Source organism: Miscanthus floridulus, chromosome 10, assembly GCF_019320115.1.
Source record: "Miscanthus floridulus cultivar M001 chromosome 10, ASM1932011v1, whole genome shotgun sequence".
Lineage (NCBI taxonomy): Eukaryota > Viridiplantae > Streptophyta > Magnoliopsida > Poales > Poaceae > Miscanthus > Miscanthus floridulus.
The window spans coordinates 1,558,426-1,628,313 of NC_089589.1; the positions used below are offsets into that span (position 1 = coordinate 1,558,426).

Consider the following 69,888-nt stretch of genomic DNA (forward strand, 5'->3'; position numbering starts at 1 on the left):
TCAGATTTCGCGAAATACAGTAGCAAATTTGTAGTTGCTTGTATTGTGACTCTATCCTTTAAAACTTCATTCGTGTCAAGATATCAGCTATTCTATTTTTTAGTACCAAGTAGAATGAATATGAAAACTATATCCAGAAAAGGTATGCATACACAAAGATAAGTATTGAATTTGATTTAATTCAAAACATCGCTTTAGATAGTGGTTTTTGTTTTATAAAAGTACATATTTCATTTTTTTACTGGAGTGTCCAGACGTCTGCTGCCGTTAGTGTTCGTAGGAAAGGTAATATGTAATGTTTGCAACTGTAACCTCGGGCAGGATGCATCGAATGTGGCCCTGGACGAGGAGGCTGACGCAGTATGAACCTGGAAGGAGGTCAAGCCTGCAAGCAAGGCCGTTGACATCTCCAATCATGGAAGAGCAAGGATGCCCTTGCTAGGACCCAATCTATGAGCTCAAAACGGTTACTGTGAGTGAAACTGAAACCTACCTCTCAAGGTACTTCTAATTTTGGTAGTAATTTTAAGAAATTAACTACAGTATGGATTGACTATTTATGATGCATTGTTTTGGTGGAGGTGAAATTTTATGATGTATTGAGCATTTAGTTTCTGAATCCACAATTTTTTCATTTAAACTCTGTATTTTATTTGTGCCATTTGAAGAAAACAATCATTGCGATTAGTATTTCGTATATGAGTTCCCAAATATTTTTTTGGTTGCTGCTAAGTGTGAAGATCATCTTTACTAACACACTAATTTTTTTTAACTGTAACTCTTGCTTCATAAATACGTATCTACATTTACTTTATGTAGATATAGTATTGGCATTTACTTTATGTAGAAATAGTATTGGCAATCTGCATTTTTTCCAAGACAAGACCTGAAGAATCAGCAAGAGCAGTTCCTCTTTGATGAAATGCTGACATGAACACCTGCAGGGTCGTGGTGTTCCTGGAGGGTGATGGAAACATGCATGATATCATCCTTGATGGCTCCTTCATGCTTCTGGTGACACAATAGAGTGAGCTTTTAGCCATCTTCGTTGATCCATAAAGGCATGGTTATGAAAAATTAGGAGCACCATCCCCAGTTTTATTTGTTATATACATCAGTTAAAACGGAAATTTGGATCATTGATAAATGGATGTAGCTTAGTGTTTTGACACAGCTAAATAATGATTATAGAGAGCCTTTAAGTTTCATTGGAATGGATGTGATGGTATCAGTGTTTTCCTTGCTAAATTGGATGGTTTGGTTGTGCAAAATATGGTTATGCAGAGATCTATATATATTTGATTCGGCTGGAGAGGGTGTATATTAATTTTCTCACTATTAAATTGAAGCTTCTTAACATACTGAGGGTAATACAAATGTGCTAACCATCATATTCACTAATATGTATCTAACTTTCTTTTCATTAGCTTTTATTTGTTTCATTAATTTTTTACTGTCATGTCCTTGTTTTTACTTGTGCAGCTGCTGCTACTGCTGCTGCTACTACTACTACTACTACTACTATTATTATTATTATTCCCTTTCTAAAACTAAGGTCGCTGAGCAAACTTGTCAAAATGGCAGATTATGACCAGCTATGCGGACACACTGGTGGTGTCGTCCCAATAGACAGTGACTGCTGAGATGGTAATTTTTTTGTTCAAGCACAGCATTATGAACAACTGTGGCTAGAGTTCCCCGTGAACCCGAGCACCGTGTCCAGTCCTAGGTGTTCAGAAGGATTGCAATCGTAATCATGAATCACATGTTTTTAATTTGCTTCAAGGCAATGCATGTTATTTCAAGATTTACACTAACCTGCAAATTCCACGGTGATGTATGTGGTTATGGCATTCAAATTCCAACTATGATTTGGTTTACAAGATTGATTTATTAACTAGCAGTGCTTCTGGGGTATTTTGGATTAAATTTATTTTTGATTAATTCATGTATATGAAGATTAACTAATGTGCTGCTAAGGTACTAGGCTGCTGGGAAATTTGGGTTTAAATTTATTCTTATTTAATTCATGTATATGAAGATTAACTGATGTGCCGCTAAGGTATGAGGCTAAGAGAAAGAGAAGATCAGTAAACTAGCAAACTCCATTAATGAAACATGCGGCAATGACTTTACTTGTCAAATTAAAATGATACTATGAAACCACTTATATTTTGACAGAAAGACAATTTTGGAAGAGAAATAGTAGTGCACCACCTTCACCCTTTACCACGGTTGGCTCTAGGAAATCATCCAATGAGCCACTATACTGTTTTAACCCTGCTCGATATATGTTTGAGTTGAGAATTGGTTTTTTAATGCCTAATTTGGTAATGGAGTTGCTATATAATGGACTTGGATATTGTGTCATGTACCCATTGTAAATGTTTTTGCTTGCTACCCCGTATGGGTATGTTGAAATAAAATCATGCATGGGGCTATTTCTCGTATTGTCATAATGTTAGAAAGGTAACAATATAAGTTTGTAAACTCACAAGAACATATGTGATGTTCCTTCTCTAACGCATTTTTTGCCTTCATATTAAGTAGGTCCAGATTGCAATCCTGCAATGGCAAGGCAGCGGCAACACTAAGACACGAGTACATGAGCGTGGTGAGGGTGGAGCTCTGTTAGAGATGCAAACATGTGGATCTAGGGTTAAGAAGAGCGGTGTTGGTATGCAATTTGTCTTATATGAGAACAAATTAAAATCTCAGTGTATCACTTTATTATGAGGGAATTTAGACATTTGGTATCATCTACCTGGGAGCTTTTTTGTGAGAATGACATACACGTTCAAACTTGAATCATCATTGTATTATTTTGTTGGACAACATTATCGTGCGAAAAAATCCCTCGGGTCGTCTGCCGAATCCTATGACCCCTTCCCTCCAAATGCCACTCCCTGCCGACCCCACCTCAGTGATTCTTAGAAAATGACATCTGACAATTGGCGTCCAATCACGCTCCCTCCCCGTCCCCACGATCCCTCTCCCTCGCGCCTCCGCGCTCGCCCACGCCACCGCTTGCTCTCCCTCCCTGCCGCGAAGCCGCGCCGCCGCCGCAAGCCCATGCCGAGAAGCAGAAGGCCCTCGCTCGACGTCGTCGTTCACACCCGCGTCGTCATCCTTGCCCTACCCCAATCAGCCGAATATCCCAAAGCCACACATATTTATACGGTGAGTATAACATACTTTGTTATTAGGTTTTGTGATAGATTTTTCAAGACACGCAATATTACTCATGTGACAGGCTTTAATATTTACATATATACTCGAACCTGTGTACATGCAGCCTGTTCGGCTGGCTGGGCTGGATTGTGGATTATTTACTGTTGGCTGGTTTGGTGTGAGAGAAAAATACTGTTCTAGCTTATAATCCACGATCGTATACGATTGTTTACGACCTGCCGAACATGCTGATGATGGTATGGAGATGCGACAGAACTTATTCGTGGATTTATTGGCGCACGAAAGAAATGGATATCGGAGATTTCTTCCTACCGATATAAAACATTATCTTAGCCGCATCATGGAAAGGTCTATACATTAGAGTTGGTGAGCCTGCGATGCCGCGCTCTCCGTGACTGTGTTTATTTTACGAACTTTGCTATTTGGATTAAATGTCACTTTAACGCCAGTATTTAATTTCACAATATTGTTATCTTATCGTGTGATCCATGTGTTTTTAGTACAAAAGTTTTGTTGTCCCGTAGCAACACACGGGCACACTACCTAGTTAAAATAAAAGATGAGTATTTCATGATAGCCACTTGGGCTAAGCATGGAAACTACTTTGGGACGATTTTTGTATATACAACTAAATTTGTTGCAAGCAGTTTAGTCACCTTGGTGACTTGTCATGCGAACAGTAGGATTTCACATTTCGCTAAGATCAAGCGAAAGGTGGTGTATGATCACAAAAAGAATAGCTACTTGACGAAAATGATCAGGCATCAAGTAATAAAGTACTCACAAATAGGTAAGAACTTGTGAATATGATATTACCCATGACACAATTGCGAATGGTGTGCCTTCACATGACGCCAAATGCTAACTGGCCCCGTTTGGATAGAGAAACGTTCCTGTTTCTCATGCGAATCAGAAGAACCGGCACCAAAAGATACTTCCAGCCGGTGATTCGAAACAGAAATGTTTCAGCGTTTATACGTGAAATGGCCAGAGGTTGGTTTCGCATAGATTCTCCTCCGGTGCTTCCTACTTCTATTTGATATTTTTTAGTTAATTGTTTCCTAATGCAATAAATTAAAATGATTGTATTTAGTTGTTCTTTGTCCACAAAAAGTTCATATTTTTTGAAGCATATTTTTATTTCTACATTTTTTTTGAAAAGAATATTATTCGTATGAATCAAAATCTGGTCTACAAGCCAAACGATTTACTAAAGCGATTCTGATTCATCATCTAAAACATTTTTTGAGAGAATCTAGATCTAAAACATTTCTTTAAGAATCCAAATCCCTACCAAACGCACCCTAAAGTAGATCAATTGACCGCTTACGCCTTCAGATGACGTCAGATGCTATAAGTCGATAAGTTGACCGCGTAACACACAAAAACATATTTGTTGGTATAATACCAAAGAGCGGATGGATTCTTCCATGCATCTTTTTTTTTTTTTTACTTTTTCACAAAAGACCTTGCATCTCTTCTTGTCTCGTATCAACTCGTTTTCACTATCCATGCTCAAATAAGTTAGGACTGCGGGCGTTTGTACATCAAGTAACGGTATAAAATTCAGTTCCAATCATATCCTCTTAAAAAACTAAACCTCACTAGAGATTTCTCTCAATATACAAGCTATCCACATCAACGATCCACTAGAACTTGTAATTATAGCCAACTAACATATGTAATTATGACAGTTATCTCTTCATCCACTAACATGCATTTAGTTGTCCACATTGATGTGTCAAACCATTCACCAAAATTAATTTAAGATAGTTTCATTCATATAACTGTAAATATAAATAGTCTATTTAAAAAAATATATCTAGAATCCCCGCAGCAATGCTCGGGGTATTCTTCTAGTATATATTGAAAAAGATTACGTGACTGTTATATAAATCTCCAAGCTACAAGTCATGCAGTTGATCTTGCAACAAGATGTACATTCTCTTGCAACACACAAACACAAATATGAGCCTCTTTGGCATGGCTTTAGCTTCTCAAAAAATAGTGAAGCTAGAAAAAATCAATATTTTCGTGGCTTCGGCTTTTAGACCAAAACAACTTCGGCTTCATCATTTTTTACTTGGTTTTGGCTTAAGTCTTTTTTAAATGTGAGTGTTTAACAAAGCTTTCTAAAAGGAACATAAGGCATAGATGCCACATGCAATAACCTAATAACAAGAACAAATAAGAAAGCACTTCCAAATATTTGAATTCTTCCTTCGAATGACGCACGTGATGTACAATGCTAACTGTTACACAATTCCATTTCTCTTCTCTTTTTTTTTCAGCATGAGCAACAGAAACATTCATCAGTCAGCTCCAAACCTATCTCATCGTCAAACAACACATTCAGCTCACGCACTAGTCTCCTCTGCATCTACAATCGAGCGTTTCATTGCAATTTCTAGTCATCATTATTCATCCTCTTCCGCTTCTACTTCTTCCTTCTCATACTCGGAGTCAGAACCTTCTTCGTCTCCAAAAGGATCCTCATCATTGCTACCATCATCCTCGTCCTCGGACAATTCATCAGGATAATCAAAAAGTGGATTGTCTTCGGCTGCATATTCAATATGGAAAGAGTTTCAGATAATTAAGTAACTAAGGATCTCACTAATTAGTTAAGGGAGTATAATGATGGTACGGTTACCATTTGAATCATCTGTGTCATACGGATAGTCATCATCATAGCATTCATCTTCTCCATCGTCCACTTGTAACCTTATGTAACAAGACCACTCGTTAAGAAGACACTCTCACAGGAACCCAATGGAATAAAACCATGCGATATATATTTAGTTATTTACCTTGGATATGAAGCTGCTGATGTGGCCTCCATGTTTGTATCATCCACCTCCTTGACAGTATAGATATCATAAACTTCAGAATCTGCTAAACAGCAAATTTAGACTCGTCAAAACTAGTGTGGGGCTAAACTGGTCACCGTTACTACTTGGGCACTAGTACTACTACAACTACAAGAGTTTGAAATCACTTTCTATTACAGTTAATAAAGAAAGCACCAAGAACCTTTCCAGTACTGTTGAGAGCATCTCAAGGCGAGGAGCTTCAATACCTTCTGATTGTGCCAATGAAATTATATCTGACTCAATTTCCTCTGCAGCTGATGGCAAGTACTCCCTTATAAGCGGAAGAGAGTTGCATAGAACAGCGCCCTCTTTCAAAGAGGTAATCCTGCAGGGAATATTGTAAGGAAACATGCAACTATACAACTCACATTGCAAATTACTAGATAAATTATCAGAAATCAAGACTTACCGTGGTTCTGCTGGATGCTTCTCATCATCGGGATCTACTTGGACAGCATCATAAAGATGACATATTTCTCTCAATGAGTCATCAGCATCATTATTTTCTCCTTTTCGACTCTTCCATATTTGTGCAAAGCGAGCATTTCTACCCATATCCTAGGGTCAATGAACAAAACCATGCATAAGAGTGCATGAAAAAGAACACTATGGCATTTATAAATAATTAAAACTAAATACTATCACAATTTTCTAGTCTCAGGATAATTAGGGAGTAGCACTTCCCTCATGAAATCCTAATACACAATCTAACACTACAAGGCCCATGCTATAGCAATTCCTAGGGACTAGCCATGTTCCGTAATGGACCAAACCTGCTCACTTGCAACAATCAAGTATGCTACTCCTAAAGAACCTGACGACAACACGATTTAAAATACTAACACAAGTAGTGTCCAGCGCCATCCATCAATATACACAAGTGCACCCAGGCCTCCAGGTTTGGTAGTGTGGACCATAGAATAGTTAATTTAGCTTTTAATCCTTTTACTAGCTAAATATGCATATCTAGTTTCCATGTGCTTGTGGCAAGGGAATGTTCCCAGAGTCGAATTCTCAACCAATTCCCAACCAATGACCTTATTTGGGAATTGGGATGCAACACTGTTAGCATATATAGATTGGTTAACATGGTCAATCCCACAGCATTACATTGCAATCAGGCTCAACATGGATAAATCTCAGTGATGTGGAGCTAAAACAAATTCACATATACTTGTAGGTGAGGTCAAACTAGAATGCAGAAGTACCAATGATGTAAGCACTTAAAAATCCATACTAAATCATTATTGTGGGAGCACTCCTGTACTAGTCAATTAAATTATGTACCAATCAGAGTATGGGAAACAAACTTCACACTAGACTATGCGGAACAAAAAAATTATATAATAGAAAACACAATTTTACCCTGATGAAATAGAATAGGCCAACAGGGAAATGTTCTGCAAGTTAAAATGGTTATTGGTAAATGATGTACTTAAAAGTCTGCATAGCAAATTACATGAACCCCTTTTCCTCCTATAGATAACCTTATGCTTGGTTTACACTTTACAGCCATTTCATCATATACACCAAACATCAAATTCATTTTCTCCTTAGTACTTGCAGAAACTTGAGAAGAAGAAATTAACTGCAGTCAGAAACTCAGAATAATATGACGTGTACCTCATGCCTCTGTCTGGCTGCTGATCGTAGCTCCTCTGGTTTCTGTTCGCACAAAGAGTGTCCACTTTAGTATTTAACCAACTAAATTCATTTCAACAGCTATAAATATGAAAAACACTATTTTGCTAATAGTCAAGGTTAGTGCCAACAATGTTCCAGGAGCAAATTAAAAATAGTCCTTGTGGGAACCAGTGAACACAAAAATAATGCAGTAGACACTACCAGTTTTGCTTACTTTGTCTTGCTTGATTCTGTGATTCCACTCCTTTGTCTTGCTCTTTATCTCCTTGGAATTTGAGTCAGCAAGCTGCAGAAACAAATGGAGTTGTTTACGTATAAGCCTTGTGCATCTGATATAGAGAACAAGTAATGCCCATCCATTGTGTAACCATGTTTGAGTGCATAACAGAAACAGACTGCTGTTTTCCTTTCAAACAAATATAAATACTTAAGGTGCAAATGGCAACATTTTTTTTTTCTATTTCAAAGAAGCTGTTCAGTTGCAGTATTTTAACTCCAGAAATGCATAAAAGATGCTGTGATAAAGATTAATTGTGATTTATATAGTCCACAGAGAAGAAAAATAACAAAGAAGTCATATAACGCAGTAGTACCACTGGATACATATGAGAAATGAAATATCAACTGGGTTTAGACACAGACTTAGAAACAGCTATGCCATGCTAAATGCCAAATCTGAGTGCTAAGCCAGTATAACAAGAAGGAACCAAGGAAACGGACAAATGAAAAGGAAAGAAGTATTACCAAAAGAGAGTGCAAAACATCTTCAACAGCCTCAGAATGGTGTACTGTCTCGATGTGCTGGACAAGAAGTTTCTTAACTCGTGGTTCCTCTGAAGCTGTGGGCATGGCAAACAAGTAAATCATTTTGCAGATGAAGGAGGCACTACTATCTTTTTTTTTTCTGATGTATAATTGTTCGTCTGGATGAGCAGAATATGGTATATTATATCATGTACAGTATCGAATTGATGCAAGGTGGCAAATCCGCATTGGCAAATTTCAAGTTTTGCATCATCAGCATTCAGCAGACAGGGCAATCACGCATTCTCGCGGGGTAATTTGCATAAACAAGTTACTGACAATGTAAGAACCATCAGTACCAGTGACAAGTTAAATCATTTTCATGGGGGCTCGTGTACCTTTAGCACTGGCGGAGGAGGAAGAGGGTAGGTCGGAGATGGAGAGGCTGGAGAAATCGAGCATGGCCTTCTTCGCCGGCCTCTCATTGATCTCTAGCCCTGACAATACAGCAGGAAAAAAAAAATGTCAAAACTCTCCTTGTATCGAATGGAAATTCAGGGGGACGAAAGGGAGGGAGAAGGGGAGCTCACAGAAAGCGTCCGGACGGGTCTGCGAGGGCTTGCGCTTGACCCGTACGACGATGGGCTTCCCCCTCTCCGCGGGCTCCGAGGTGGAGGCCTCGCCGGCGGCCGCCGCAGACGCCATGGCCGGCGGTCGGGCAGGGTTAACAAGGACGAGGGCGGCTGGACACCCACCGACCCACAATGAGAAGGGAGGGACAGTGCCTCTTCCAACTCTGCCCGTGCTTTAGGATTCGTGCCCGCCGCATCCGACGGACGTGTCCAACAGGCGGAGGGAGACGGGACGGGGCCCACCTCTTGCCATCCTCTCCCCATTCGTCTCGTCGGTCGCCCTCGCCGCCGCCACCGCCACCGCCACCGATGGAGTCCAGTTCCAGTCCGTCTACAGCACCTCCTTCCCTTGTGGTTGGACTCATTCCCTCGTCAACACTTCCTTGTTGGATTAGATTGGATCCAAACACTTCATTTTTTTTTAAGAGGAAGCTTTGATTTCTCCTCGTCGACGAAGCTATGACGTCTATGGAGCGGCGGCAAGCCCAAGCCACTGGTGAGCCGCCGCCGCCTCCTCCTCCTCCTTGTCTTCCTCCCTGTGGCTTCCGCAGCCGCCATGTGTGAATTTTCTGTTGATAAAAACTAGAAGAAGATTGTTTGGGTGGGACTGGGAGAAGACTTCAATCCAGGGCTATATCGATCTAAGTGGCCGATGGCCGATAACCGTCTTGCTGCTTCTGGCTTCATCAATCAACTAGATTAAAATGCTTGGTGTAGACTGGAATGCGCTTGCAAAATTGTATGTTCAATTGAATTATTGAACTGTACCCCTCAAACTTACGACTTGGTCTTTCTTCGTTGAAAAAACATTAATTTAAGAAAACGAACCTCTAGCCTCGAGCGGAGGGAGGCTGCTATGCTCTGCATTAAAAAAAAATACTTGCATCCTCAATTTTGAAGTTGTTGGTGGTGTTGCACTAAAAGTTGGACAAGGGAACAAATGTTCTCCGTGTGCGTTGGTGTGCCTGTTAGTAGCTGCTTTGTGCCTAAAATTCTGAATTATTCATAACAATGTGTGCTGTGCTCCAGATGGATTGGTTGCTTCACAGGCCAAAACAAACGCCTTGCCCTGTCAGCGAGATGATGATTCTCCTGGTGGTGAACGTGACATACAGATACCATACCTTCCAGAGGTACGCTATGACATTTTCCTTATTGTAGGCTTATTGCAACTTGCAAGTAAAATGCAAGTGAACCATGTGTCACGATGGCTCCTCAACTTTGGGGGCGTCTGACGCAGGTATCCACGGCGGACTACATGGGCCGCACCGTAAGGGACGGTCCAACCCACAAGATGATAGCTTGCGGCTCACGGCACAGCTCGACGCATGCCGCAAGGCACCTCGGCGACATCATGAAGATCGCGTAGAATCTGTTAGGATATGCCAAATGTATAGTGACATGTAAAGATTATCTCTTACCCGATCGGACTCTGACCTGATCGGCATGTAACCCTACCCCCGGGCTATATAAGGCGGGTAGGGGACCCCCCTCAAAACACACGCAATCATATACGATAGCCAATACAAACCGACGGGACATAGGATTAGGGTCGGTCTAAACCTGTCTAAATCTTATGTCTTGTCGCCACCTCGCTCCTGATCTCGCTCACCTCTATGACAAATCTACCATCGTGGGTATACCCCTCAGTGGACTGTTGAGCACATTTAGTCGACACTTGGCGCACCAGGTAAGGGTGTGCACTTGATCCCATGGCGGGCCAGATAATACGTTTTCCAAGCTCTCCGTTCGCTCCCAGGGCCAGCCAAACCTTCACGGTTGGTTCCATCACCTAGGTCGTCAACGCCAACGGCGACGGGGAGGTCGTCCAGCCGGTGTAGGACAACCCCGCACCGGCAGCTCTGTCATCTGCGTCAGTAGATCCGATCTCGGGATCTCTCCCGGGTTCGTCTTTTTCTCCGGCAGCTCGCCCTTCGGCGCCACGCCGGCCGAGGAAGCCCGTCCAGCAGGATGACCTGATCGCGTCTATAGATCGGGTTGACGAGAAGCTCGCCGAATGCTTGTCGCTCGTGGAATCGATCCAAGATCGGTCTCTTTACGACGACGAGTACCCTCCGTTCCAGGTGGTTCGCCGTAAGCACTCCGCTCGGTCACGCGTCCGAGGTGGCAGAATGCAGATCTGACCATCATGGCGTCTCCACGAGGGCACACCGTGCAGTGCCGGTCGCTTTCCAGATCCGATCGGCCCAGGGCTGGTCGGCATGCTCCAACGCGGGGTCCCACGACGGCTCACCCTTACGGGCTGGCCAACGCGGCCGCTTCATATCAAGAGGCCCTGTGTGATCTCTACACCGACCAGATCGGCAACATCCACCCGCTCACCGGCTGTCAACATGGTGCAGATTCGTCAGCTCGATGAAGATTCCCTGCTCCCGATCCTAGAGGCAAATCCGAGGGCGGAGTCGGAAGGCTCCACCAAAACCATCACCGACCTCATCGCCAGCTCTCCATCCCCGCCTAGATGCTTTCCTGGGAAAATCTTCATGATCAGCGCTAACAGTGCTGCTCACAATGGGGAGACTGACGCCCAGCGCGCCGTGCGAGAGGAAAGAAACGCCGATCGTGCTCAGCGTCGCGCAGAAGCAAACGCCGCCGCTGCCGCAACAAACGCCAATCCTGGCGTAGCCACCTGTGGCGACGCCGCCCATAATCAGGGAGGGCACCGTGTCACCCGCAACCTCAATGAGGAATTCATCCAAGTTGATGGGCATGAGGTCCTACCGACACCAAGCGCCAACCTCGCCATCGCCATGAACGAGCTAGGCAGGCTCGCGCCATCACCGGAGCTCGCCAAAGCCACTGCCATGCTCAAAGCAGCCGCGGTTCAGGTTAATGAAAATTGCCAGAATCAAGCGCCATGCCACTCCACGTCTTCAAACCGGTCTGCTGGCCCACGCAGGGCCCGATCTCAGCGACCTGGTGGAAGTCGTTTCTAGGCAGGCGGCCCTTATCTCCAAGGGGGATCGAGGGGCAATTACATTGTCAATCCCGGGAATGGCCGCAGTACGCCAACCCCAACGCCAACCAGGAGGTTGAACAACCCGCTGGTGATCTACGACAACATCTCAACAATCGTCATGACGTTCGTCGCCATATCGATAATCGGCGCAACTCGCGCCACGCGGAAGACATCATTCGCCGCCAGCAGTACGATGAAGCATGGGGCATACGACAAATCTACCATCGCGGGTATACCCCTAGGTGGACTGCCGAGCACATTTAGTCGACATCAACCCTCGCTTTTAACCACCTGTGCATAATTAACTTTCAGCAACAGATAGTGTTTGCTCCTAAGTATAAATGTATAATAATGTTGCAACCATCTTGTGTCCTCCAAATAAGCCCCATAAGTTTTGCCATCAACAACGAGCACTTTCCATTGCATCATCTATAAGTTCCTTATAATTTACAATCTAAAAACAAAACGGTTGCTTTCTAGGTAGGTCATAACTCGTGTCTTTGTGGCATCATTAAGTTCCACTCCCTTGAAGTCTTAACAAGTGTGGCATGTTATCTTCTGCCCTAGACCATTACAGGCAATAACATTGTAACTTAGGCCTGTATATAGCCTTGTAGGTGTAGGACGCCATTCTTTTATCTGACCTGCTCAATCAGTTATCCTATGAATTCAGTTATTAAGGTTGATATCACGTTTCTTACAGTAGCGCTGTCAAAATTGATCAATATTGCACAATTACATGGACCTCCTGTTTATATATTATCATTGACTATTGGGACCCTGTCCAGAAGTGCATGCTCTTTTGGAAAGCACACTGTTGTATAGTAAAACATAATCCTATCCATCGTAGTTGGCACAAATGCAAAGAAACAGTAAGTTGGGCACTTGCCTGATTTGGGCATCTAGACATTTTTTTTCAGATTTTGTAGTGTCTATCTAATCAGGTCTGGTGACTGGCAGTGTTTTGTAAGCTTCCATTTGTCTTTATTATAGTTGTGATGCTGAACTTCTCTTCTATGCTTTTGCATGCAGGACATCTGGCGTCATATACATTCGCCGATGCCAATGCGAGATGCTGCCCGAGCTGTGTGTGTCTCTCATGCTTTTCTACGATCCTGGAGATGCCATCCCAACCTCACTTTCTGTGGTACAACATTGGGTATGAATAAAAAGGCTTGTGCAAGTGATGAAACTGCCAGAGATTTTTCAAGCAAAGTTGACCGCATCCTGAAAAAACACTCGGGCATTGGTGTCAAGAAACTTGTGATTAACATGTGTGGATATTATGCTGCCAACGATTCTTGTGATTAACACCAGAAATTGAAGAACTTTTACTTATACTGCCAATGAGGGCAACATACAATTTCCCATGCTCACTTTTGTCTAATGGGAGTGGCGACTCAATTTGGTATCTCAAACTTGGCGGTTGCTCCTTGCGACCCAAAGCTGAACTTCCTTGGTTAAAAAAGCTTGACAAAAGTGCAGCTTAATGCTGTCTCTTTTACTGGGGATGAGTTAGGGTGCCTTCTATGCAATTCTTTTGCTTTGGAGCGGTTGGTAATCAGGTATTGTGGTGAGATAGTTTGCTTGAAGATCCCTTGTATGCTGCGGCAGCTCAGGCACCTAGAGGTTATTTGCTGTGGCAGTCTGCAAGTGATAGACAACAAAGCTCCAAATATATCCAGCTTCTTCTACGCCGGAGATCGGGATCATATTCAACCGTCACATGGAGAAGCATTGAAAGTGGAGTACATACGCTTGATCTTCTCGGGTGCACTTCATTATGCTTGTGTTGCACTTCCATCCATCATGCCAAACCTTAAAATTGCTAGTATACTTTCGACAAGTGAGGTATACTCTTAAAAGATTTAACTGGGCTAGTGATGTGCATATCATGAATCCTAACTCAAGCAGTCTTACCTTGGAGTATGTATAACTAACTTAACTGTGACGACCCGGGTCATTACCACTATAAATAATAACCCTGCCCTATGATTTATCACCCAACAAATACAAGATTTATCGAATAATAAATCATAACAGAGTTTGCAACAGAAAATAGCTAGAGGGTACCAATAATTATTACAATACAATTTTACGCATTTAAGTCTTTAAAGAAGCGCCATATGTTTGCGCATTATTACAAGCCCGACATATAGAGGTTCAAACTAGATTACTAAGTGAGCGACAAAGACATATCGCCTCTGACATACATAACTAAACTAAGAGGATCATTTATTCATCCCATCCACCATAGGAGGTGGCAGCAACCCGACTAGCTTCTTCATAGTCATCCCAATCTGCATAGGCATAGCCATCATCTAGAGACCCTTGTGCACATTCTTGAGGATCTTCTGAAGAGGGAGAGTTAACAAGAGTGAGTACAACGTACTCGACAAGCATATAAATATCAATGCAATGCAGTCTAGTTATCTCAAAATGATCAATAATATATCATCTTGATGTTCAAAATAACATTTGTAGAAAAAGTTAGTTTAGTTTAAAAACACTACTATCACTTGTATCTTAAGAAAGAGCCACCCATAGGTTCACGTAGCCTCTGATCCAAGAGACATGACATGAATTCATGATTTTACTCTGCGCAAGTTTGTATCACTTTAGCCATAATTACCTTGATCAATTTTCCATCGCACTTCCTTCAGTGCGACTCATGGTCAAGATACCGAACTTTCCCCATTTCGTATAATTATATATCCACATTTATCTATGTGTGCTAATATATAAGCCCGGGTGTGCTTCATCGACACCTGATTGGGGATTTCATCACCCAACCCTCTCCTCACTTACCATAGGGATTATACAACAACTCCATGGGTACTAGAATCGGCTCGTCCCAAACGAGTTCATGGTTGACACGAATTTATACGGCCCAATAACACAAGTGAGAGTTGGTTATTAGTCCTACCAATCTTTTCCATCCAAATATACAATAGGGAATTACCTGCTCCATCAGCTACCCCATGTCATCAAATTCAAATGTCATCCATCCATAGTCAATTTTAGAAAATAATATTTAATGCATGTTACTTTTATTTTATCAAACTTTGTATAAAAACTCAAGGAGAGAATGATCAAGGATTCTTGCCTGAGTTGTTAAGATTTAACTCGGGCTCAGTTTGGTTCGCTGGAGGTTCCTGCGCCTGACTTTGCTCGCTTCCTGTAATTAGTATAAATATATATTGGTATGTAGCAAGACAGAAAAAAGAGAGTATGTATACTTAGCACATACGTAGCCATGTGTGCATCCCACAGTCAAGGAATAGCCTCCTGGTGTTTATTATCAATTAAGCTGTGATTTATAAAAGAATATTGTATAGCTGTGCTTAGTAAATCATTGAATTGGTTTAGTACTAGGTAGCGTGTCCGTGCGTTGCTACGGGACAACTAAATCTTTTGTACTAAAAACGCACGGATCGCACGATAAGATAACAATACTGTTAAATTAAATACCGACGTCAAAGTAACATTTAATTCAAAAAGCAAAGTTCGTGAAATTGGCACAGTCACGGAGAGCGTTGCTACGGGACAGCTAAATTAAATCTCCATATAATCTTGTACACATAGGTTCGAGTATATATGTAAATAAGTTCGTGCCCGTGCGTTGCTACGGGACAGCTAAACTTTTATACTAAAAACACACGGATCGCACGATAAGATAACAATACTGTAAAAGTATATGACCGACGTTAAAGTGACATTTAATCAAAAAAGCTAAGTTCGTGAAATTTACACAGTCATAGAGAGCATGGCGTCGCAGGCTAACAAACTCTATTGTGTAGATCTTTCCGTGATGCGGCTAAGATCATTTTTTATACCGGTAGGAAGAGATTTCCGATATCTATTTCTTTCGTGCGCCAACAAATCCACGAATAAGTTTCACCACATCTTCATACCATCCTGTACACGACGCTGGCAAGTGAATTAGCCATAACTTATGTAATTAGTTTTATAATTAGCTCATGTTTAGTCCTCCTAATTGATATCTAAAAATTTAATGTGACAGGGACTAAAGTTTAGTCCTGAGATCTAAACACCCCCTAACTCTCGACTTCTGCTGGCTGCTCACTTGCACCACCATGCATATGTGTCTGCACGTATATACTCTAATGCCAGAACATCTAAGATGGTCTTTAAGGTTGCCATTTGTGTATGCTGTAGAATTAGAATGCTTTGCACTAATCCATGAGGGTGTCCATGAGAGTCGAAATTTTTAATGCCATTATGATGTCTAAGCTTACCAATCAAACAGAGACGAACTTGATTGTTAAAATATTTTCAACACTGCTTTCATATACTCCCTCTGTCCCAAAATAGAATTCATTCTCGCTTCCCGAGAAGTCAATTTTTTTTTAACTTTGACCAATTATAATACAAGTATTTTTTACATGCATGTGGCCTCAGGAGTTGACCAATTGATTGTTAAATGTTGCACGTATTTTTTATAAACCTAGTCAAAGTTGAAAAAGTTTGACCTGCACACATCCCATAATGACTTATATTTTGGGACAGAGGAAGTATATTCTAATGAGAGTAGTCAACTGGAAGTCATGATGAACACAACAATACTTTCATATTATATGCTAATTGGAGCACGAAGAAACGCAGGGGGATAGACCTATATACGAATGGTGGGAATATTCGTTTAGAAAATTACAGAAGGTTCACCAGTCTCACCATGTATAACCTGCACATATTTTATTTTGCACCACTGATGTTCTTAAGGAGCAACCACTTTTTAATTTCAGGTCTACATGCTGGAAACACTAAAATTAAGGGTCAACCTCATTGAGTCGTGTAAGGAAAATGGATCCTTGGCCCATTTACTTTGGATTTTGGTGTTTGATGACCAACACAACCAAATTGAACTAATGAATTTGCAAGTGATTGTTTTGTAGTTCAATAGGATGCAAGACGTGACTTGGACAAAGGAGAAGTGATGATCCGATGATCAACACCTCAAGCAAGACCTTAGAAGCACAAGAGAAGGCCCAACATATCAAGCAAAGTCCAAGTACGAAGATAGGAACCAAGCCGTACGCAAGATCGTGAAGAAACAAGCTCGTAGAGGCGACTAGACGCTGGACCAGACGCTGGCAGAAAGTGACCGGACGCTCCGATCAAGAGGCTCAGCAACAAGCGCGACCGGACGCTGGACCGGACGCTAGAAGAAAGTGACCGGATGCTCCGATCAAGAGGCTCGGCAACAGGCGCGACCGGACGCTGGACCAGACGCTAGCGGCAGATCGACCAGACGCAGGATAGCAGAGTTCGGTCGAGTACAGAGAGGTTTCAGAGCGGCGAAACTGCGACCGGACGTGTCCAGTGGCAGGTGACCGGACGCTGGCAGCGTCCGATCAAGTGTTCGCGGCTCCAACGGTTGGGACGACCGGACGCGTCTGGTCAGGACGAGTTCAGCATCCGGTCAGTAGCAGAAAAGCGGGTTTTCGTCCCCAACAGCTACTTTCTCAGTGAGGCTTATAAATACAACCCCTAACCGGCCATTTGAAGTTAGTGGATCTGAGGAAACATACCAAGGGTGTTCATACACCATTTTAGTGATCTCCACTTGCATAGTGCTTAGTGTTTTATTAGGTGATTAGCGTAGGTGCTTTGCGAAGTGCTTAGGTTGATTAGACCACCGCTTATGCGCTTGCTCTAGGTTTAGGCCTAGTGTTTAGTGAGGTTTGCATACCTCTTACCACTCGGTGCTTGCACGCACCATTGTTGTATATCGGAGGGGCTTGTAGTCTTGCGAGATCATACCAACTGCGTTTGTGGTGTGGCCGCCACCGTGCACCGGAGGGAACAAGGCCCACGGTGTTTCGGCCGAAAGCTTGATAGTGAAGACGGCGGGGAGCATCCGGGAGAGGCTTGCCGGAAGGCACGTCGGAGACCCACTTGCATGTAGGGAAGGCCCGAGGCTATCCACGGAGTTACCCGATCGGGAGCTTGGCCCTTGCGAGGGATTTCTTGCAAGGGGCTCCAACGAGGACTAGGGGGAAGCTTGCGTGCTTCTCGATACCTCGGTAAAAATACCAGAGTCATCGACGGGAGTTTGCATATCTCTACCTAACTCTTTAGCTTCCGCATTTACATTAATTGAATTACTCCTTTTGCGGTAGAGATAGCAACACACTAGCAAAACCGTAGGTGCACATTTAGATAGTTTATCTTTTGCATAGGTTTTGCTAAGGTTAGAAAAAGAGGCTATAGTTTAGAGTTAGAATTTTAAGTTGCCTAATTCACCCCCCTCTTCGGCGTCACGGTCCCTTCAATTGGTATTAGAGCCAGTTGGCTCATTTTGGACCTTTGGCTTAACCGCCGTTGAGCCGACGCCATTTAGAGTGGTTGGGATGGATACCTCTAGGTCTCCGCACTTTGACGGCACTAACTTCCCTTATTATAAGTCTAGAATGGCTTGCCACCTTGAGGCGGTTGATTTGGGTGTATGGAGAGTCACTCGTGATGGGATGAAACCCATCAAGAATCCCGAAAAACCCACAAAGAGTGATGAAAAAGAAATGCATTTCAATGCTAGAGCTAAAAATTGTTTGTTTGAATCATTTAGTATGGATGTGTTTAACCAAGTATTCACTTTAAATACGGCACATGAAATTTGGTTAAAACTCCAAGAGCTCCATGATAGCACAAGTAATGTCCGTGAGCAAAAACATTGTCTAGCTAAACAAAATTATGATTCCTTTAAAATGAATGATGATGAGCTTGTTCGTGATATGTATTCACGTTTGAATCTAATTATCAATGAGCTCCATTCAATAGGATTGATAAAGCTAGATGATGCGGACATCATAAGGAAGATCATCTCCGTGCTACCACAAAAGAAATATGCAAGCATCATCACCATCCTTCACAATATGGAGGACTTGAGCACCATGACCCTAGGCATAGTCATCGGCAAGTTAGTGGCATTTGAAATGTCACGTAAGATGGGTCAAGAAGAAGCTTCTTCATCAAGCAAAGGAAAAGCTCTCGCATGTAGCGAGAAAAAGAAGATGAAGGGCAAGCAAGTTGAGACAAGCTCAAGCTCAAGCTCCTCAAGTGAAGATGAAGAAGAAGATGAGGACGATGATGATGATGGTGAAGATTCAAGTGATGATCAATCTTCCTCCTCCACCTCCGACCTTGATGAAGAATCAATCAAATTAATCAACAAGGTGGAGAAGATGATCTAAAGGCTCAATGTCAAGGGTGTGCCCATCCAAATTCAAGATCTCATTTTCACAAATCAAAGAAATGAGCAAAGAAAAAGAGGATGCTATTGATGCAGCGAGTTAGGGCACTTTGTGGGAGTTTGTCCAAATAAGCCCACCCCCAAGACAAAGAAGAAGGCATGCAAGAACCAAGCCCTCACCTCAATAAGATCATGGGATGATTCTTCAAGTGAAGAAGAACACCATCACAAGAGGCGAGGCCGTAAGCACTCATCATCAAGCTCTTCACGTGTGTGCCTTATGGCACGAGGTAACGAAAGCTCATCCTCTAGTGAGAGTGATAGTGATGATGATATGCTTTCTTATGATGTAATTGTGCAACAAAATCTTAAATATCCTAAAGTTTGCACTAGTCAACAAAAGAAGCTCAAAAGTTTAAAAGAAAAGCTAGATAGTTCACAAGAAGCATACAAAACTTTGCTTGAACAATATGAGAACTTTGGTAATCTCAATGTTGAACTATCTACTAAAATTGAGCAACTTAAGGCTAGTGCAACAACAAATGCATGCACAATCAATAATGAGCAACTTGTAAAGAAAAATGAAAAATTAAAAGAAAAGTTAGCTAGCTCACAAGATGCTTATAAAAGTTTGCTTGCTAAGATGGAAACTATGTGCAAATATTGTGATGAGCTAACTAATAAAGTTGCTAACCTTGAAGCCGTTAGTTCAACCCCCACCAAGGTATCTAAAAAGAAAAGTTCTAACTTTAACATGTCTAAAAAGGATGCCTCTACTTCTTGCAATGATTTATGTTTAGACCCATCCTTGTGCAACCAAGTTTGTGTTGAGAAAATTGTTGTAGATACATGCACACAAGAGGTTGCAAAGGAGAATGAGCAACTCAAGGAAGAAGTAGCTCGCCTCACCAAGGACTTGACTCAAGTGAAAGACAAGGCGAAGCAAGCCCAACTTCATCAAGATAACACCATCAAGGGAGTGAAGAAGCTTGATGAAGAACAAACCATGGTTTGCTACGTGTGCCACAAGGAAGGGCGCAAGTCCTATGAATGCAAGGTGAAGAATGGGGGAGGAGCAAAGAAGAAAGAGAAAAACAAAAAGCAAATAAGCAAGCTCTCCAACACATACACCAACAAGGTGGACAAGAAGGCCTCCACGCCTTATCTCTTGAAGAAGAAGAAAATGACAAGGTGGTGGCCATCAAGGTGAACAAGCAAGCCAATAATGGGGTCAAACGCTTTTGGGTGCCAAAGGAAATTATTTCCAACATGAAGAGCACCAAGAAGGTTTGGATCCCGAAAGGGAAGTGAGAAGTCCGATGGACAACGAGGAATTTGGAGACTTGGCAAAGTATGGGTGCATTTCATAGGGTGCATCATTATGGACAAAGTTATTACCAAGTGGGTTAGTGAATTCTATGGACCCAAATTCCCCTTCCCATGTTAGGTAACTAGATTCAATTTACTTCAATTGGTATTAGATTTAAATTTTCCTACAATTGATATCTTTTAGCATCTAGTTACTCTTCATGCCTAGGTTTGCATTTGAATTCTTACATCATTTGTCATGCATACACTAGGTATATCTTATGGTAGGCTTGCTCGGTTTCATTCTTAACCCTTGGAACAAACCTACATGGTTTTAAATTGTTTAGGAGCACGGCACATAGCTTGTCCTTCAATTGTTCATCTCATATGTATCAAAGTCCAAATTGTAGATAATTTCTCCTGAATATCATCTTCGAAAATGATTCTCATATTGATGAGATGTCATCTTTCAAGTGGTATTTTGATACTAAAATCAATGTGCATGACTACAAGTATTCCACGCTTGTGTGCATAAATTTAGGGGGATGTTACTCTACAAGTTGGATGCTTTGAGACTAACACCTTTTCAAGCTTATCATGTGTGTAGTAGTCTCATTGCAAGAAAAATGGAGTCCCCGGAGCTAAGTATCATACTTCAAATATCTACCACCTATTGCAAGTGATAGAAATCAAGTTGGTTTCCACATGTGGTATTTCTTCCAATATCATCATGTTGATTTCATTTTGATATTTATATGCTTTCTCCATGCATTATATAGATTAAATTCCCTTGAGCAATAACTTGCTAATTATGCATATACTTTGCTTTCTATCATATGTATGCATATATTTAGGGGGAGCTTAATCTATATAATATGAGAGTCAAATTTTGTGACCTATTCCACTCTACATACAAAGGATCACAAAGTTTGACCCTCCCTTGTGCTACTAATGTCTTCCTTTTCGGTGTTTGATTCCAAAGGGGGAGAATTTAGAGGACCAAAGGCAAGCATTAATTTGTAGGACCAAATTTAAAAATGGTCTACAAGGTGTAATGGTCCGAGAAAGGAAGGATAAGTGGATTATGGATTGCCTATGCAATGGGAGGATTTGTAGGAATCAAGGCTTAAATCCATAATGCCACATGGAGACATTTGCAAGGGCAAGATAAGTTTTATGTAGTATCATTTGGTTTTGCAAAGTAGTATCCTTTAGCATCATATAATCTTGCCCCTTGCATTGCATCCTAGCAAGTAGGTAGTTTTTAAATTTCAAAATTCTATTATTTGCTTGCTTTGGTCGTGTTGTCATCAATCACCAAAAAGGGGGAGATTGTAAGGAAAATGGATCCTTGGCCCATTTACTTTGGATTTTGGTGTTTGATAACCAACACAACCAAATTGGACTAATAAATTTGCAAGTGAGTGTTTGGTAGTTCAATAGGATGCAAGACGTGACTTGGACAAAGGCGAAGTGATGATCCGATGATCAACACCTCAAGCAAGACCTTAGAAGCACAAGAGAAGACCCAAGATATCAAGCAAAGTCCAAGCACGAAGATAGGAACCAAGCCGTACGCAAGATCGCGAAGAAACGAGCTCGCAGAGGCGACCGGACGCTGGTAGAAAGTGACCGGACGCTCCGATCAAGAGGCTTGGCAACAGGCGCAACCAGACGCTGGACCGGACGCTGGAAGAATGTGACCAGATGCTCCAATCAAGAGGCTCGGCAACAGGCGCGACCGGACGCTGGACCGGACGCTGGCGGCAGATCGACCCGACGCAGGACAGCAGAGTTCAGTCGAGTACAGAGAGGTTCCAGAGTGGCAAAACTACGACCGGACGCGTCCGGTGGCAGGTGACTGGACGCTGGCAGCGTTCGATCAAGTGTTTGCGGCTCCAACGGTCGGGACGACCGGACGCGTCTGGTTAGGTTGAGTTCAGCGTCCGGTCAGTAGCAGAAAAGCGGGTTTTCATCCCCAACAGCTACTTTCTCAGTGGGGCTTATAAATACAACCCCCAATCGGCCATTTGAAGTTAGTGGATCTGAGGAAACATACCAAGGGTGTTCATACACCATTTTAGTGATCTCCACTTGCATAGTGCTTAGTGTTTTATTAGGTGATTAGCGTAGGTGCTTTGCGAAGTGCTTAGATTGATTAGACCACCGCTTATGCACTTGCTCTAGGTTTAGGCCTAGTGTTTAGTGAGGTTTGCATACCTCTTACCACTCGGTGCTTGCGCGCACCATTGTTGTACATCGGAGGGGCTTGTAGTCTTGTGAGATCATACCAACCGCGTCTGTGGTGTGGCCGCCACCGTGTACTGGAGGGAACAAGGCCCGCGGCATTTCGGTCGAAAGCTTGATAGTGAAGACGGCGGGGAGCATCCGGGAGAGGCTTGCTGAAAGGCACGTCGGAGACCCACTTGCACGTAGGGAAGGCCTGAGGCTATCCACGGAGTTACCCGACCAGAAGCTTGGCCCTTGCGAGGGATTCCTTGCGAGGGGCTCCAACGAGGACTAGAGGAAAGCTTGCGTGCTTCTCGATACCTCGGTAAAAATACCGGAGTCGTCGACGGGAGTTTGCATATCTCTACCTAACTCTTTAGCTTCCGCATTTACATTAATTGAATTACTCCTTTTGCGGTAGAGATAGCAACACACTAGCAAAACCGTAGATGCACATTTAGATAGTTTATCTTTTGCAAAGGTTTTGCTAAGGTTAGAAAAAGAGGCTATAGTTTAGAGTTAGAATTTTAAGTTGCCTAATTCAACCCCCCCCCTCTTAGGCGTCACGGTCCCTTCAAGTCGTCTTGCTTGATCTTTGCCAATTGTTTTCTTCCATGCATGATTATTGTTTTCTTCCATGTATGTGGCCTCAGGTGATCAATTTGTTTTCTTCAAAGCAGGCGGGGGTCGCAGGGATGGCAGTTTATTTTTCTATCACGCGGGGTATCGCATGGCCAGAAGAGAGGAGTCTTGCTTGATTTTTGCCAATTGTTTCCTTCCATGCATGATTATTGTTTCCTTCCATGCATGTGGCCTCAGGTGATCGATTTGTTTCCTTCAAAGCAGGCAGTGATCATAGGGATGGCAGTTTTTTTTCTATCGCACGGGGTATCGCATGGCCGGAAGGGAGGAGCGACCCCAAAAAAATCGCACCAAAAAATAGTCTAACTTTTAGTCTTTTTAGTTGTAGGAGATTCTTAAGCCCTCTCTACTCTCACGTGAGCTGCACCTGCACTTACTTATTGGAGCCATCCACCACGGCATAGTACTAGTACTACTACTTTGCAACCCAAAACCACTAGCAGCTAGCAGGTCAACAGGCCAGGCCACACACACGCACTCTCCTGTCTCCCCTTCAGCCCTTCTCTCTCTCTGTGTTTCTTTTCTCCTTCTCCAGACCGACAACCATGGGTGCTGGACTTTCTTAGGATTCCTACCCAAAAACAAATCTATGTGGTTTCTAGCTGCTATGCACTGGTTTTGTCCTTCGATTCCCCTTGATCTCTCTCTCTCTCTCTCATGTGTGCAGGTCGGCGGCGTGCTTCATCGAGGTGCCGAGTTCGGCAACCATGGCGTCCAGACAGAGCCACGGAGGCCTGAGCATGCAGATGTGCGGACATTTGGACTCGAGTAACAACCCTCCCCAACCTGATGTGAGTTCTTCCCCCCTCACATCTTCCTGTTGTTTTTTAACCTAGCCTGAAACTCTGTAACTCAAAGATACATACTTGAGAGCTCTAGATGTACATGTTCTTATGTTAGTGTTCGTAGTTGAGAGAAAAAAAAAGAAATATTCTAAGACATGCCTGTGAACCTCACCTTAATCTTGATGATGTTTAGCTCCAATCTTAGGCTTATTTCCCTCAAACACTCACTCCTTCTCTTGCAGGTCTTGGTTGCTTCAAATGTGCTTCCAAAGTTGCTTGCAAGCACTTGGGATATTTGGTGACTTCCTCTCCTAGTCAGCCCCTCCTTCTCACCCCATGTCGCTCTCCATGGTGATCAAGTCACCATCTTGTGCTGGTGGAAGAGTTGGTGTTTTTCTCAAGCACAGAGTGCACGAGGTGTTTCTTTGGAGTTCACAACCCTGAGTGGGTAGCTGGCCTAGAACTGAGTGACTGCTACTTCGATGGTGGCAAGGCCCTTTCACCTATACTGAGCCCCTCCTCTACTACTAGTACTCTAGCTCTCCTAAAATATTTTAATCTCAGTCATGGCCTAGTCAAAGAAATTCACTGTGTTGGTGAGCTGCTGCTAGTTGATTGGTTGGTTCCTTTCTAGAAGGGCATGGCTACACCTCATGTGTACCAACTGTGAACTGTAGGCATAGTGATGAGTGTACTATAGTGTACTTAAATATGCAAAAGAATGCTGGTTTGAATTCTTTTGTTGAGTGAACTTAGTCTACAAGTATAGCTAAACACCATCAGGAATTAATAATTGATTTATGCATTTTAATATCAAAGTGTATTAAATTGCCCAGCTTGTTGTAATTGATTTCCATTTACTGTGCACTTATCTATGATTAACTATGAGCTAAAATGGAGGGTCGTTACATCCTCCCCCCCCCTTAGGAAAGATTTCGTCCTCGAAATCGAACTTACTTAAAGAGGTCGGGATAAGCTTTGCGTAGATCTTCTTCCTTTTCCCATGTTGCTTCTCTAACAGAGTGGGTCTTCCATTGCACCTTGCAGAATCGGATTTTTCTCCTCCTCAGTTGTCGATCTTCAACTTCTAGTATTTTTAGTGGGCGCTCTTCATAGCTCAAGTCCGGCTGCAGCTTGATATTTAGATCTTGAAGTTGTTCAGATGGCTCTCTCCGGCATTTCTTTAATTGTGAGACGTCATGTATTTTGGAAAGCTGAATGGGCAATTCAAGTTGATAAGCTACTGTCCCTTTCTGCTCTAGTACTTTGAATGGCCCAACATACGTAGGACTTAGCTTCCCTTTTATTCCAAATCGACGAACTCCTCTCATTGGTGATACCTTCAGATACACAAAATCTCTAGGTACAAATTCTAGTTTTCTATGCCTTTTGTCAGCATAGCTCTTTTGTCTGCTTTCTGTAATCCGGAGTCGCTCTTTGATCACCTATATCTTCTCATCATTCTCCCTCACTAAACTTGGGCCTAGCAATGGTCTCTCACCCACTTCATACCAACAAATAGGTGATCAACATTTACGTCCATACAAAGCCTCATATGGTGCCATTTCTATGCTTGATTGATAGCTATTGTTGTATGCAAATTCTTCTAGGTGTAGGTGTTTGTCCCATGACTCCCCAAAATTCATTGCACAACATCTCAACATGTCCTCAAGTATTTGGTTCACCCGCTCTGTTTGGCCATCTGTCTGCAGATGATAGGTTGTGCTAAAGTTGAGTTTTGTCCCTAAAGCATGGTGGAGGCTCTTCCAAAAACTTAAAGTGAACACTGATCCTTGGTCTGAGGTTATGGTTTTTGAACTCCGTGGATAGATACAATTCTCTCTAGGTACAATTCAGCCAACTTGTCATATGAATATTTTTGGTTGGTGGGAATGAAATGTGCTGACTTAGTGAGCCGATCAACCACAACCTGATGGGTTGTATGTGAGACCCCGCTAAATGGGCCAAGTTGGGCGGGGCCGAATGGATGAGTACTGTAGCCCGGTTGCTGGCACTGTAGCAGCGGAACACTGTAGCTGCGGGACTTTAGTCTCATGTCGGAACTTGAGGGGAAACCGAACCAACTTAAAAGCCTGAGCCTGGGAGAGAATTAACTTCAATTCAAACCTTTTGCGCGAAGCGAGGATGAAAGCACAAGAGAGTTAATTAGTAGGTGTGGTCCATTCAACGTGTAGAGTGGATCTTCGCCGTATTCCCGGGCTGGGGCGTTACAAATGGTATTCAGAGCCAACTCTCGTGGTTTCACGGACGTATGGCTCAGGAGCTCGGACAGGTTGCACATGGCTCTGCAAGAGCATGGCACTTGGGCGGGGGAGCTGGGAATATGGACGTGGACCAAGAGAGTCGATCCTGGACATTTGTCCCGTTTGGGTAGGTTGGTTCGGCGTCCTCGTCCAAACGGGACAAATGTCCAGGATCGACTCTCTTGGCCACGTCCATATTCCCAGCTCTCCGGTCCAAGTGTCATGCTCTTGTAAAGCCATGCGCAACCTGTCCGAACTCTCAAGCCATACGTCCATGAAACCGCGAGAGTTGGCTCTCTTATACCATTTGTAACCCCCAGCCCGGGAAGACGGCTAAGATCCACTCTACACGTTGAATGGACCACACCTGTTAATTAACTCTCTTGCGTTTTCGTCATTGCTTCGCGTAAATGGTTCAAATCGAAGTTAATTTCCTCCCAGGCTCAGGATTTTAAGTTGGTTCAGTTTCCCTCAAGTTCCGGGGCTAAAGCCCTGTAGCTACAGTCTTCCGCTGCAACAGTGCCGGCAACCGGAGCTGCAGTACTTGGCCATTCGGCCCGGCCCACCAGACCAGCCTAACTTGGCTCATTTAGCGGGGTCTCACACTAACATCTTTATGCAGATGGTCAATACGCCAATGCTGCACAGCAAGTTTCTCCACCTCAAGAAGCTAAGTATTGCTCTTACCGCACGACCTGTTCGCTTGAACTTATCAGCCGGATTATCAGTTAGAATCTACAGTATTTTTCTCTCACAACAAAACAGCTTCAGCCGGCTTTAATACCAGCCGAACAGGCCTCGCCTATGATTATTTTTCTCTAGTTTCCTTTCTTGATGCTTGCCCCTCCTTGGAGACACTGGTCTTGGACGTAAGTTGCTGTTCATATTTCTGTGATTTTAATAGCTATGACAGTGGAAACAGTACTACAATTATTTTTTACTTTCTCATCTTAGGTAGCCCAGGAGGAAATGGAGCATGTCTCTGTATTCACAGATCCCTCAGATCTGAGGAAGATGCAAGGACACCAGCATCACAAGATGAAGAGAGTGAAGATCCTAGGATTCACGTCTGCAAAGAGTCTTGAGCTTACTTGCCATTTTCTTGAGAGCATAGCGTCATTGAACAGCTGGAGGCCTATCAGAGCTGTGCTAGGTGTTTTGTGCCTGCTCACAATAGTCGCACGTGCTCCCCACTGCCCGTTGATGTTCTCAGGGAAGCTCAACGAGGACTCTTGGCTATCAGGACATACATTGAACCTAAAGTTCCTTCCATGGTAAAGCTACATGCCGTTGAGCCTTGCCGCCGATGCCATGCTGTTGTTGAACTTTAGATGCGTAACTCATCATTACTCAAGGTTTTATTGTCTAGTCTTTGGAAGTGTCATTGTTTCTTCAAGCTATCAGAAGTGTCCATTTTGTAGCACTAGTACTTGAGAGCGCTTTTGCTGCGGTTTCCAGTTAACTGTGTCGTTTAAGTCTTTGGGTTGGGATGTGCTGAAACTATGTTGCTATAACTCAATAAATAGCAGGGAACCTCCTATTAATAACTTCTGCTATGTTCTTCTGAAAATGTTGAGAGATGCTGGGCACCGGTTTTTCCTTGTGTCCAGTGAAGTATAAACTGTATACCATTGGATGCTTTCTCTGTTCCCTTTGTTGAGCCTGGTACAGGTCAGGTCAGCGTCGAGGTGCTGTGGTTCTGCTTGCTCACAAAGGAATAAGGGAGGAGCTTTGGGAATCTGGCATGTATAGTTTGGCGTGTTTCTCATTCTGAATGATACAATGTAAATTGTTTTAATATTGGGGTGGTTTTAGACCAAATGGATTGAACCGATTGGTTCTCACACAGTAACCGTTCCAAAAGAGAATACACAACACGTTTTTTTAAGAATTAAATATTTTTAAATTTGACAAGATTTATATAAAAATATTATCAACAGTTATACCTCTAAAAGTATTTATTATTAAAGTATAGTCCGATATTAATTTAGTGATGTTTATTACGGATCATAAATATTGGTATTTTTTATATATAGTTAGTTAAACTTGAAAAAATGTTTTCTCAAAAGTGAGACGTGCATTCTTTTTTGTTAGGGTATTTCATACGGGCTGTAGTTTATAATATATAATAAAATAAAATAAAATTTATTAAATCCGCAATGTTCATTGCTACTAGTGGTATTAGTTTTTTTACGATAATGATACGCCATGGCGTTCGTCCCGTCCGGACGGACCGCTCCGCGCGCCCCGCCCACGTCGCCCACGCCACTGGGTCCATGCGCCCCACGCCTCACCCGCCGGCGCACCATTGCTCGCTCCCACCCGCGCCCTCATCCACCTCGCCTTCCGCGGAAAGGGAGGCAAGAGAGGCCTACGCTTGCACCTGCTCCCCCATCCACCTCGTGCCGTCGGCAGGAAGGGGAGGCCTGTGTCACAGCAGTTTCCCACCAGGTAGGCTGTGACCGCCAGCGATATTGTGTTTAAGTGTTTCAGGCGTTTTCATATATGTTGTAAGCTTATGTTTTAAGTATTCGTATGTTTCAAGTGTTTTATCTGGATATTGCATATGTTGATATGGCTATACATACATGTTTTCAAATGCATGTTTCAAACGTTATTAGATTTTTTTTAGATTTATGTTGCAAATGTTTCATCTGGATGTTACAAAAGTAGATCTGGATGTTGCATATGTTGCTATGGCTATACACGCATGTCTCAAGAGCATGTTTCAGTGTTTCATATGTTTTCATGTTGTAAGTGTGTTTATCTGGATGTTGCATATATTGCAAGTGTATGTTCCAAATGTTTCATATGTTTTAAGCGTATGTTGAAATTGTTTCATTTGAGTGTTGCAAAATTAGATCGTAGGTGTCGAGGAAGCCTAAGCCCTCAGTGGTCCAGCTGTTGTGGCTCCTTGGTATGGCGAAGATGGAGGTCGCGGACACAAGAGCGCGCGGGGATGGGATGCCACGACGGATCGGGCGGGATGGGCGCGGGCACAGTGCATCGGGCGGGATGGGACGCAGACCTCCATGCTGCGTGCGTCGGGGCGCAGGCGCGGGAAGCTCCGTTCAGACGGACTGCCTCCGGGAGCGGTGATGGGCGCGGGGCTTGCGTTGGGTACGGGTCTGGGCGTGCGTCGAGCGCGGGCGCGGGAGCAGCATCCGGACGTCCGAACGCTAGTCTCTCCGTTTTTTATGCCTACTAGTGGTATTATATGGGACTTGCTAGCGCCCGGACGTTCGATCCGGGGCGCTAGCATCAGACGGTACTCGCTCAGCGAGTGAGTGAGCACGCCAGTACGTCGAGCTTGCGAGCAAGCGCCCTAGCAGCAGGCTCATGCCATCCCAAACGTCGCTCGCGTCGCCCTGGACGTCGCCCACATCACCAGCAGTTTCCCACGCGCATCCCATGTGTAACAGTTGGCATACTTTTAAAACATCCATATGCAATATTTGAAACATATAAAAAGAAGACAGATGAAAACACTTGAAACATGCATCTGAAACACTTGCAAAAACACCTGAGAAACACTTGAAAAACATTGCAAACATATGCAACATCTAGGTGAAACACTTGCAACATATGTATGAAACATCTAAAACACTTGAAACATACGCTTACAACATGCATGTATATGCAGCATCCAGATCTACTTTTGCAACATGCAGATAAAAACATTTGCAATATACGTCTGATACAGATGAAATGTTAAACATACGCGCATAGCCATTGCAACATGTGCAACATCCCGATCTATTTTTGCAATATCGATACGAAACACTTGCAACATCACTCTGAAACATCTGAAACATACGTTTACAATATGTGCTTTTAGCGCAACATCTCCCTGCTGCCTAGGAATGGAGGCTCGTCAGCTTGTAGAGTTCACCGGTGTAGAGCTCGTCGCTCTGGTGGAGAACGTGGACCCCGCGCTGGAGAAGGCCACGAGGCGAAGTGGGGTGCGCGGGGGAGATGGAGCACGGCGCGGCGGAGGACACGGCGCGAGATGGGGGAGCTGCGTCGCACGGGATGGAGGCACGCACGAGGGATGGATGGAGCGGATGGCAGCAGGGCCGTGCAGCGCGGGCAGGAGCGAGTGGGTGGTACAGTGTTTTCTGCAGCCTGGGAAGCCAGCGTCCGAGCGGTCGGACGCCTTATTCCAAGCATTTCCATATTTTTTTTAGAGGAACTAGTGGTATTATTACTTGCAGCACTGATTATGCTGTTTGCTGGGTTAGGCTAATGGGCTGAATGCTATATATCCTCATGGGCCGTGGGCCTTGCGCGAAACGAATCGGGCGTGGGTATTGGTATGTGAAGGCCTCGGGCCTTCCGACCCCCGTCGAGCCGCAGCACGGCAGCAGCCATGGCGACCTCCACCACCACTCCACTCGTCGTCTCCTTCTCCCGCAGCTGCCGCTCCCCCTATCCACACTGCCACCCCCGCCACTTCCCCGGCAAGCCCAAGCCCAAGCTGCCCCCACCCACCACCTCCTGCTCCCTCTCCCTCTGCCTTTCCCTCCGGACCGGCCCCCTCGCCGCCCTGCCGCGGCGCCCGCGCGACGTGTCGGCGGCGTACGGCGACGGCGACATGGACGACGACTTCGGCGACTTCGACCCGGACGACGCGGATGTCAGAAACCGAACGGCGATGTACGCCGGCGGCCGGTGGTGATTGCGAACTGGAACGCAAGAACACTTGAACACAAAGGATTTTGTGCTGCCTGAAAAGCGCAGCGTTTTCTGTTGATTGGTTTGCTATTTATTGGAATACAAATGCAGGTGAGATGCAGCCACGGCGCCCACGATTGCGTGGAGTGCGCACGTCCATCCCCATGCGCCGCAACAGCCGGCCATGGCTTGCATGCTCGAGTTCATGGGAGCTATTCTCGGCCATGACTCCTACTTGCACGGCCACCACAGGTTGGCGCTCGTGCATGCTGAAACAAACTGAAACAAACATGCTAAAACGATAAAGACACTAGGCTTATCTAACAAATCTCCTCCTAAGCCTTGTGTTGACGCTGCACACTTCGGACTCCAATGCGAGAACGTAATTCACAGAACCGCTCCCGCGCCAGAGCCTTGGTTGCGATGTCCGCCAGCTGCTCCTCTGTCCCGATGGAGTCGATCTTCACCCTGCCATCCTCGACGCACTCCCGAATGAAGTGATACCTGACATCAATATGTTTACTGCGATCGTGGAAGACAGGGTTGTGACTGAGGGCAATGGCGGATTGGTTGTCGATCTTCAGGTTGGCGGCGTTGGTTGTCTTGCCCCTGAGCTCTGCAATCAGCCGCGCCAACCAAATTCCCTGGCAAGCAACAGTAGTACCGGCCATGTATTCAGCTTCACATGAAGAGAGGGCCACTACCTTCTGCTTTTGACTTTGCCAGGTGATCAGGTTGTTGCCGAGGAAGTAGAGGATGCCGGAGGTGCTCCTTCGGCTGTCAATGTCTCCGGCATGGTCACTGTCGCTGAACCCCACGAGCTGAGCCTCCTCCTTCTTCTTTGTGTAGTGACAGCCATAGTACAGCGTGCCACTGATGTACCGCAGCACCCTCTTCACTGCTGCAAGGTGCTCGGTGGTCGGCTTTTGCATAAACCGACTCAGGTAGCCCACCGAGAACGCCAAGTCTGGCCTTGTGTTCACCAAATAGCGGAGCGAGCCGACGATGCTTCTGAATGCTGTGGGATCGACGGCAGGTGCGGTGCTCTCCTTGCTCAGCTTGAGGCGTGGCTCCATGGGAATCCAGCTGGGGTTGCACCTAGCCAGACCGGCGTTCTGCAAGATCTTTGCCGTGTACGCGCTCTGGCCCAGGGTGATACCATCTGCTGACTGGTTCACCTCTAGACCGAGGTAGTAGTGGAGAAGCCCCAGATCACTCATCTGAAATGTGGCCTTCATCTGTGACTTGAACTTGTCGATGTCACTTGCATTGCCACCGGTGATCACGAGGTCGTCAACATACACGCCCACAACGAGACGGTGTACGCCGTCGCCTCGCAGGTACACAGCGTGCTCGGAGTCACTACACTGGAACCCGAGTCCAAGCAGCGAGCTGTCAAGCTTCGCGTACCAGGCTCGAGGTGCTTGACGAAGCCCGTATAGCGCCTTGATGAGGTGCAGCACCTTGCCTTCATGCCCCTTGAGGACGAACCCGGGCGGCTGCTCGACGTACACTTCCTCCCGCAACTCGCCATTCAAGAACGCAGACTTGACGTCCATGTGGTGGACAGCCCAGCCCTCGTTCGCAGCATGTGCAAGGAGAAGGCGCACGGATTCCAGCCGCGCCACGGGTGCGAAGACTTCGTCGAAGTCGATGCCTTGGCGTTGCACGTAGCCCTTCGCGACCAGCCGGGCCTTGTACTTGGAGATGAGCCCGGCTGCGTCCTTCTTCGCCTTGTATACCCACTTGAGGCCAATGGGTCGAGTTCTTGGCGGTGGGTCGATGAGTTCCCATGTACCATTTGCCTCGATCGCCGTCATCTCGTCGAGCATGGCGTGGCGCCAGCACTCGTGCTTCAGCGCCTCGTCGAGACTGGTGGGCTCGGTGTCGCAGGCGAGCAGGAGATGCTCCTCCAGGTCCCGTGCGGCGAGTCCAGGTGTCGGTGCGGGACCGATCACGTTGTCCACTCGGCGAAACCGGAGCGGGGCGTCGTCGTCGTGGTCGTTGTCGAGGAGCTCGCTGACAGAGGATCCTGGTGGAGAAGCAAATTCGACCCCGTGTGAGGGGGCCGAGCTCGACGTCGTGGCGCCCGAGTCTTGCGCTGGTGTTCCCGCCGTGTACTGGTCCGGCGGTGGAGTTGTGGGTGTTGTTGGTGAGGCAGATCGCGTTGGTGTTGAGGAAGCAGCGAGTGGCACGGTACTTGAGATGGTGCTGATGACGTCCACCTCCGCTGGTGCCTCCACGGTGAAGTCTCCTGGCTCGCCGTCGTGCTCAGCAGACCATGTCCACTGGGTTGCTTCATCAAACACAACGTCCCGGCTTATGTGCACACGCCGGGTCGTCGGATCATAGACTCTATAAGCCTTTGATCCAGGCTCATAGCCCACGAACACCATCTTGCGGCTGCGATCATCAAGTTTGCGAAGGTTAGGTGTGTTCACCTTGACATGGGCGACGCAGCCGAAGGTGCGGAGGTGCGACACATTGGGGGCGCTGCCGGTCCAGAGCTGGTACGGCGTCTTCCCTTGGATGCTCTTGGAGGAGGAACGGTTCAGCAGGTACACGGCTGTGGAGACCGCCTCCCCCCAGAACACTCCGGGCAGTCCTTTCGCCTTGAGCATACTCTGGGCGGTGCCAACGACGGATTGGTTACGGCGCTCGACGACGCCGTTTTGCTGCGGTGTGTACGGCGCCGTGAGCTCGCGCCGGACTCCGAGGTGAGCGCAGTACTCGGTGAAGTCGGTGGTGGCGAACTCGCCACCCCGATCCGTCCGGAGCGCCAGGAGCTTCTTGCCGGTCTTCCTCTCCGCCGCCGCCTGGACGCGCTTGATGGCTTCTGCTGCTGCGTCCTTGGTGGGAAGGAGACACACCCACATGTAGCGGGAGTAGTCGTCGACGAGGAGGAGGAAGTAGCGGTTGCCGCTTGGTGTGGCCGGCGTGATTGGCCCACAGATGTCGCCGTGGAGCAGCTGGAGCGGCTCGGTGGAGTGCCGCTCGGCCTGTTGCGGGAACGGGGCGCGACGATGCTTGCCGGCGAGGCAGGCCTCGCACACTTGATCCACCTGAGTGAGTTGGGGAAGACCGCGGACAAGCTCCTCCCTCGCCATCTTGCGGAGCGCGGCGAAGTGGAGATGCCCGAAGCGGGAGTGCCATCGCCACGCCTCGTCGTTGGTGCGCGCCGCGAGGCAGACCGGACGCGCCAGCGTGACGTTGAGCACGTACAGTCTTCCGGCTCCCTGGGGAACTTTGGCGAGCAGACGCCGCTCCTCGTCGCGGATGCGCATGATGCCGTGCTCCACGAGCACCTGGAATCCGCCCTCATCCAGCTGCCCGACGGAGATGATGTTGGCGGTGAGCTGCGGCAGGAAGTAGACGCCGGTGAAGGAGCGGTGTTCCCCGTTCTTGAGGGAGAACAGGATGGTCCCTCTCCCCTCGATCCGCGCCACGGAGCCGTCGCCGAACCGCACCGAGCCTGTGACGGCGGTGTCGAGGTCGGAGAAGGCAGCGCGCGATCCCATCATGTGATTTGACGCCCCGGTGTCCAGGATCCATTGATTCAGACCCCGGTCCACCTCTTCGTTGAGATTGGGGACGACTTTCCGCTCGACGAGGTGGAGCTCAGCGGTCGGCGGCGGTGGAGCGGTGTGCGCCGCCGGGTGTGGGGACGACGGCGTTGGTGGTGCGAGGAAAGGAGTCTCCTCCTGGGCCGAGCCGATGGCCAGCATTAGGGTTTGCTCCTGCTCCTCTTCTTGGGCCAAGTGGGCCTGATGGGCCGGCTCCTCCTTCTTCTTGCTGCGACAATCGCTGGCCCAGTGGCCCTTTTTGCCACAGCGTGGACAGGGTGAGTCTGGCGGTGGGCGAGACTCGCCGGAGCCACGTCCCTGTCCTTTGCCCCAGCCTCGCCCGCGACCGCCGGAGCTGGAGCCGCCACGAGAGGACTCCTGGCCCTTCTTCTTGTACCTCTCGACCCACTGCTCCTCTGTAAGGAGTAGTTTGCCGCTCGCGTTCTGAGGCGGGGACGGCTCGACGTCGTCGGCCGCTTTGAGTCTCCCGGTGACTTCCTCGATGGAGAGCTGTGAGATGTCAAGGAGAGTCTCAATTGAAATGACCAACTGCTTATACCGTGGACGGACGACGCGCAGGTACTTGGCCACCACTTTCTCATCAGGTTCAGGGTCGCCCAACGTCGCCAAGCGCTGGACGATGCCGGTCAGGCGCAAGGCGAAGTCCTCGATCGGCTCCCTGTCGCGGAGGGCGATGGACTCGTACTCGGCGCGGAGGTTCTGAGCGGTTGCCTTCCGCACCCGTTCATCGCCGATGCGGAGGGTCTTGATGGCCTCCCAGGCCTCCTTGGCGGAGTTCTTGGCCAGCAGAATGGGAATGAGTTCCCCTGGAACGCTGCTGCAGATCGCGTCCAGCGCGGCGCGGTCGTCGTCGTAGTCGACGTCGTCGTACTCCACGGCGTCCCAGAGATGACGAGCCTGCATCTTCAGTTGCATGCGCAGCGACCATTCGTGGTAGTTGTTCTTGGTCAGCTGCGGCCAGTTGCTGCCGCCGCCGCCTTCCCGGACGATGCGCTCGACGATGACCTCGCGACGGGTGCGTGAGCGGCGTGGTACCCGGGAGCGACGCGGTGAGCGCCGCGGCGAGCGGTGCGGCGAACGGCGTGGTGGAGAGCGGCTTGGTGACGGCGTGCGCTTCGGCGTCTCGGTGCCGGAGCCGCTGGCGCCGTCCTTCTTCTTCCCGGCGGGTGAGCGGCCACGAGGCTTGGGTGGTGACGCCATGGCGGCCGCGTGTTCCTTTGTCCTAGCTCCGATGCCACTTGTCAGAAACCGAACGGCGATGTACGCCGGCGGCCGGTGGTGATTGCGAACTGGAACGCAAGAACACTTGAACACAAAGGATTTTGTGCTGCCTGAAAAGCGCAGCGTTTTCTGTTGATTGGTTTGCTATTTATTGGAATACAAATGCAGGTGAGATGCAGCCACGGCGCCCACGATTGCGTGGAGTGCGCACGTCCATCCCCATGCGCCGCAACAGCCGGCCATGGCTTGCATGCTCGAGTTCATGGGAGCTATTCTCGGCCATGACTCCTACTTGCACGGCCACCACAGGTTGGCGCTCGTGCATGCTGAAATAAACTGAAACAAACATGCTAAAACGATAAAGACACTAGGCTTATCTAACAGCGGACGGGGTCGGCGAGGACGACGACGTAGACAACGAGCAGGACTACGACGTCGACTACGACCGCCTCCTCGCCCCCGTCGTCAAGCCGCCGCCGTCGTTGGGGCCGTCGACGGCGGCGCCTGGGGAGGAGGGCGACATCGCCATGGTCGCCGCCGACAGCTTCGTCTCCACGCGGGACTCCGCGTCCGATACTGTTGTTGACTACGCTGTGGATGAGGACGAGTTCCACAAGATTAGGCTGCTCCACTGTGACTTCCTTATCCGCAAGGTGCCCGACCCCGACGACGACGTCTTCGACTTCAGAGAGGTATAGGTAGCCATAAACCCATAAGCCATCCCCCTCATTGGTCAATACTACTTCTGAGCTGCTTAGTGCAATTTGTGACAACTGCCTGCGGCATTTCAATCTCACCAAACCTGCTGTCCATAATTATGCTTCTGGTCAAGTGCGACATTTCATCGAACACGTGCCTGCCGATGCTATCCAAATTGACAATCACATGTACATGTCTTCTGAGTCAATTGTGTGATGCACATTTGCTGAACATGGCATTTTTGTGCAACAGATGTATGTCACGCCGCCAGATACCGATATCTATTCCATTCCGAGGGTTCTTGCCCCGATGCCGCAGAAGGTGGGAACATGCGTTTCAGCTATTCTGTATGTCAGTTCAGATGAATGTGAATGTGCCCTGAGGTGTGATTCTTGTTTCTCTTGTTGGGATTAGTACGTGAGGTGCACGAAGAAAAACTTTGGCCGTTACCACGTGAGCGAGCCACCAGTTGAGCACTTGCGTGATCCCCTGTACATGACAGAGAGGGAGATCATGAAGGTATGCTGAGAATCTTTTCTGCTCACTCTAGTCTTCTTTTCCCTGCCACCCCTATTATGCTCCTTTTCTGCCACATGCCAAGATGGAATGTGCTTTGCAAGTTACTATCCATATTTAGCACTTATGTGTAGGCTACTACTCATGTGAAGCTGATTTAGTGAAGCATCTTATAAAGCATTCGGCAGAGCTTTGAGTTCCTCATGAAGCAGATTATTTTCTGAACTTTTATATTGTCTGTTGTCCTAGCGGCGCAAATACTGTAGTTCCTAAAACAGGAATATTTGAACAGTGAATGGCCTAGGTTTCTGCTTTTACTTCGACAAAATGCAATAGCATGATTTTGCATGCTAATTAGGAAGAAAGTGTAAATGCTGACATCTTACAACAAAATGTACTATCAGGGTGTCTCATAGCACCCTGTTAAATCAGAGAAACAAGACATATTACAGGCTAAGTTAGGGGATAGCACTATAGCCGCATTATATTGGGTGGCCCAGCTTGCACCATACTGAATTTATTTCTAGATTTCATATATCTTTGTTTCTGAAGACCCTAGATCCCAGTCGTCTGAACTAGAAATGTCTACCTATATTTCTGTATTATCCTGCTTTGCTTACCCTTAATCGGTGGGCTTCTGTTAGGCCAGTTTTAACTCGATACTACCCTGGAATGTGAAGCGTGATTGTTAATGCATAACATGTTAAAGCTTTATTCTTATTGTTTATGTGCATTATTGTTTGACACTAGTATGGCCTTGTAATTTTTCATATCCATAATATGCTTTATTTTGTTTCATACTGTAGGTTTTCTTAACCAAACACTACAGAAACAGGCGCTCTGATGACCCAGATTTTTTCCTTGATTTTGAGGAGATTTATGTTATTGACTCGAAAACAAGGTCAATCACAAGAGCTAAAGTTGTGGTAAGATATTCCAATTCTAGTTTTTTAACCTATTCGAACAGTACTTGTTTTGATACATTTCAGTTCCATGTGCTGTGACATCAAGAATTTTGGAGTATGTCTCCATCGTTTTAATGATCTTTTAGAAAAAACTACATGTCAGCAAGCACAAAAAGATAGAAGAATATCTCTACTTTTATGTTCCTAGATCAGTGATATCCACCCATTTGTGACAGGTTAGTGTTCCTGAAGGAAAGAAAAGAGATAGGCGGAATGATCTGCTACTGATACGTGATGGAGGGGAATCTTTTAGAATTATCGACAAGGTAGTCTGATCTGTAGCCTTCTGTTTCATTGAAGTGGGCTCCAGTAGTAATTTTTAGTCTTTCTGACTAATGAAATGATCACTGTATCAGACTAAAAGGGACGACGCAGCCACTGTCATCCAAAGAGAAGAGTGGGCAAAGTCAAGACAAGACGTGGAGAAGCATTTCAAGAAGCTTAGAGACTTTGACTACTCGAATTGGTTCTAGAAAATGATATGCTGTGATTGTGCCGTATCTACTGTTGATTCTCTTAGAGCTAGCCACTTGTTTGATCAACTGAGGATACAATTTTGAATTTAGATAGGTTCAGTGTAACACTAGTTATAGCAAGTAGAATATATGGCATCTAGGGAGCATGTAAGCTAAAAATGATTGCACTGCGTGTTGAGTAGCGAACGAATATGTGGCGCTTTTGAGATTGTTTCCAGAACTCTGGACTTGCAGTCTTTTTTCACGGTTGATGACGAGGGACATTTTTGGAGCTTGCCAATCTTGCTACAAAATAAAATGTGAAAAGAGAAGCCAGGTTTTGTAGGACATGAATTTTGTGTCGAGAGAAAAAAATGGCTCAAATTTTGTTGCAAACTGTAAAAAGAGAAAAAAGAAACGGCTCAGAAAGAAAAGAGGAAAAAATAAGGGCTGCAAAATGTGAAAGCAGAGAGTAAAATGTGAAAAAGAACTAAAGGGTTGCAAAATGTGAAAAATAGAGGAAAATGTGAAAACTGTTCAGAAGAAAAGAGTAAAAAATAAGGGTTGCAAAATGTGAAAAAGAACAAAATTTGGGGTGAAAAGCTGTTCAGAAGAAAAGAGAGAAAAAAAAGGGTTGCAAAATGTGAAAAAGGACAAAATTTGGCTTGTTGCGAGAATCGAATTCGCGACCTCTCGCACCCGAAGCGAGAATCATACCACTAGACTCCCAAAAGACCCATTTTGTATTCGGTCAGACAATGAATTATATAAGACTTTAGACTATATTTCGTTCAGATCATAATTTTACTGCGGAATGTCCCATCCCGGGTAAAATTCTTTCCCTACAGATGGTCCCAATGCATATAATGTATATTATTAGCGCAGTAAAAGTACAACTGAAGTTGAGTACCATACAAAGAGGGAAGTAGGAAATTAAAGGCTAAAGCTGGCTACCCATGGATCGATGATCATGCATTTGCTGCATATTTCAGTGCTAAAACAAGTACAGCGACAGGCATGGACGTCGTCTGGCTCTATGGGATATATATAGAGCCCGTGAGAGGCAGTCTGGATGCACGTACAGCTCACGCCCCCCCACGAGAGCTTGTTGTATGCATGTACACCACCTGCATTGTACGCGCTACCTTGCCAAAAAAACACTCAAGCACACACGCAAAGCAATCATCGATGAGACACGTACGTACGTCTAGCGTGCGTGAGATGGCATTCCTTCCTTCCTTCTCAGGACGCGTTTTTGTTTGCGTCACCATGCAAAGCTAGCCTAATCTCGCTCGTCGTGTACAATACAACATGCATGCAGCTTTATTATTTCTCTATATATGTACTCCATCACTATCTCTGCTCTAGCTTATATTAATCGTCATGCCATTGCTGGCGTTTATTATATCCATCTTCTTTAATTAGGCGACTGAAAGATACCCGTTGTTCAAATTGAAAGCTCAATAGCTTAGCAATAGCATTATTGGATGATTGTGAATGAAATGAAACCGTGTTGACGCATGCATAGTTTACAGATGATGGATCGACAAAGCAAGAACTTAAACTAATCCATTGAACAAGATCATGAGATCTACAGTATATATTTAGAATGAAACATAACTATAGCATGATTAAGGACGACAAGATACGGCAATAGAGCAATTCTGCACCCAGCAATCAACAAAGTACTTATTAAACTAACTAGTACAGAACAAATCGAAGTAAGGACAAGAAGAATAAACTAGAGTACAACCTATCTGTGTCTTGGGATACTCCAGCATGATCATGTGCACCCCAGTGTTGCATGGATCAGTACTCAATACAGTACAGGGATGTCGTCTACTGATCTTCAAATTAAAGAGGCAGAGAGAATATACATGTGTCTTCTACTTAGTCCTTGTATATATATATATATATATAACCTCGAGCGAGCTGCTGCTTCCTGAAATCCTCACTGCAGACTCTGCTGGGAGGGAATGTGTGTGAAGACTGAAGAGAAGAGTGTAGCAGGAGCGTGGGGAGAGAGATGTCAGGAAAGGAGAAGAAAGCAGCCTTAGAAGAGAAACTCCAGCTTCTGCGCTCCGTCACAAAGTCAAATGCGGTAAATAATCATACTTTCCTTCCACTACAAACCCATTTCTGGATTCTATCATTTAGTTATTAAATTAAAGTAGAAAAGAAAAACAATAGTAGGAATCTTTTTCAGTCTCTCCGTTGGTTGGAAACTCGATGCGCGTGTTTGTTTTAAACATTTCTTTAGTTTTTTACCTTTCAAAATCTGACGATAAACTTTTCAAAAAGAGTTCATATAAACTACTCAACATATATAGTCATCACGAAAATGATAAGACTTGTACTTCGTGCATATGTTGGTTGTGATTGTGAAACCCATTCGGCGGTGCACTTGACCGTTTCTGACACATGCCGAGACTACTCATTGATCGAGCTAGTTAACTGATGATCCGTACCTACTGATTTTTATTTTTTCTGAAAAGAGAAAAAAAATAGCACATCTATTGTTCATTTCTATATGAGCAATGAAATGCATGCAGGCAAACAAGACGTCAATCCTGGTAGACGCGTCAAAATACATCAAGGAGCTCAAGGACAAGGTTGAAGAAGCAGCTGCAGCCTCATGGTCACAAGCTGACACTGACAGCAGTAGTGCTTTTGGTTCTGGAAGCGCCATGCCAGCAACGGTACTTAACGTAATCACATTGTTACAACATCACAACCCCTAGATGATGATTGCCATTATATTTGCAGAAGCAATTTTGCACGCAACGCAACACGCCTACATGTATGTATGTATATACATGATAAAACAATTGAACCTCTCGATCCATTGCATCATGCATGTCATGTTTGCACAGGTGAGCGTCTCGTCAGTGGAGCTTGATAGCAACAGTTGCAGCAGCAGGAGAGGGTTCCGGATCAACGTGTCGACGGAGAGGAGCCGGCCTGGGCTGCTGGTGTCGGTTCTGGAGGCCTTGGAGGACCTCGGCCTCGACGTCCTCGATGCCGACATCTCATGCGCCGACGACACCGCCTTCCGTTTCCAAGCGCTCGGCGGATCAGGCCAGCAGGGCAAGCAGCAGCAGCAGCAGGGGGGAAGCGTGGATGAGCAAATGGTTCAGAAAGCGGTCTTGCAGGCCACCAAATGCATGGACGATGACGATTGAGAAGTAAGACAGAAACCTGAAGAACCTGAAATTTGCCTGCTTTAATTTGGGGCTTGAAGCGCAAGCTTTATTGCCCAAGGAAGCATTCGTGAAGTTAAATTTTAGTTTTTTTTTGTTGCTTATGATTCCACAGTGAAACATTACTTCAGGTCTTGGTAATTTGTAATAGTATATTTCTTACCCAGATTAAGTATGGGACGAAGGGATAAGCAAACAACTGTGAATTACAGCAGTATAAAGGTACTGTAGAAAGAATAAGACAGTAGCTTCAAGTATTGGAACTTCTCCATCAGTAGCAGTATTGTTGTGGTCACCTGTGTTTTGCAATGTGAAGGTATATGACTGCAAAGCAATGCATGTATGAGAAATGTTTTTCTTTTAGAGAAACCCCCGCACCCCCCCCCCCCCCCCCCCCCCCCCCCCCCCCCCCCCACTTTATTAAAACAAAAAAACAAAGCACACGGATCGTTACAGTTTAGCACAACGTATTCGAGGCACGTCCGGCAACATTGTCTAGGTCCAGACTATGAAAGACTTGTATCACTATAAGATTTGAGTGTGCAGATTCTAAAGAAGCTTGACTATCAGATGTTGTAGAGAATCTCCCAAGTTCAGCCAACATCCCAATCCCACTTGATCTTTCTGTAGCTTTGGAGTCCGCCATCCACATGATCCTCGGTGGCTCGCTTACCTTTTCCTTCATTTGCCTTACCACCAGTTCCAACCTTTCCCAATTTTGTTTCTTGTACAGTGGGCGCCATCTTCTTATCAACTTCATCGCCAACCTCGTCACCCACCTCACATCTTGCTGGGCATCATCCTAAAAACAAAGAGCATTTCGCAATTTCCAAATACTCCATAAGATCGCCGAAGAACATATATTCTTAGTAAAAAGTGCTTTGGCCACAAATCCGTAATTTAGCTACTGATTCGAAATCAGAACCAAAGTTGCAATGTAAGATTAGTGCCGCTGCATTCCATGTAATAGATGTGCCACAAAACACTCAAAGGATAAGTGAGTAAGAATACATTTTTTTGAAAGTTCAGAGGTGGGTGGGTGGGGGTAGTCTCCACCTGAATATTTTTTATTGATTCCGGCAAAACCGGGAGTGGTGGGTGGTGATAAAGAGGCAAGTCATATCTACATGGTCTCTTTTAGCTAAATTGTCTCTAGCGAGAAGTTAATTGTTACCTTCTCTCCATACTGGTCATTCTGGCAGCAATACGGTCTCCAAAGCATAACTTTGACTTCTTATTACTATAAAAATATTTATTGGAAAGTGAGATATGTATATTTTATGAAAGTACTTTTCAAAACAAATCTATTTATATGATTTTTACATTTATAAACCCAACAACTTAAAAGTTATTCATGATTTGTATTCTCAATGCTTGACCTAAATCTTGCCCAAAACGACTTGAATTGGATGGAGTAATCTTAAACCTTCCGGGTTTGTACTCTTGGATGCACACAGATTTTCCAAATGACCGGTGCGTAGATCGAGAAGATCCTTTACATGTCGCAAATCCGACACGACGGTAAATACCTTTCATGTCATCCGGCGATAAGTGGCTGCTTTACTTCGACACGGTACTAGGGGGCACATACAGCCAGGCCAACTAGGGTATTTAAATTCTGCCACATTAATAGGCTATAATTGAATTCCGTCTCAACCAGTTGTTAGGCATATTTTGGCAATTTAGTAGCAGGCACTTATCTTTGCAAAATAAATAAAAAATAAATAAAGTGTTTATTGATGCGTTGGTCTCCTTCACCCTAACTCTACGACCGGTTTGACCCCTACATATAGGTACGACATTTGTAAGTTTCATGCAAATGCATGCATCTGGTACAACAAGTGAACAAACATATAATGCAATTTAGGACATCCGATTAAGGCTAATGTATCATGGATCGGAGTTAGTCCGTCAGAAGCATCCATAGTCAGATCATCTGGGACCAAACACAAACGAAGTGCAGTTCTCTTTTGGCGAGTGAGTTCGGTACACGGGATTAAACAGCAAGGCAAACCAAACGACTGAGCACGGAAGGAACAAGGAACCCCTACTAGATAGGCAGCAGCTAGCCTACCTACTGTACACACCTGGTTTTACATCTGGTAAAAAAGAAAAAAAAGGTTTTACATCAGAAATCCAAATTGCAACACAAGAAGGTTACATTCATTAATTATCAGATCCAAGCCCTTGAACGAATTTATTACTACAACAAACAAACGCGAGAGGGAAGACGAGAGAATAAAAGGGAGGTATCCAAATAAAAGGGAATACGACACTACAGGAAAACGCCTCTTTGCCGACTGCTTGCCCCGGTCGGCAAAGGCATAAACCCAGTCGGCAAAGGCTTTGCCGACCGCAAAGCCACGTGGCAGTCGGCAAAGAGCAGTCGGCAAAGGCAGATTTGCCGACTGCCACGTGGCACACAGTCGGCAAATCCTTTGCCAACTGCCACGCCAGCAGTCGGCATAGCCACGTGGCGCCGTCAGCCCTGACGGCAGGCTTTGCCGACTGCTGTTTCCTCGGCAGTCGGCAAAGATTTTTTTTTTCAAAAATTGTTTGCCGACTGGCCGCCGGCTCGGCAGTCGGCAAAGAAAGAAATTTTTTTTTTTTGAAATGTTCTTTGCCGACTGCTTTCGGAGTTGCAGTCGGCAAAGGTTTGACCTCTTTGCCGACTGCCTCCCATTGCAGTCGGCAAAGACTCTGCCTTGGGTTTTTTTGCCCAGCTTTGCCGACTGTAAACAGTCGGCAAAGCTGGAATTTTTTTTTTTTGCTTTTGTTTTCTGTTTTCTCGCATCAAAACCCTGCAAAGTCATATGTGGAAGTCATGGCTCTTCATCCATATGTGGAAGTCAAGCTCAACTCTGCCAGGACGCGCCACACATGCTCTGGGAGGTATCCCCGGGTCATCGCAGGAAGGATCCGCTCAATCCATATGTGGAAGTCATGGCTCTTCATCCCTAAGACTTTCATAGTCTGCAAGTTCACACCCCTGCTCAGATTCGCCGCATACCCATCGGGGAACTTTAACGTCTTGATCCACTGCAGAACTTCCTTCCTATCTGCCCTTTTCAGGATGTAATCGGCCGGCCCCCTTTTCCATTTCCTGCCGGGCGCAGGGGTCTTCATCACCAGGTTTGGTCTATCACAGATCATCTCCAGGTCCAGTCTAGCCTTGACGTTGTCCTTCGACTTTTTGCCAACGTCCATGAGTGTTGCCCAGAGTGCCTCGGCCACATTCTTTTCTGTGTGCATTACATCGATGTTGTGTGGAAGAAGAAGGTCCTTGAAGTAGGGGAGCCTAGTCAAGCCCGATATATGAGTCCACATGTGGTCCCGAGCATATCCCTTAAACCCACCTGTTTCCTCAGGTTCGAGAGCCTGTATGTCGGCAAGGACGGCGGCAGGGCTCTTAACCTGCGGAATGGGGCCGGTGACTTGAACGCCTTTCGTGAAGTGCTTTACATCTAGCCTGAATTCATGGTTCTCAGGCAGGAATTGGCGATGCTTGTCGAAAGAAGAAAACTTGCCGCCCTTGGCCAGCCAGGTGAACATCACATCTGCCTTGCATGTCGGGCAAGGGAACTTCCCGTGAACACACCACCCGCTGAATAAGCCATACGCCAGGAAGTCATGCATTGAATACTGGTACCACACATGCATTCTAAAGTTCCTCTTCGTAGCCCGGTCGTACGTGAGTACCCCCTCTTCCCAAGCAAGTTCCAATTCATCCCACACCGGCTGCATGAACACACCCATATTGTCGCCCGGGTGTCCAGGTATTATCAGCGTCAAGAGCACGTTCTTAGGTTCAAACATGACGCCGGGGGGGAGATTGAGGGGGATCACAAACACGGGCCAGCAAGTGTACGGGGCCGCCATCATTCCAAACGGGTTGAACCCATCTGTTGCCAGCGCTACGCGTACATTCCGAGCCTCCATAGCCTTGACAGGATTCATGTTATCGAAGTGCTTCCATGCATCACCGTCCGCCGGGTGTACCATCTTGTCAGGATGGTATCTTTTGCCATTCTTGTGCCACGTCATCTGTTTCGCGGACTCCTCCGTCATATACAGCCGTTGCAGCCTCGGTACGAAAGGAAGGTGCCGTACGACCTTCTCGGGGACCTTTGACTGTTTCATGCTGCCATCAGAGCCTTCTACCAACACGAACCTAGAGGCATCGCACTTCGGACAGGTTTTTGCTTCCTCGAGGTCTCCCCTGAACAGGACGCACCCCTTCGGACAAGCATGGATCCCCTCATACGGCATCTTAAGTGCACGAAGGAGCTTCTGTGTAGCGTAGGTGTTCGTCGGCAGGACATGATCTGCCGGAAGCAGTCCCCCAACAATGCTCAACACGAGATCGAAGCCGTTTCGACTAATGCCCAGCTGCGACTTCAACCCTATCAGGCGTGAGACGGCATCCAGTTGCGTAAGCTTTGTCTTCTCGTGAAGGGGCTTCTGTGCCGACTCCATCATGTCGTAGAAGGCCTTCGCGGTTTCCTCCGGATCTTCCTCCACATCCATTCCTTCGCCAAACCGTGCTTCGTGGAAGTCTGCCATCATGTCTGCCATCCCGGCATCGCCATCATACTCCTCGAGGATGGGTCGCACCACCTCGTCCCTAATAGGATGGTATTCACCATGGTGGCGCCAACGGGTATAGTTTGGAACGAACCCGTGCTTGAACAGATCTCTCAACACCTGAGCCTTTACTTTCTTCTTCTTGTTCCTGCACTCGCTGCAGGGACACGGCATCCGAATCGACCCTTTAGCAGCTGGGCCAAATGCATGCTCCAGGAACTCAGTCGTCCCCCTGATCCATTCGTGGCTCTTACTTGCGAAGCCCGAGTACATCCACTCACGGTCACCCATGCTCTGTCATGCGGCAATGTTAACATGTGATAAAACCAGCAAGTGCATCTACAACGCGCTCCTACCATCTAATAGGTGAAGGATAGCTCCTAATCCCACCCGAGCATGCGCAGACGAGGTTAGCTTCCATGCTCCACTCCCGTCCGAGACAGAATTTCGGCAGCACCTCCCCGCTGTTCTCCCGATACACGTCCCGGCGGGGAGAGTGTGTATCCAGAGAACAACGGGGAAGTCCTGCCGAAACTCTGACTCGGACGGGAGCGGAACATGGGAGCTAACCTCGTCTGCGCATCCTCGGGCTATCCAGATAACGTGGACAATCCGAAACGGATACGGTTATACATATGCGAAGAACGCATACTTCCAACCGTATCCGTTTCGGACGGGAGACGCCTAACTGGGTAACGCGACCTACGACTACATGTGGCGGAAAGAGGGGTCATACCGCAGGTGCCGGTGAAGAAAGGCTAGCGGGGCAGTGCCGAGTCGTGCTCCTCCGGCTAGCCTCCAATGGGAGCCCTCCTGAAAAAGAAAAACAATTAGTGAGAACGAAAAATTTCGGCAGCACCTCCCCTGTACGGGAAGGTTACCAAACCTGCAAGAAAAGACGGCACGATGGCCGACAAACACATATACATGTCAGGCACGATGGCCGACAACCACAAATGTATTTCCAATCCATGCAGAAGAATATAAGCAAGTATTAATAAAGTAAACTACTACTACTAGTAGTACTACTACCTCGTCGTCACGGACGGCGTCACCGGCGCGTGGAGCAGAGGCGCGCGCGAGGACGGCGAGGCGGGGACGGCGCGGCGAGGCGAGGACGGCGAGGCGAGGACGGCGCGGCGAGGCGAGGATGGCGCGGCGAGGACGGCGACGCAGGGCCAGCGGACGGCGAACGGCGCGCGGACGGCGGACGGCGGACGGAGCGGGGCACGCCGGATCGGGGCGGGGCAGCGACGGCGCCGGGGCGGGTCGGGGCGAGGCCGCGGCCGCTGCGGGGCCGACGCCGGAGCTGCACGCGGCGGCGCGCCTGGCCGGGGCCGGATCGGGGCGGGGCAGCGCCGGTGAGGGGCCTGGGCGGGGCGGCCGGCGCCGGGAGGGGCCCAGCGCGGGGGGGCCAGCGCAGGGGGGGGACGCGCCGCGGGGGTGGCCCAGCGCGGGGGGGGGGAGCGCGGGGGGAGGGGGGGGCGCCGCCGGGGATGTGCCGCGCCGCCGGGGAGGGACCAGCGCGGGGGGGGGGCCGCCGGGGAGGGCCGCGCCGCGCGGGGGAGGTGCGCCGCGCCGCCTCCGGAGGGGGCGCGCGGCCCCGGGAGTGCGCGCGCTGCCGCCCGGAGAGGGTGCGCGCGGCCGTGGGAGGGGGCCCCGCCGCCGTGGGATTGCGGCTCGCGGCCCCGGGGGTGGGCCGTCCCCCCCGGGCAGGGGGCGATGTTGGGGGGGTGAGGCGCTCAAGAGGGGGCCGCGCGGGGATTGGTCTCCTCGCCTGCTTGGAGGGGGCGCCTGCCGCCGTGATGGCGCCGGCCGCCGGGGAGTGGCTGTCAGTCGGGGAGGGGAGGAGCGCGGGGGGGGAGGGCGCGGGGGGGGGGCGTCGGCGGCCGCGGGCGACGGCGTCGACGGCGGGGGGGGCGGCCCTGGGGTGGCCGGTGCGGCGGGCGAGCGGGATTTTGGGAGGGGAGGGGGGCCGAGCGGATAAGGCGACATTTTCCTTTTTTTATTATTTTTTTCCCTTTGCCGACTGCCAGCATGTGACGCAGTCGGCAAAGGTATATTATTTTTTTTTTCAAAAAATTATTTTTTTTAATTTTTTTTAAAAACAGTTTGCCGACTGCTCTGCTCCCTGGCAGTCGGCAAAGGTTATTTTTGATTTTTTTCTCAGAAATTCTTTGCCGACTGCCATCCTCCCTGGCAGTCGGCAAAGGCTCTTTGCCAACTGCCACTGATGGCAGTCGGCAAAGAATTAATTTTTTTTTCGATTTTCGATCCCAGTTTTTTTGTGTTGCCTTGCTACAGTAAGTACATGATATATTCCAAGTTTGGGGTCATTTTAATTTATTTTGCTATATTCCGTAGATTTTTTCTGTTTCTTTGATTTTTTCCGACAGCTCCAGATTTGAACTGCAGGTACATGAAATAATGGAATCCGGCCATTCAGAAAATGATATTCATGATGTTTGGAGCATGTTGAGGCCGTGTGCGAGGCCTCGCGTGAAATTTCGACCGTGTTGGTGTCGGAACACGCCGAGCCACGCGCGTGAAAAGTGTTTTTAAATTTTATAAAATCGAAACGGAGTCCGAAAATGACGAAACTTGACGACGTGTCTTGTCATCGCATGCGGAGGCTGTGGTAAAAATTTGAGAAAGTTTCGAGCAAGTGGCGACGTCGGGTGGCTAAAACCTGGACATCTCCACATGTGATAACCATGTTTCGAGAAAGTTATCACATGTGGAGATGTCCAGGTTTTAGCCACCCGACGTCGCCACTTGCTCGAAACTTTCTCAAATTTTTACCACAGCCTCCGCATGCGATGACAAGACACGTCGTCAAGTTTCGTCATTTTCGGACTCCGTTTCGATTTTATAAAATTTAAAAACACTTTTCACGCGCGTGGCTCGGCGTGTTCCGACACCAACACGGTCGAAATTTCACGCGAGGCCTCGCACACGGCCTCAACATGCTCCAAACATCATGAATATCATTTTCTGAATGGCCGAATTCCATTATTTCATGTACCTGCAGTTCAAATCTGGAGCTGTCGGAAAAAATCAAAGAAACAGAAAAAATCTACGGAATATAGCAAAATAAATTAAAATGACCCCAAACTTGGAATATATCATGTACTTACTGTAGCAAGGCAACACAAAAAAACTGGGATCGAAAATCGAAAAAAAAAATTAATTCTTTGCCGACTGCCATCAGTGGCAGTTGGCAAAGAGCCTTTGCCGACTGCCAGGGAGGATGGCAGTTGGCAAAGCCTGCGCCTTTGCCGACTGCTGACGGAGTGGCAGTCGGCAAAGGTGACGGCGTGGATGGCGTCAATCATGGCCTGCCTTTGCCGACTGCAATTCTTTGCCAACTGCCTGGCAGTCGGCAAATACAGGCAGTCGGCAAATCCTGCTTTGCCGACTGCAGGAAATTCCAGTTGGCAAAGGGACCTCTTTGCCGAGTGTCGAAAAAAAACAGTTGGCAAATAAAATTGCAGTCGGCAAAGAGCCAGTTTCCTGTGGTGCGATGGCCACTAGCTTATCAGTGTCCACCGGCGTATGTACCGCACCCTTCAATGATACTCCTACACACAAGCCTCAAGCAACATACATATCCCATCCTACAGTAATCGATCGACAGTCACCAATGATGCAACAACCAGCTAAGCAGGCAGGTAGGAGCCACGGGCCCCCAAGCTTCAGTCCACCTTCAGCAGGTAGGTCACTAATCAAGCTGGAGAACCTTGAGGCTCCTGAAAAGTACACCCTTGAACTGGACCTCTCCAATAGTTTTTATGTCACCATACTCTGACAAACGCAGAAAGGTATCTGAGATGTAGAAGCTTCCCAATGCTCTCATCAAGGCAATGGCTAGCGAGACCTTTTGTGTCTTCCAAGTCCAACACTCGAAGAAACCTCATCTGGTCAGAAATGTAAAATGGCTTCCACTTGCCAAACACCGTGAAGGACCTCATACGGGACAATTCCACAATGCTGGAACTCACTCTCGCCTCCCTCCCAGTTACTGCTTATGGGAAGGTGACGTACTGTGCCATGAGTGTTTGAGCTGCAACCTTCCCCCAACCTGAAAACATGATTTTCTTTCATTGACATTGAAATGCTGATGTCCCCGATAAGATCATGTAGGTTGGTAGTACCATACTCCTCTCAATGAGTTTCTCAAAGTAATCATCTGCTATTTCCATGCAAGATTTGTCCCGTGCCTCTGCTGAGTAACCCTCTACAGCCCAACGACGAACCAGACGTCTTCGGCTAATATTGCAATCTCCAGGAAAGATGGACATGTACATGAAACAAGGTTTAAGGTAATAGGGTAAACCATCATAACTTTTCATAAGAACTGCTCTTATAAGCCCAATCTTTGGATTCATCTCCAACTCAGCAGTAATGTGTGCATTCAATTTTCTCCACTCCACAGCACTTTTTGTTTCTTGCTCTGCCAAGAAGCTGCCTATGGTGACTATTGCAAGGGGAAGTCCATCACACTTGTTTAGGATAAGTTTTGCTGGTTCAACCAACTCAGGATATTCCTTGTCGAAATCTACAGTCTTCTTGAATACCTGAAATTGGTGCAATAGAAAACATTCAGTACATCAAAATTAAATTACAAAGAACCCAACCTGTTGGTTAGTATGGCTAGGTTTAAGCTTGTGCTTCTATGCAAAGGTCGGAAGTGGATTCACGATTATTGTATCAACTCAATGAATCCGTCATTTATTATAAAAAAATGACTAGAATTACCTGCTGCTTCAGTTGCTCAGTTGGTCTTTTAGTTAGATACAACCAAATGTTTTCCTCCGTCTAGCGATTTGAAACAATGTGAAGTCAAGATGCGATTATTTTCCATTTGGATGGTAATTGGTAACATATACGGCAAATGCAAGACAGTCCAGTGAATGAAGATTTTTAAATGATTCTTAAACATCACCAACTTTATTAAGAGGGTTATAATTTTTTATCCGAAAGCAAATCATGATAGAAAATACAACAAAAGTAGGTAAGCACACAGAAAAATGCCTGAGGTGTTGTGCCAGATAGGAGAGGGGAAATGGAAAATAAATTGGCTATATTCTTGTCAGCGAGCCTGTCATACGTCTAATGAGAGTCCCCCAACCCAGAGCTAATGGGCCTAGAGAGGGGCGCTGGCCGGCCTCAACCGGTTCCAGCACGCCCTAGAGGGGCTGCGCGTGCCAGGAGGAGGGGCGCCGTCGCCGTCGCCGCCGTCGTCATCCGGAAGGGATTAGATTAGGAGGTTTACCATATTAGAGTTTGGTTTGTTATGGAAGGGAGAATCCAATCTATAAGGATCTCCCATAGTTGCTTGGGATCCAAGTCCAATAGAGACTATAAATACAAGAAGGATGTAATCAACCTAATCAAGAAATAGAGGAGTTATTGATTTAACTTGATTAATGCTTGATAAATGGATTTAAATGGTTTATAAATAATTTATATATGCAAAAATATGAAATGTAGTTCCTTTGCCTTTGCATGATGATTTTGTACCTAAGAACACTCAATATGACCATGTGTTTACAAAAAATGTGGATCTTTAGGTTTATCATGCCCTCACATGGATTCTTGCAATAGCAATTTGTCTTTTTCATAGTGGTCTCTATGCTTATTCAAATGGCATGAAATTTATACAGTAGACTATTGAGAGCATGTATGGGCTGTTGTAATTTTCTCAGAATTTACTGTACACTTTTGGTATATGTTCCTTAATTCACCCTATTATCCAAATAAATTAATAAAGGCATGTAAAAAATTTATTTGGGCTTGATCATTATATTTCTAGTGTTCTTTTAATGAGTATAAACGGTTGGTAACATTGGTTATACGCAGATTTGATTGGTTATATGGAGTCACATATTTATTGCTCTATATTTTCAGAGAATGGCTGTTTTGGACAGTTTCTGTTGCCATGCTAATTGCATAATGAAAATGGTGTTTGCTGTGAAACTTATTTATAACAAAGTTGTAGATAACTTTCTCATATTGCTTGTGTTAAATTTTCATGGCATTTGTCCAAGTGGTTTGTGAGATATGGCTGTTCAAAGTTGGTCCTCAGAAATGTCCACTCTCTGGAATTTCTGGACAGATCTGAGAATTTCTGGTGTTTGACCTTTATAACTGTTGAATTAGCTTTAGATGATTATAAGAATGTTTTAGATAATTTCATAAGCTTTCTAGAAAGTCTTGTATTATGATTGTTGGATGTGTATAACTCTAGTTATGATTGAAACAATTGACTACTGTGCTGCTATCCAGAATCTGAGTTTGTACCTAAAGTTGTTTGCTTCACCTTGCCTTACCTTGTGTGTTGCTGAGTGTGACTCGTGGCTTTGATAGTGTTAAGTTAATATACCTGAGACCTTGTGAAACTTGTGTCATGCTTGGTGCTGCTTTCTTTGCTATCTTAGCATGCTAGGTTGTGTGCTATCTAATTAAGTAACGTAAGGTGCTTATGTATGTTCGGTGTAACCTTGTGCTCTTCTTGAATACTTTATGTGATGTATCTCATGTTACCATTTTTCACATTTATACACTTGCATTTGGCATCTCATCTAAGTACGCTAGATGCACCACGTGAAGGATATGATGTTGGAGCCTAACCCGAAGATGGTGTTTGGTGGACCTATCCCGAAGATGGAAGGACTAAGCAAGTGCCATGATGGGAGATGCTCGTCAAGCGAGTGTCATCTAACAAACACTAATCTAGTGTTGGATCCCAAGCAAGCCCCGGAGCATTCTAAGCCTCCTATGTTTTTATAAATGTCAAATTGAGTTCATTATGTTTGATGCATTAAGTTATGGGAGTTGCTTGGAAACACTTGCTACATATATATATCCAGATAATGTACCTTGAATCCTATTTAGGTCCAGAATCGAATAAATGCTTAGCTTTGCTTAGTCGGTAGAAGTCGGGTGATTTCCTGTCACCTGCGAGATATAGGTGAATATCTGATTACGGTTGGCTATATTTGCTATCGTGGAAATAACCAAGTGTTAATAAATAAAAAGAGACTGGGCGGGATTGCGATAGAGAAGCGACATGGCATGGAGGTCTTGGGCGCCTATCTATCCCCGTCCTCGTATCATGTTGAACGCATGCTTAATACTTAGTTGACCGGATAACTTGTTCTGACCGCGAAGCCGAGTAGCTCAACTCAGGCCGAAAGCCGTTTCTGTATGAGTGCGCACCCTGAAGGAAGTGAGGCATGCGGGGAGTCAATGGCATGAGCCCAAGGACGGGTTAAAGTCCCGAACATCCTGGCAGATTGGCGTCCCTGAGGGTGCGGCGTTGATCGGACCCAAGAATTTAGTTTCTGAGTTGTACCAAAGGTGACCTTAGGGTACCGTGGCTGGTAGACCAGGGTTTATGTTAAGAATAATCACCCAGCTAGGTAGGAATCGATTCAAGTCGCCGTCTCTCCTAGATAGTGAGAACTTGACTGAGCAGCAGCAACATAGAAACACCTAATTGAACTTAATGGTTATGATGATGATGATAATGTCATAGCACTACACTGGATATGGTTACTAATGCTTGCTACCTTAATCAAGTGATTGATCTAGTACAGGTGCTAATAGAGATGCCTAAATGAATAGGTTTTAACTTGATGCTAAAGTTATAATATGCAAGTTATGTACATAAGTTTTTATGTAAAATGTTGTCAAGCTAGCTCCACCGATAAAGCCTTGCATACTCCTTGGTGTCATTTATTTTTGGTTTATGATGGGTAAGTCTAGCTGAGTACATTCGAGTACTCAGGGTTTATCCCACCATGTTGCAGGTGAAGTTCTCGGCCTGCTGAAGATGGTGGCTAACTATATAGTATTCTCATCCATATGCTTTTGCCAGAGGATGTCACTTATGCTAGTAATGTATTTGGAGCTTATGTTATTGTAATCATTTCAAGTTACGTTGTTTCCACTAATTGGTTTTGAAATCCAATCTTGTACCATTATTTGTGAACTTATTTGTAATATTATTTTCGATGCATCTCCATATATGTGATTTGTATTTACTTAATCATGCGATCTTGATTGTGAAGTTGATTTACCAAGGTCTGTCATGACACTCGGTGGACTACCGGGTTTATATGAGTGAAAGTATGTGCACGTCAACATGTTAAACGGAGACAGTCGTACTTGAACTTGTATAAATTGGGTGGATCCGTCACACATACTCCCTCGCACAGCTATGTCAACATCGACTACGAGGTCCCCTATGAGACTTGCCATGAGGTCCGGGCTCGACTCCTCAACAATAACGACGCACTTGAAGAAGAGAATAGGCAGCTTTGCTGGCAACTCGAGGAGCATATCAGGGCACATGGACGCCAGGTTCACAATGATATCCTACGAGAAGGCCGTCTGCACCCGAGAGCCGACCAAAACTTGGCTGAAGCCCTATGGGAGGCGACAGATATGCCGCAGCCTTCAACTGATGAGGGATGTTGGATGCTCCGGAGGATTCGGGAGCCAATCGCCGCAGCAGCGCAGCAGATCCCCGAGGCAAGCCACACCTCGGGTACGCGCAGCCAGCGTCGTCAACCCTCGACGCCTAAGAACCCATCGAGAGAAGGCACCAGCAACCACCGACTAAGCGAACCCTGACAAAATAAACTCGGTTCATGATCAGATGGGCAATAATAGGGATGTGCGGACAACTATCAACGCACAAAGGCGAGAGGGCGAAGCCCGCAAATGGGAGCACGCTGGAGTCAATGGGCACGCCTCACATCGGAACAACGAACGGGTCCGCTCGCCCGCTGGGAGTACTTCCTAGAGTGGGTACACTAGTAGAGAACAGACTTTCGGTTTTTGGCTTTAGTCTCGGCTGGATTTGAGCCTAGGACTAAAGGGAGCATTAGTCCTGGTTGAAGCCACGAACGGGACTAAAGTCCCATGCCCAACTGCTAGCGTCGTAGGCTTTTGCAGGATGCGACCTCCAGTCCTAGTTGGTGACTCCAACCGGGACTCATGGTCAACTTCTAGTCCCGGTTGGAGGCACCAACCGGGACAAAACCTTCAATCTCGTAAAGTGGTGTCTGAGGTAGGAACCGAGGAACAACTTATGTGGATACTACGTTTGCGAGTACCTCATGCATTACTCACTGAAAACAAATGAAGAACTCCTCGAAGTACGTAAACAATATACACAATTTATCTATTACCATTTTGTTCATATACGCACACACACACTAATCATATATTCATATTTTTTCTTTCATTCGAATCTTCAATGGAGGCAGCAAATGGTCCTACCACGGGAATACATCAAAGCAATTCAAGATGCATTGGCAGGATTTATTGTTGATCAGATCATAGATCGCAATGGGCAATACTACTATGCCAGAAAATTAGTTCCCAACTTTGATGAAGATATGATTGAATGTAATCCCAAGGACAGTACAAGCTTTTGTTAGCTTATGTATATGGTTCTATGTACAACCTTTTGAAATATTTGTATAGTTTCATATATTTTAATTTGTTGTGTATGTATAATGCTCGAACAGAAACTTATATGTATGGACATATATTAGTAGCATAGAATATGTATACGAAAAGCTAATTCAAATAAAAAAGAATTGTATTGAAAAGAAACCATAAAATAAAAGTTAATGAAAAAGAAAAAAAGAGACCTTTAGTACCGGTTGGTAACATCTACCGGGACTAAACGTTCCTGCCCTAGGGCAAGGGCTAGAGGTCCCTTTAGAAATACCCCTTTCAGTCCCGGTTCTCTGACCCAGGACTATGGGGCCTTTAGTCCCGAATTCGCAGTCCCAGTTAGAAAACCGGAACCGCAACCCATATATGCACTAGTGGTAGGCCTGGCAGCATTTGGGAGCAGGATTCGAGAGGCTTTGAGTTCCGCAACTACAATTGCATTGTGTTTGTGTGGGCGCACCAACTATAAGCATTTTTGTTTTATTCGATTTTGATGCTGAAGAACTCAAATAGCCAACTATTTGTTTTTTCACTTCACTTAGCATCGAAATGATTAGCTTATCTGCCCCTTGTAGGATTAATATGGGATGCCATGAAGCTAGCTACTATCTTGTGATAACTAGGTTGCTGCTTGTAAATGAAACGTGGGTTTTTTTAGCTTAGCCGACTGCTTTCAACAAAATTAAAAATCAGTAATCCCCTCACCTTGGTACAAGTATTTCCATCTTCGTCTGTGGCCCGCTCACTACAGTAGATGTGTGCTTTGCCGAGTGCAATTGCACTCGGCAAAGAAGGCTTTGCACTCGGCAAAGCCTTTACCGAGTGCTGCACTCGGCAAAGAGCTGTCGGCATATCTCTTCACAACAAAGGCTTTTTTGCCGAGTGCTTTTTGTCGGACACTCGGCAAAGCCTTTGCCGAGTGCCGGAAAAGCACTCGGCAAAGATTTACACTCGGCAAAATGAAAATGCGAAAAAAACCAAAAAATAATAGTAAAATTTTTCAAAAAAAAAAAAATCAGGGGAGGCCGCCACCGGCCAGCGCCCACCCATCTTCATCGAAGTCGGTGCATTTTTTGCGCTAAAATCATGGCTAACGCGGCCGACGGGATTCGAACTCACGACCTCTCTCTCGCGTGTCAGCTGCTCTACCACTGCACTACACTGTCACCTGTGTCTAGATTCCGTTATCTATCATCATATATTATACTAAACCGAGAGTAAATTGCTTGTTTGAGGCCCTAAACGAATTCAAATCAAAAAGTGGTCCACTACAAAGTTTCATAACTTTTCGATGTCTACAATTTTCATTTAGGAAGTTTTTTCATCCGATGTCGTTTGAAAAATTTGAATTTCAAATTTTAGAGATTCAAACGTAGTTTTGCATGATAAGATGATTTCAAATCAAAAACTTGTCAACTACATAGTTTCATAACTTTCGGAGATCTACAATTTTCATTTAGGAAGTTTTTCCATCCGAGGTCTTTTGAAAAATTCAAAATTTAAAATTTTTAAATTCAAATGTCGTTTTTGCATGACAAGATGATTTCAAATCAAAATGTTGCCAACTACAAAATTTCATAACTTCTCAAGATCTACAAAGTTTATTTTGGTCATTTGTTCATCCGACGTAGTGGTAGTAACATTGTTCACAAATCTTATATATCTCTCTTCTACTTTTATGAAACTAATGAGAGATATGAGAGATGTAGATTTTATAAACAACGTTATTGTCTCTTTGTCAAATGAAGAAATGACCAAAATAAACTTTGTAGATCTTAAGAAGTTATACAACTTTGTAGTTGAAAAGTTTTTCATTTGAATTCATTTAGGACCTCAAAAATTGCTTTGAAAAACTGATTTGTCGAGGGCAAAAAAAATGTCCTCTTTGCCTAGTGCCAAAACAAAGGCACTCGGCAAAATACATATTTGCCGAGTGCCAGAAAAAAGGCACTCGGCAAAGACGCATTTTGCCGTGTGCCGAAAAATAGCACTCGGCAAAATACATATTTGCCGAGTGCCAGAAAAAGACACTCGGCAAAGACGCATTTTGCCGTGTGCTGAAAAATAGCACTCAGCAAAATACATATTTGCCGAGTGCCAGAAAAAAGGCACTCGGCAAAGACGCATTTTGTCGAGTGTTTTTTTTGCCGAGTGTATTTTATTTGGCACTCGGCAAAGACTGTCTTTGCCGAGTGCCCGATAAAATACACTCGGCAAAGCCTCCGGCACTTGGCAAAGTGCCGGTTTCCGATAGTGGCCGGGAAGAATCAGGCAGGGTTGATGTTTGAACAGATGGTCTGACAGTGGGCTTGTATTGTTGCAATTAAGAAAAGAAAACTGGCATTAGAAGTGAGAATATCATGTTGCCTACTGACAGCTAGTATGCTAAACTAGATGACAACAAACATAAGATGACTGCAGAACTTCTCTGAAAGTTGTGAATGTTCTAACTATTAGAAGACTATTATCGCCCTGTTCGCTTAAACTTATCAGACGTACCGTTTCAGCGAAATAACACTATTTTTCTCTCACAACAAATCAGCATCAGTATCAGCATCAGCTGTTTTTCCAGCCAGCGGAACATGGCTTATTTTTTTTGTTTCATTCTATTTTTATTTTTGTTTTATTTTATGTTGATGTAGAAATATTTAAATAATATCTTTCTTCACTTTGACTAACGTCCAAATGATTAAGATGGGGTGGCATGCAACTAGCTACTATCCTGTGATAATGATAACCAGTTAGCTATTAGTAAATGAAAAGCGAAAGGGCCTCTAGCTTTTCTAAGTTGGTTAGGTGGTCTGAGTAGCACTCCTCGTGTCCTTAGTTCGACTTCCTGTGGGAGCGAATTGCAGGCTGGGGTTAAAAAATCCTAGCCCCGGTTATGGTTGTTCTCACATGGGCTACGGTGCCGCTGTGTATGGGTGGTGCTTTCAATAATAAATAAATAAATAACAACAACAACAATACTAAAAATAACAGTAATAATAATAATATTAGTGAATTTTCTCTCTTTAGAACTTCTCTGAAAGTTTAATATTACCTTCTTGTAGAAAGCATAGATGGTCTGATCAGCAGATAATTGTTTCAGCTCTGACACCTCATAGTTTTGGCCCACGCATAAGCTTGCAACCTCAACATCTATTGTGGACACTACGATTCTGTTCCCTTTCTTGTTGATTGGGAAGCATTTCTTGACCCGATTCCAATCTTCAATGGTGGATAGGCCGTTGAGCACAATAAGACATCTCTTGTCATTGACATAGCCAAGAAACTCCTCTACCAGCGCTTGCCCTGTCTTCTCTGTTTCCATCAGAAAGTCAACCCCTACAGCTTCCTCCAACAAACTCCGAATGAATTCTTTTGGGCTGAAAGGATGCACCACCCTGACCCATGCCCGGCATTGGAAATTCTCCGAGGTAGCTGAATTCTCATAGGCCTCCCAGATGATGGACGTATGCCCAACAGTGCCGCTAGATCCCCACACTGCAATCACTCCAAGATCCTCACCTTCTCTGTTAATCAGCTGGCTAAGATCCAGTCTTGACTGGTCCTTCGTCTTCGCAGCATACCTTGCTTCATCGATGCCAAACATGGCTGCTACAGTGCTGCAGTGTCACCAGCAGTTGCAGTCTTGGAGCTAGAGCCCTCAACGATGAGGCGGTAGCGCATGCTCCTCTGGCTCACGTCCTCAACCTTGTCCCTCAGATCTTTCATCTGCTGAGCTACATGGCGCCTGTCACGCAGTATGCATGGGATGCGCCACGGCCGGCAGCCACCAAGATTGCTTCTCCACACGGACAGCATCATCCCTGATGAAAGACATGGGATCGCCATCAAGAAAGACAGCATCATCTCGAGCTCGTCCCTGATGAAAGCCTGGTCGCGTGTAACGCCAAGCTGCAGGGCCACCTCCTCCGCCACAGCGGAATTGACATAGCCAAGCGCTCCACTTAGCACGGACTTGCCGATGCTCAGCGCGGTGGCCTCCATGGGTGCAATACGGTTGTTGCTCTGCTGTGCGCGTTTGCGTGGATTGGATTGATCTGCTACGGCTTGATGGTGGATGACTAAAAAGAGGTCTGCTGGTATATGGGTATTTGGTTTCTAAAAAGCCGAGTAAGACACTTCTTTTTTCTTTAATAATCTTTAAATAAAAGAAAAAGAAAACGTCGAAGGCATCTCAGTTGATGTCCTTTTTTTTTTCTTTTTAAATGACTACAAATGTACCCGCACGTTACAGTAAGACCTAGAATTTGTTACACGCTACTTGATCTAGTCTTGGCCCACCTTAAATCGAATAAATTATTGTTTTTTTTGCGCAAGAAATAAATTATTGGTTTTAATAAGCCTTGGCCCAACCTTAAATCAAATAAATTCCAATGCTATGATAGAAGATTGAGTCAACTTAAATGAGTGGCTACGATAGAAGATTAAATTTTACAGCGCTGGGAAATAATGAGAACCATCTGCCTCACAAGATCTAAATGGTTAAAAATTAAGAGGAACTTAAGTTGTGGACCGGTACTAGCGAAAGGGCTTGTAGCCTAATGGTTACAGGAGTCTCAGTAGCACTTCAGGTCCTGGGTTATTGTGTTGTCAAATGAGTAGAGAGATTACAGCATCCTATGTCTACAATACGTGTTCAGTTGAAAACATAGCTTCTAATTTGTTTGCTCTTGTTGCAGCCCAGTGTCATGACATGAATCTAGATTTTGGTTTTTAAATTTTGATCTTTTTAGTTATTGAATGTACATATTGAATATACATGAAGGGGCCATACAAAGAGAAAAATAATGAATATGATAAAAAATCATATATAAAATATTACTAAATTTATCAGTAATCGGCTAGAGATAACGAGTATCGCTATGGTATCATGTTTAAAAATGAACATAGAGATTGAGTGCAAATTTAAGCAGGTTTGATTCGTTCTAGATACTGTATATTTATCCATGAACTTTTAATATTTATGACGTTTTTAGGGCATGGTTGATGGATTAGTTAACACGCCAGTGCTGCTCGAATTCCATATGTAGCTGCATTGGATTCCCTATCTTTGATCACTTTAAGTCGCTCACAAAACAACCAAAAAAGCTAGTACTCAATTAGCCTCTACAGTACAACCGGATCAGGCACATAACAAAGAACAAATAGCTTTATGCTTCACTGCTTGCTAGCATGCCTTTATTCTTTAATACCTTTACCTTTGCAAGATGCTTCAGCGGCTAGCTGTCTACAACAAGCGAAGAATCATCTTTGTTTTTCCTCTTTTTCTTGCGACTGGAAGATGCTGCAGTGGCTGGCTAGCTGGCTACAAGAAAAGAATCATCTTCTTTTCTCTCTTTTTCTCCAGACTAAGCAAAGAATCATCTGATGACCCATACAGACACAAAAATAAAGGGAATTGATATCTTTCAGGCGCCAGAGATTTTGTTTTCCATGAGGCAATACTCCGAGCCATCGAGCCTACATCCAACGGTCGTTCATTTGTGTGTTAGTTCATTTCAATAGTACACAAATGATCATACTTGTACTGGAGGTCAAAATTGATTTTTGCTAGCAGTGAATTAATGGCTAGTGAAAATATAGCATTTTCACTGGCGGTTGGCCGCGCGTGCGTAGGAGAAATATAGTTCCATTGGCGGTTTGATTAAGGCCCCGTTCCGTTTGGAAGGGCTTTTCCACTGGCTTCAGGAGTCGTTTTCTACCAAACGGGGTAAAGTAAAATAGCTTCACTTGTGAAGTCCCTAAAAACATGCTCTCATAGTGATTTGGGGTGGGATGGAGCCAAAAAAAGTGGCTTCTCCCGGCTCCTCCAGGCTCCTTAAAAACATGCTCTCACAGGGAAGCTATTTTGCCAAACGGTTTACCAAAACCGCTTCAACTCCACCGGTGGAACTGTTCGTGGAGCTGAAGCCAAAAAAAATGACTTCACTAGTGAAGTGAAGCCCTGCCAAACGGAGCCTAAGCCAAGGCAACACTAAAAAATAGGAAAAAAGATTGAGCGCCCAGGCTGCATCTCGTGCGCATTGTTCCGCAGTCCGCACTCAGGTGTCCGTGGCTGTCAGATCGTGATCCATGGGCCACGGCTACCTGCACAGGCCATTAAACAATCTTGCGGTGCACGCGCGCGCGGCACAAATGACGGCATTTGCCTAGGACTTTGGGCTCAAAGCTAGTGCAACGCGCGCATGGCCGTAATAGACTAGGCCAAATGCAGCATGTTGCTCAGTCCGTCAATGTTTTAATGCCTTTCATTTATATTAAGCTTATATGTGCCAAACAGTAAAGGGTCTTCGATGACCGTCGCTAGTACAGAAAAGATTTGTTTTTACAGACGCCTCACTTTTCTAACAGAGGAGGTTTCTTTAGCACGCCGCCTCTAACCATCACGGGAGGGATTTTTTTAATTTTAACCGTTTTTTTTAATATAATTTTAAATCTAACGCTGTCGATTTTTTTTTAAAACTAACACTTTTGGCCGCGCCTATTTTCGTGGCGCGGCCAAAAGCCTGTGCCGCGCCATGCACGGTGGCGCGGCAGAGGGCTGACGTGGCGGCGACCCGGTCCACTGACCGCTGACGGGGCAGGGCTCTGCCGCGCCATCAATCTTGGCACGGCACTGCCGCGCCCTGATCCATGGCGTGGCAGGGCCAAATAAATATAGCACGCGTGCCCCCCACCCGCATGCACCCCTGCCCGCCCGCGCACGCCGCCAGCCAGCCGCCGCGCCCCGCCGCCGCCCAGCGCACGCCTCCAGCGCCCGCACGCGGCCGTGCCCGCCCACGCCGCGCCCGCCCACGCCCTCGCCGGCCACTCCCGCCAGCCGTGCCTGCCCGCGCCTCGCAGTACCCTCGCCGGCCGCGCCACGAACGCCAGCGCGTTAAGGCCACCCGCTCCTAAGGTACCTCTCTCTTGATTTAAAGTTATTTTGATTATTATTGTATTAGGATAATTAGTTTGTGATTTACGTAGATAGTTTTTAGATTTTAGGTATTTATTATTTAGTTTGTGATTATTATTGTTTTAGGATATTTAGTTTGTGATTGATTAAGTATTTATTATTTAGTTTGTAGTTAGTTATTTAGTTAGGGATTGTAGCGAGCCCGGTCGAGGAATCGTAATTCATTCGAACGTTTCGATCGTGGGTTAATCCTACCGTGGCCATAACGCTGAGCGTAACTCGCTCCCTCGCTTCTTGGTTGGTGTTTATTTTACGATCTCTAGCCCCTATCCACGTCCATAGCACATGACCATCGGGCTTTGCTCGCTTGTTTATCCTAGCCTTGTGCCGATATGTACATGTGCTTTAATATTGCATTACAAGTAGTTCAAATTTTGCAATGCTACACAATGTTAATTTAAATTTTGTTAATTTGAATACTCTAACGTTTTGTTTAACAATTTGTAACAGGATGGCCCCTTCCACGCAGCACCCGTTGTACCCCATTCTTGAGGTGGAGTACGACGACCAGCACCGGGCACACATCTTGAGCGACAACGACACAGAGGTGCCCTTGTCTCCTTTGAGGCCCCGCACGCACACCAGGGCGCATCAGTGGGACGAGCATTACGTGCCGTACATACGGCGTGCCCGCTTCCTCGAGCTTGTCCGTGTTGTCAACCATGGTCTTCCGCCCCTTGACCCAGCACTACTTACTGTAGCTGTAGACAGGTGCGAGTGCATTCTTTGTACGTAAACTTTCTTCTAACAAATTTGAGACTACTAACAGTCGTTCTATTCTTATAACAGGTGGAGGCCTGAGACCCACACGTTCCACCTACCTTATGGCGAGATGACCTTGACGTTGCAGGACGTGAAGGCTATTTTAGGCCTTCGGTTGGGGGGACTTCCAGTGATAGGGATAGTTGACAACGATCACTGGAGGGAGCTGGTGGCTCAGTTTACTGGTTTTCTTCCACCGGACGACGAGGCCTCCAAGAAAAATAAGTGAGAAATTCAAGTCTATTTAATACTTGCATTGCTTTACAGCTGGCATCGGGTCTCATTTTCTTTGATCAATTACAGGAAAAGTTCCGGTGTTTCATCGTCCTGGATCACATAGCGCTTTGAGTACTTGGACCCACAAGCTGAGGAGGCACAGATCGATAGGTTCGCTCGAGTGTGGCTCTGGCACTTTCTTGGTGCTTTCGTCTTCCCAGATGCCTCGGGCAACACCATCAGCTGGATCTTCCTTGACATACTTCGCCAGCTGTGGGAGAACATAGCGGGGTACAACTAGGGCAGCGCAGTCCTGGCATGGACGTATCGACAGCTATGCGTTGCCTGTCGTCGCACCTCAGGACATGCGAACCTTGGCGGTTGCTCCTACCTACTTCAGGTTTGGTGTTGGGAACGATTGCCCGTTGGGAGGCCCCTTAATAATGGTTTACCGGTAAGTACTTTGGTTCATTAAATTCTTCCAGGCAGTTAGATATGATGAGATTATTTATTGCTAATTCGTTATCGTATTCAATGCAGCAATGGAACGAGCATGATACACTCCCTACAGCTCTGTATATCTGGACGGAAGCACAGTTAGTTAGAGTGAATGCGTGACGCAAGTACATGGAGTATACGGACGGTCTCGACGTCCTGACACAGCACCAGGTTACGCTCTCTATACTATCGTAGCAGTGTCTTCTTCGATGTACACTATATCACAACCTAACACAATTACAAAATTTCAGGTGTTTTGGTGTCCTTGGGATTCTCCGGAGCTCCAGGACTATCTGAGTCCTATCACTAGGGACGAGTCACACGAGTATCGCTGTGACGTCCCTCTTATTTTCTTCCATGTGGTCGAGATTCACTTGCCCATCCGGGTCTGCAGACAGTTTGGAAGAATGACATGGTGCCCACCACTGCTTTACTCCACCAATCAAGAATTGCACGGGTGCGTTATCGATTAATAACAATGCTACAATTCAGAGGTGTGTTTGGTACAACTAATATCGTTTTGTTGCAGGTTTGACCGTAGGAAGAGGTACAAGACCAAGGATTGGCGCGTGACACACAGCTCGTACATCCATTTGTGGCAGACCAGGGTACCACATGCGGTCCTTGAGGGTCCTCCACACGACCAGCACACCTTCGACGAGTACCTACGGTGGCTTCACAGGTCTACGAGGACACATATCAAGCCCCCGTACACTGACATGGCGATTGACGAGGACTCGGAGGAAGATGTCATTGAAGATGTGTACGACGTCACCACTAGGGAGGACACACAGCTACAGAGAGCCCCGTTTCAAAGATACGTGGTAAGATATTTGAATGGTACAATTTGTTATCCTTTTGGTATTAAGTATGTGTACTAAAACTGTCCAACCGCGTTTCTGTACCCAGGCGACATAATTGTCAAGGCTGTCCAACGAAGCAGCATTCCGGTTTCACGAGTCTAGAGGGCAGGGGCTAGGCGTTCTTGCGACTTTTGTGGAGGTAAACATAAACTTATCCGTTTCGAAAATATTTCTTTATTGTAATTGCGTTTGGCTAATGAACTAACTTTAACGTCTATTTATGCAGAAGGTGAAGAAGAGCTGCAGGAAGCTAGCTCAGAAGTTGAGCTGCATAGACACCCCTTATGAGGAACCGCCACTCCCCGCGCGGTCGGGTGGCATGTTTTTAGCCTCTTTGAGGACACCAGCCGGCTCTTCTTAGGCGATGACGTAGGGTGCCACTTCCGCGGTGCGTACACCACCACATCTTAGCGCTGGGAAGGACCCTGCAACCAAGGACGAGGAGGACGATGATGACGACGACGATGAACCCCCGGGCTTTTGCGGACAGCACGGCCAGTGGGACGAATGGTCGCAGGACGAGATCGGCATGTCTCAGCTAGGTGGTGCCCCGTTTGGCACCCAAGGAGCCTCACAGGTACTAACAAAGATAGTTTGTTTCAGTACGTAAGCTCCATGAACTAACGATCATAAAGAATTATAAGTAATCGTGCGTATCATATACCTGTAGGGTACGAGCCATACGCATCATCGACGCGACCATACCGACGTTGGCTACACTCCCAATGTGTTGCCAACAAATCCGAAGAGACAGAGGCGTCCGAGGGATCCTTACACTCCTGGGTCTTAGTTTGTTTAGGTCAAACGAATATTGACATCCGAAACTTGCGGGGTTATTTGGTTATTTTATGTCAAACTTATGTTAAAACAATGAATATGTTATGTGGCAGCTTGTCAACTTGCTTCTTATTCGTTTCGTTGAGTCACGGCAGCACTGCCGGCGAGATTAGTTAAAATGGTGCATAACCGTATTATGAAAGACGAAAAACTAATCATTGGCTTATCAAATTCTCTATTCGGTCGTGAAAAAACTCAACAATATACTAGCGCGACGCGTTTCGATTCTACCATCCAGGTAGCCCGGGCCGGCGGCGGGCGCAGCGGCCAGGTGGTGTGGCTACTCGTGCGGTATGTTTGGTCCAGCCGCGCCACTCAACACGGCGCGGCACTGCCGCGCCAGGGTTGGTGGCGCGGCACTGCCACGCCATGATGGGTGGCGCGGCAGGACCGGCCACGTCAGCGGCCCCCCGGCCGCCCCACGCCACGTCAGCCCTATGCCGCGCCGCGCGGCACAGGCATTTGGCCGCACCAGGGCAATAGGCGCGGCCAAAAGTGTTAGTTTAAAAAAATCATCAGTGTTAGATTTAAAATTATATTCAAAAAGGGTTAAAATTAAAAAAAATTCACGGGAGGCACCGTAGCTTCATGACCGTCGCTGGAGATCTATTTTCAAGGGTGGTTCCGTTAAGAAAACCGCCCATAGAAACCTATCCGTTTCTAGGGGCGGTTCTGTTAAGACAACCGCCCCTGAAAATACGATTTTTGGGGACGGTCGTCTTTACAGAACCGCCTCTAATAGACAAAGATTTTCAAAGGCGGTTCTTTTAGAGAACCATGTCTCAGATCTATTAACCGAAGCCGTGCTCTTAGTCAACCGCCCCTAAAAATAGCTCCATAAACATCCTTCTTCCTCCTCGTGACAGTGCCGCTGAACACCATTGTTCAGCTCTCACTTGGAGGACGAGAAATAGCAAGAAATAGAGGGGGGAGGTTTTGCCCTTTGAACCTTCGAAGGAGTTCGGTTTCAGATGTGAGCTTATGGCATTCTAGAACTCTTTTCAAACTTTATCTATACATTTTTTCACTAATTTCTTTCACTTGGGGATTTAGAGAGAGACATGCATAATGTTTTTTTATTTTTCCTAGCAATTTAGAGTGATTTTATGCCCAACTTACTTGGCTCACATGAACTCTAGTTAATATGTGTATTTACTTTTTTATTTTTGGTCCATAGGGTGTTTATAACATTTTTTAAGCTCTAGGTCTAGAATAATATAATATTTGTACCAAAAAATTAGACAATTCCTTCAACATTTATATGTGAATAGTATATTGTCTATTGATGCAAATATATTTTTTTCTTTTCGAAGGCCACATATGGACAGTTCATGGATGTACACGAAACGAAGACATGATGTTTCGTACATACAAGATGTGAATGTTTTTATTGAAGCTGCTAAAAGACACGCTTTGATTAAGCAGACAATGGATATATATTGTCCTTATTGTGATTGTTGGAACCGTATAGTATGCCGGGATCCAAATACGATAAGATCACACTTAGTAAGAAGGGGTTTCAAGGAGAACTACGAGATTTAGGATCATCATGGTGAGACGTACGGATGCATGCAACAAGGAAGCTACAGAAGCACCTGAAGGGGCTTATTCTTTGATCCTGACTCGGAGTATGCCACAGATCCCAAGTTTGAGTCTCTTCGCGGCATGCGAACATCCCTTCGTTTCATTTTTTGGGCAGAAGCACAATTAATGTTAATGAATAGTTTGTAATATATATTTGAAATTGTGCTACAAATACTTTGTTGGTCATGTGTGTATTGGTTAACTAGTTCACTACTATGTATATATGAAGTTAATTTGAATCATTTGCAATCGAGTCAGAAACTTGGTGGGAAAAATCGATTTCAAATATGGCGGGAAATTTTGAATTCCAAAAGTTTAAAACTGATTTTCAGAGGCAGCTCAGTGAACCACACGGGCAAATACATTTTCAGAGGCGGTTGCGTTGCCACAACCGTCCTTGATAAAAAACATTTTCAAGGACGGTTGCTGTGCAGCAATCGCCACTAAAAATGGGTTTACAGGGGCGGTTCTCATACTTGGGCCGCCCCTAAAAATGCATTGTTAAAGGCGGTTCTCTTAATGCAACCGCCCTTGAAAATACAATTTTAGGGGCAGATATCGTAACGGAACCACCCCTAAAAATGCTTTTCCATAGACGGTTAAATCCCCGATGCTAGAAACGCTAATATTTAAAATTGGTGTTATTGTAGCGGTTTTCCCAACCGCCCCTGAAAACTGGATTTAACCGCCTCTAAAAAGCTTTTATGTACTAGTGAACTTTTCCCAGTAGCATTGTTTTTTATGTTTATTAAGCTGGAAATAATGTTAACTTGAGCCGCAAAATTATGTTGAAGTTCTCTGATTGAGATGGAGCCGACATGAAATTTTAATTGGAGAATGTTTAAGTGTGGCTTCCGCATATAATTCTGACCGATGTTTATTTATATGCATATGTCATAAATTTATGATCATAGTTCTTTTTCGGTTTTTCTCAATGGTGATACGGAATAGAGTTTCATTAGCATGTTTTAATCAGACCAACATAGGGTTATTTGCATGCACAATATTATTTTAACATTGTTACTAATGTTCTATTTTTATTGATTCAATTGTTAACGCCTCAGTTGTTGCTGATCAGCTCCATATATAGCACCATTCCTCTCAATGGCACTATTTTATTAGTAAGCAGTGATAAGAACATGCTGCAAATAATAAATTAAAGGGTTCCTCTCATCTAATTTTGATATGAAGGATCTCGGTGAAAGCCTCGGTTTGTCTCAAAATATTTACACTATTAAAGTACTCAAATGTTCACCTAAATCTGCACTTGTTGTGAAGGGCGATAAATTGGGCGACTTTCAATGTGCTAAGAATAAGATACAATCTGATCAGATGAAGTTAATTCCTTTGCTTATGCTGTTGGAAGCATTACATATGGACAAGTATGCACATGTCCTGTTTTAGCCTACGTACATAACCGGGTTGCTTGGCAAATTTTAGTCAAATCATGGAATGGATCAATGGAAGGCTGTTAATAGAATTTTATGTTATTTGCATGGGACTAAGCATTATATGCTCACATATAAGAAGTATGATAACCTTGAGGTTGTTGGTAAACGGTTATGTAGACGCTGATCTCGCTGGTTGTGTTGATAGTAGAAGGTTGACCTCTAGATATGTCTTTGCAGTAGCGCGAGGAGTCATTTCGTAGACAAGCACTAAGCAGTCCATGCAACAGCATGAACGATGCGTGCAGAATTTTTGGCATATTATGAAGCTACAGGGCAAGTCGTATGGTTAAACAATTTTATTCCTAGACTTAGAGTGGTAGACAACATCTCGAAAACCATTTACGATACACTGTGATAATCAGGCTGCAGTGTTTGTTTCAAGTAATACCATGTCAAGTCGTGTTGGCGAACACATTGACATTAAATATTTTGTTGTGAAGATATAACTCAAGATCAAATTGTTAATATTGTGCATATGTTAGTACTACAGTGACGTTAGCCATTCCTTTAACAAAAAGCTTACCACCCAAAAATTTTCATGGTCATGTTTTTTTTCGCGATCGTGCCTTGGCACGTTTTTCAATAAGCAGAAATATAGTTTTTTAGATCCTAAGCTGGCCCTGGTAATCCAAAGGTTACCGAGACCAGCGACCGAAAAAACACACGTGGTTGTGATTTACACAACAGTATTTTGTGACATGATAACAACGTGCGGCCTATCTAGGCACTCAGCGTAGCGACAGGAGCCACCGCCGCTATCAGAAACCCGCCATGTACCAGTCTTCGGCCCCTTCCTCGATCTAGATGGCCAACTGCAACGGGAGAGTAGCGG

At 45.6% G+C, this 69,888-nt stretch overlaps 7 protein-coding genes and 1 pseudogene across 8 annotated transcripts; 3 read left to right on the plus strand and 5 right to left on the minus strand.

Annotated features, from left to right (window-relative positions):
• Positions 1–5,386: 5,386 nt before the first annotated feature.
• LOC136487481 (RNA-directed DNA methylation 4-like) lies at positions 5,387–9,283 on the minus strand. Of its 2 annotated transcripts, none has more exons than XM_066484605.1 (10): positions 9,044–9,283; positions 8,852–8,950; positions 8,454–8,548; positions 7,924–7,995; positions 7,689–7,730; positions 6,475–6,623; positions 6,272–6,390; positions 6,003–6,084; positions 5,846–5,916; positions 5,387–5,755 (listed from the first exon to the last, which is right to left on the minus strand). In XM_066484605.1, the coding sequence occupies exons 1-10, from the start codon at positions 9,156–9,158 to the stop codon at positions 5,610–5,612; spliced, it is 990 nt and encodes a 329-aa protein (XP_066340702.1). In that variant the 5' UTR covers positions 9,159–9,283; the 3' UTR covers positions 5,387–5,609. The 2 variants fall into 2 exon arrangements, with proteins under 2 accessions (XP_066340702.1, XP_066340701.1); XM_066484604.1 differs by having other exon boundaries at positions 6,003–6,087.
• Positions 9,284–9,439: 156 nt separating this feature from the next.
• Positions 9,440–27,938, plus strand: LOC136487478 (uncharacterized; annotated as a pseudogene).
• An 8,212-nt stretch (positions 27,939–36,150) lies between these two features.
• On the plus strand, positions 36,151–38,832 carry LOC136487482 (PLASTID TRANSCRIPTIONALLY ACTIVE protein 6, chloroplastic-like). The gene is made up of 6 exons (XM_066484606.1): positions 36,151–36,677; positions 36,937–37,005; positions 37,099–37,203; positions 38,007–38,126; positions 38,342–38,431; positions 38,522–38,832. The coding sequence occupies exons 1-6, from the start codon at positions 36,513–36,515 to the stop codon at positions 38,636–38,638; spliced, it is 666 nt and encodes a 221-aa protein (XP_066340703.1). The 5' UTR covers positions 36,151–36,512; the 3' UTR covers positions 38,639–38,832.
• A 1,814-nt stretch (positions 38,833–40,646) lies between these two features.
• LOC136487483 (basic helix-loop-helix protein 004-like) lies at positions 40,647–41,802 on the plus strand. The gene is made up of 3 exons (XM_066484608.1): positions 40,647–40,721; positions 41,173–41,319; positions 41,494–41,802. The coding sequence occupies exons 1-3, from the start codon at positions 40,647–40,649 to the stop codon at positions 41,800–41,802; spliced, it is 531 nt and encodes a 176-aa protein (XP_066340705.1).
• A 186-nt stretch (positions 41,803–41,988) lies between these two features.
• Positions 41,989–47,488, minus strand: LOC136487401 (uncharacterized). Its single transcript, XM_066484560.1, has 5 exons — positions 47,437–47,488; positions 47,141–47,217; positions 44,731–46,698; positions 42,494–42,622; positions 41,989–42,144 (listed from the first exon to the last, which is right to left on the minus strand). The coding sequence occupies exons 3-5, from the start codon at positions 46,693–46,695 to the stop codon at positions 41,989–41,991; spliced, it is 2,250 nt and encodes a 749-aa protein (XP_066340657.1). The 5' UTR covers positions 46,696–46,698; positions 47,141–47,217; positions 47,437–47,488.
• Positions 47,456–50,260, minus strand: LOC136487402 (uncharacterized). Its single transcript, XM_066484561.1, has 2 exons — positions 50,144–50,260; positions 47,456–48,403 (listed from the first exon to the last, which is right to left on the minus strand). Exons 1-2 carry the CDS (start codon positions 50,258–50,260, stop codon positions 47,456–47,458), a joined length of 1,065 nt encoding a protein of 354 aa, XP_066340658.1.
• Positions 49,833–59,891, minus strand: LOC136487829 (disease resistance protein RPM1-like). The gene is made up of 2 exons (XM_066484939.1): positions 58,922–59,891; positions 49,833–50,981 (listed from the first exon to the last, which is right to left on the minus strand). Exons 1-2 carry the CDS (start codon positions 59,471–59,473, stop codon positions 50,505–50,507), a joined length of 1,029 nt encoding a protein of 342 aa, XP_066341036.1. The 5' UTR covers positions 59,474–59,891; the 3' UTR covers positions 49,833–50,504.
• Positions 59,479–59,871, minus strand: LOC136487403 (uncharacterized). The gene has a single exon (XM_066484562.1). It carries the CDS (start codon positions 59,869–59,871, stop codon positions 59,479–59,481), a length of 393 nt encoding a protein of 130 aa, XP_066340659.1.
• Positions 59,892–69,888: the final 9,997 nt, after the last annotated feature.

Coding starts and splice junctions, on each gene's coding strand:
- LOC136487481 (XM_066484604.1), bottom strand. CDS start 9,158: ATGGCGTCTGCGGCGGCCGCCGGCGAGGCCTCCACCTCGGAGCCCGCG. Junction 7,731..7,923: donor ACAGAATCAAGCAAGACAAA/GTAAGCAAAACT, acceptor TTGTGCGAACAG/AAACCAGAGGAGCTACGATC. Junction 6,391..6,474: donor AAGCATCCAGCAGAACCACG/GTAAGTCTTGAT, acceptor TATTCCCTGCAG/GATTACCTCTTTGAAAGAGG.
- LOC136487482 (XM_066484606.1), top strand. CDS start 36,513: ATGGTCGCCGCCGACAGCTTCGTCTCCACGCGGGACTCCGCGTCCGAT. Junction 37,006..37,098: donor TTGCCCCGATGCCGCAGAAG/GTGGGAACATGC, acceptor TGTTGGGATTAG/TACGTGAGGTGCACGAAGAA. Junction 38,432..38,521: donor CTTTTAGAATTATCGACAAG/GTAGTCTGATCT, acceptor TCACTGTATCAG/ACTAAAAGGGACGACGCAGC.
- LOC136487483 (XM_066484608.1), top strand. CDS start 40,647: ATGTCAGGAAAGGAGAAGAAAGCAGCCTTAGAAGAGAAACTCCAGCTT. Junction 40,722..41,172: donor CCGTCACAAAGTCAAATGCG/GTAAATAATCAT, acceptor AAATGCATGCAG/GCAAACAAGACGTCAATCCT. Junction 41,320..41,493: donor GAAGCGCCATGCCAGCAACG/GTACTTAACGTA, acceptor ATGTTTGCACAG/GTGAGCGTCTCGTCAGTGGA.
- LOC136487401 (XM_066484560.1), bottom strand. CDS start 46,695: ATGGGTGACCGTGAGTGGATGTACTCGGGCTTCGCAAGTAAGAGCCAC. Junction 42,623..44,730: donor GGATTGAGCGGATCCTTCCT/GCGATGACCCGG, acceptor CTTTGTTTTTAG/GATGATGCCCAGCAAGATGT. Junction 42,145..42,493: donor TAAGGCAAATGAAGGAAAAG/GTAAGCGAGCCA, acceptor ATTGCTTTGCAG/TCATATACCTTCACATTGCA.
- LOC136487402 (XM_066484561.1), bottom strand. CDS start 50,260: ATGAGAGCATTGGGAAGCTTCTACATCTCAGATACCTTTCTGCGTTTG. Junction 48,404..50,143: donor TACTTTTCAGGAGCCTCAAG/GTTCTCCAGCTT, acceptor TAATAAAAAAAG/GAAAATGTCGCCTTATCCGC.
- LOC136487829 (XM_066484939.1), bottom strand. CDS start 59,473: ATGTTTGGCATCGATGAAGCAAGGTATGCTGCGAAGACGAAGGACCAG. Junction 50,982..58,921: donor TCTATGCTTTCTACAAGAAG/GTAATATTAAAC, acceptor CACCAATTTCAG/GTATTCAAGAAGACTGTAGA.
- LOC136487403 (XM_066484562.1), bottom strand. CDS start 59,871: ATGGAGGCCACCGCGCTGAGCATCGGCAAGTCCGTGCTAAGTGGAGCG.